The sequence below is a fragment of the Lampetra planeri genome, chromosome 13 (genome assembly GCF_965212315.1).
Source record: "Lampetra planeri chromosome 13, kcLamPlan1.2.h2, whole genome shotgun sequence".
NCBI lineage: Eukaryota > Metazoa > Chordata > Hyperoartia > Petromyzontiformes > Petromyzontidae > Lampetra > Lampetra planeri.
Window position 1 is genome coordinate 14,159,841 of NC_136119.1, and position 72,089 is coordinate 14,231,929.

The following is a 72,089-nucleotide window of genomic DNA, read 5'->3' on the forward strand; positions in this document are numbered from 1 at the left end:
GCACGGCCTGCACCCGGGCCACTGCGCGGCCATGGCCGCGTGGGCGCTCGGCGTGGAGGCCGATCGCCGCGTGAGGGCCGCGCTGGCGCCACGCTGGCGCCGCTCTCGGCCGTGCCGCGCCGCCGCGTGGCTCTGGACGCAGGCGACGTTCGCGTTCGTGCTGCTGCTCGCGGAGTTCCGGGGGCGGCGCGGGGGCCTCGTGCTCGTCACGCGCTGCACGAGCGGCCTCTTCCCGCTGCTGCTCTGCCTCCTCGCGGTGCTGCTCGTCCCCAGGCAAACGGCGCCGTCGACGCTCCCGGAGGAAGCGGCAGCAGCGGCCACGGCAGAAGCCGGAGCCCATGCGCTCCCTTCCACGATTGCAGCCGTGTAATAATAACTCATCACGGCTGGATTTCACCAGAAATAAAAAAAGATGTTTGGCGTTACTCACTAGTCTACTGCTTTGATCCTCATCTTCTTCTTTCGTACGATGGGATAAACTTACGATGGGAAGTCGAGTTTGGCGATCCACTCTGTGGCTTTGCGATGCACTTGCTGTGACCTCAGCACAGACGCTGGCGGTGTATGGCCGGTCCCTGCTGGTGGTGAACGTGAATAAAGGCGCAGGCCACGAGCTATCGGCGTGTTCCGTCTGTCGCTTTCGCGCTTCCCGTGTTCGCGACGAGACTTGGTGCCCGTGGCACGCCTTGCACGGGCGCACGTTCGACACAAACGAACGAGCGATTTAAAGCGGAAGGGACTCGGACGGCGTGGAGGGGATGGGGCTGCACCGAGCGCCTCTCGCCCGCTCCGATTCCTCTCCTCCGTCGCCAATGCTGCCGGCTCCTGCTTGGCAGTTGGCCCATTTTCTACAATTACCTGGCGCCCGAGTCCCCCAGGCCATTAACGCCGTGCCGATAAATCCCGGCCGCTCGTGTGAGCTCACTCGCACACCTCTCCAGACACGTGCGTCATCATCGCCACTTAGTGGCGGGTGACAGCTGTTACTGTTCACATCTTATTGCGACTACAAATAGACATTTGTAGTCGCAAGTGTAGTTGTGCAGAGTACTTGTATGAGTAACAACATAAATAACCAGCCAAGATTCATCTTTCCAATACCGCTTCCTTTAAGTAAAATAAAGTAAGAATCGCTTTAGACATCCCATCGGACACACAGCCTTCTGGGAGTGACACTTTCTCAGCAGTACTGGTTCAAACAAGAAAACGAACCCTCCAATGGTTTTAACATTCAGTCAGGGTTGCTTAAACCAATGCTGGTGTACTTCTGGATGCTTAGACAAGGACCCTCTCTATTATTATTATTATTATGACTCCCTCTCAGATGTGCACATCCACATCATCATCATGACTACGACAGCAACTGGGCTCAATTGTGATCACCAGGTACAGCGAGACGACCGAGCCATCGGCTACCATCGCCTCTCATCCACGAACTTCACTCAGTCGTGCTCCAGTGGTCGCATCATCGGTCACGTCAAGATTATCGTTACCACCGCACAAGTACAACTACGCTCGTTGATTCAGCAGAGCCTCACCGAGTCTCGTCCCTCTCTCACGAGGATGCTGCAGTTGGGGGCGACGACTGCCGTGTGGGAACCCCAGTCGGGTCACTGTGCGGTCTCATCTTCAAATTGGACAAATTTGCACCGCGACGCCGGCACCGAATGGCTGGCTCTTGCGAATGACGTCACGGGATCTTGAACGTCCCTTGTGACGCGGACGCCACAGCGCTGACCAGGGGCAGCCGCTGGATTTGAACTGTGAACCTCTGCCACGAGTAGCGAGGCCGCGACGCGCGTCGGAGTCAAAGGGGAAGTCGGCACGCGAGCAGAACGGAAAACAAGAGACGCCGGGCATGCGAGTGATACACGCCGCACTTTACTCTGGGAAAATCGAAGCAAACGTTACAGGGTCGCGAGACACGTCGCACGAGCGGACACGGCGCCGCTGGAGCCAGGGACACGGCGCCGCTGGAGCCAGGGACAGCGCCGTGGGGCTGCACTTTCCCTGCCACGCCACGGGACAGTAGATGCGATGCGTTTTATCAGTGGCAAGACCCCAATGGCAAATCAATGCCTAGAAAATAAAGATTATTATTTAAATAACATTTACAAAATCTCAAATATTGTACAAAATAGTGCAAAGTATTCGTCAAGTTTTTTTTGACAAGACAGAAGCTGTCGATTGATCAATAGCCGGCCAACAGCCAGCCTCTACCCTCACGGTTACGATGAGGCTCAAGGAACACGACTCGGGCGGAGGAGCAGGAGGAAACGAGCGCGCTCCCAGTGAGAGAACCGCTCTCAACGGGAGCCAGCCGTGTCCATAAATAACAGACAACAATTACGCGGCAATTTGATGTAAATTAACTGACCGAATGTGAAGCCACGATCTCCCACGACGATTACTGCGACGGAGCCGACGGCGAGTGCCGGAAAGGCGTTCCGCCGAGACGATCGCGGCACCACAACACGACGGTTGACCTCCGCCCTCCGACGTGACGAGTTTCGCGGTTCGCGTCATCGGGACGTCACCGAGTTTGTAACGCCAGTGACGGTTGATGAGGATTAAATGTTCATCGATAAAAAGAGTACTTTATTACAATCATATCTTCGAAGTTCAAATGTAAAACAATTCGATTTTTCCACCGCATTTACTAAGCACGGCAGCTTCATACAAAATAGAAATGAATTTCACCCCGCACCCACACCCTCAAAAAATAACCGCTTCTTTACCGAAAGCGAACCTAGCAAAGCCGCAGCAGCTCCACCGCGCGGGCCATGCAATCGACCGTCGTGAAGGCGAAAAACTGGCAGCGGAGCCAGTCCTCCAGATTGACGCCGCCACCCTCCGGCCCGTCCTGCGCCAGCGCCTTCTCCGCGAATACCACCATGAGGAGGGCGCGCCTTACGTCCAGCCAGTTCCGCAGCACCTCCCGCAGCCGGCGGCCGTCGGGCCGGGGGCCGCCCAGCTCCCGTGTCAGGTGCTCGGCCTGGGGCCCCCACGCCAGCAGCTGCAGCGCAACGCGGGCCTCCGCGATGGGCAGGCGCGACGCGGGGTCCGGCTGCAGCAGCTGGAAGGCGAGGCGCTGCAGCCCGGACGAGTAGCAGGACAGGCGCAGGAAGGGCGGCAGGTCGTCGGTGGAGTAGCCGGACGCGCGCAGGCCGGGGTCGTCCTCGAACGGGTTGGGCAGGTGCAGCATCTCGTAGATGAGGATGCCGGTCTGGAACTCGTCCAGCTTGCGGTACTGTGCCGCCGACAGCAGCTCCGGAGCCAGGCGCAGCTGCTCCGGCGGCGCCGGCCCGCCGGGCGGGCCGGCGCCGGTCTCGCCCCGATCGTGGCGAGCCCGGTTCTTGGGCTGCTGCTGCTGCTGCTTGGCCTGCAGGAAGTTGCTGAGGACGAGGCGAGGCGTGGGGTCGCCGGGCCGGCCGCTGCGCGCCAGCAGCAGGTTCTCGAGGCGCAGGCCGCAATGCGTGACGCCGTGCACCTTGAGGTGCTCGAGCGCCGCGCACAGCTGCAGCAGCAGCAGGCTCGCGAGGCGCTCATAGCGCTCCGGCTCGGCGCGGTGCTCCTCCGCCGAGGTCCTCACCAGGTCGGCCAGCGTCCGGTGCGGCGCCTCGCGCGCGATCACCACCAGGCGGCCGGGGTCGGCGCCGTCGGCGTCTTCGCCGTGCGGCAGCAGCGAGGGCGGCACCTCGGCGACGAAGTGGCCGCACTCCTGCTGGATGTTGTAGTGCACCGGCACGCCGCGCGTCACCGTCGCGCTCTGCTGCTGCCGCCGCCGCTGCGAGGCGTCGGCGCGGCCCTTGCACACCTGGGAGAGAGCACGACGATGGCGCGGTTAGCGCAGGAGACGCGGCCGCGCCGACGACAAACACAGCGAGCGCCGGGGTACGAGCGGCCGTACGCGCGGGGAAAGTGTCTCCAGTGGCCAAGCGACGGACACGCGTGGCCACGGAGCTACGTGGCCGAGTCCGATGAGGGACTCACAACGCCCCCCCCTCTGCCACCCCCCCCACCCCCTAAGTGCCTTTGGTCGCAAAAATGCAACGCAGTGGCGCCCGTCCCATGCAGTTTCCAGGCAATTTCGACAATAACAACCCAGTGGCTGTGGTGATGGTGGCGACGGTAATGGAGGCGTTGGTGGCGGTGATGGCAGTGGTGGTGACGGTGGCGATGGCGGCGAGTCACCTTGATGGCGTAGGCGTGGTCGGGGTCCTTGGCGTACGTGGCGGCGTAGTAGGTGCCGTCGCCGGCCTCGCAGCACGGCTTGTTGCTGCGCAGCTTGAAGTCGGGCCAGCTCTCCTCGCGCAGCCCCACGCGTGCCGCGCACCCGCGCATGAACACCTGCTCGCACTTCGCGGCGAGGCGGCGCGTGGCCTCGGCCTGCAGGCTCAGGATGCGCGCCGACACCGCCTCCGCGCTCTCGATGTTGCGGTAGACGCTGCCGGCCGGTGCGACCGCCTCGCCCCCCCCGTCGGCCGAGCCGGGCTTCGAGCCGGGCCGCTGCCGCGGCCCGCGACCGGCGTGGGCCGCGTCGAGAGCCGGCGCGGGGAACGGGGAGCCGTCGCCGTCCGCGAGCGAGTCGTCGCTCTCGGGAATCGAGTCCTGCGACGTCGACTCGAGGGAGCGCGGCGGCCGCTGCCCGCGCGACGCCGGCGACGCGCGGCGCTCGGGAGTCGCGTCGCCGGAGAAGGCCGCATGCACCGGGGAGCACTCCACGCTGTGCGACTTGAACAGCTGCTGCTGCCGCGGGCCCCGCTGCGCGCCCCCGCCCCTGTCCTTCCTGGGCACGCGGCGGCCCAGCGGGTCCGTGTGGCTCAAGCCCTGCTGCTGCTGCTGCTGCTGCACCCTCCCCGCCGCCTCGTGCCCCCCTTCCTCGCCCTTCGTCTCGCGCCGGTCGCGGGGGGGCGGATGCGTCGGGCCCGGCGTCGAACCCGCTCGGCGACGCCGACGCGGAGGAGCCGGCGCGACTGCCGCTCCTCTTGGCGGGGAGGGGGGGCGGGGGGGCCAACTCCGGGGTGGCGGCCCCGCCGTCCGCGTCGGCCGGGCCCTCGAACGCGATGGCGTCCTCGGAGGCCTCCCTCAGGGGACGCGGGTGTTTCTCCGGGGCCATTCCGGCCCGGAGCCGACCTGCGAAGACACCGGCGAGGTCACGCGGGCGCCACGTTACGGCCCCGACGCCGGCTGATGAAGCTGCGACTGAACCGAGAGGGGAGAATAACAAATAAGGAAGCGTGGACACACGGCCGGGCGCGCGACGCACTCCCCGCGTTCCAGCAGGCGGCCGTGCGGTGTCCGTCTCGAACTCACCAAGCGCACCGACGGAAGAGCGAGCGAACTATTCTCGCTCTCCCATGCGGAGAGACGGGGCGGCGTCACACGCACCCCTCCCCCCGCGAGTCGCGGCGCCCGCACGCCGCGGCCGACGCCTCTCGGCGCTCAGCCCAGACGCACGGCTCCACACGTCCCTACTCTGGACGCTCGACTTGGCCGGAGAGACGAGCGCGGTGCGCTACGCCTCGTACGGGGGGGGGGGGGGGGGGGGTGACGAGGTCGAGGTCTAACGCGGAGGGCGGTTCGCGGCGCCCTGAGAGGTGGGCTGCTCTCCCTGTCGTGCGTCTCCTCCGATTGCGCCGAGGTCTCCGTGGCCACACCTTTCGCAGCGCATATTTCCAAACGTCCCAACTTTGCCCGAGGCTACGTCACTTCCCAAGCGGCGAAGCCACTGGCTGTCGGCTACGCGGAGAAATGCTGAAAATGTGGCTCAGTTAGTCAAGGCAGCGGTGAGGCATGACTCGATCCAGCGAAACCCGCGTCGCGCAGAGATGAGTCTGATAGGACGCTACTGTACCCGCCAACCACTATAGGCTGTAGCGCCACAGCTCACGGACAACCCCTGACGAGACAACCCCGAAAGAGACAACCTGAAGCTTTTACTTGGCGGATTTCATAAGCACTGCCAAAGTCTCTACGGCTTAGCGGTAGGGCGAGCGGTTCAGAGTCGTCGAGAGTTTACAACCTCTTTGCCAGTTAACTCGGCCAATCATCCCTCCCCTCAGGGGGCGCTAAAGTGAATACCACTTTGTGGGAGAGTCAAGAGTGGTTTGTCGTATGGATAGATTCGCCCCCGCCAATGCAGAGTTCCCACTCCTGGCTCGGGGCTGCGAAGGGGACGTGAGCCACCGGCGTCTCGATGCTCATTTGAGCAGCGCGGGAGCTCCGCTCCTTGCCGTGCCCCTCGCGCGGGTCACGGGAAACTCCACTCCAGAGGAGCGTTGCGGGAGTTCAGCAATGGGGAGGGGGGGGGGGTGAATTTGAGGCGTCGCTGCGCGTGGGTTCAGGCCGCCACGGCCTCACGCACGAGGGTCCCACAATCGGGCATCGAGGCAGCTTCAAGCTCCTCGCCCCAACTCACACTCACTCCTCCAATACACACTCACACTCACTACTCACACTCACTACTCCAATACACACACACTCACATTCACCTACTATGATACACATACTAACTACTCTAATACACAACACACAACTGATACAAAGACAAAGATCCCCCATACAGTCTTAAAAGACTGTGAGGCAAGTGGTGCTTGTGAGTCCCATGAAGGCCGGCACGGCACACGAGGGGGTGGGTGGCCAACACCACGCCCTGCCACCTTTGTCTTCCCAGTGCTTTTTATTTACACATCATACCAAGTACTCATATGAGGCCGAGTCGACCTAGTGGAGGCCCAAGACCGGTTCCGATTTTCTCCACTACTATTGGTCTCGAGTGGGAATCCAACTTGGGTGGCTGGGTTCTAAGAGCAGCGCGCTAACCGTTGCACCACCGCTCTAATGCGCAACGCGCACGATAGCGTGGATAATGTCCCTCCTGTCGTAGCCGACACGCAGCCCGGCGGCTCGTGAGTCACGCCGCTCTCGCCGCCGCGCGAGACTCACGCCGCCGCCCGGGCTGGGTAAAGGCGCAGCCCTGCAGCAGGGGCTCAAGTGGCCCCGGGGCAAATTAAATGGACGCCCCTGCTGTGGGTCCACGCGCGTCGAGCGAACAGTGCCGACGATGCGACTTGACGCTCGCTGGGTGGATACGCGACGGGACCGACTGATGCTCAAGAGCAGATAACCCCGGGGGGTGGGGGGGGGGCTGGGCAGCGGCTCCACGTCGCCCGGGTCACGGCGTCTCTCGACGTGGACAGCGATGATCACTCCTCAGGAGGCGTCTTCCACTCGCCCTCCTCCCGGCTCACCGCCCCCGTCCGGCTATTTACACAACGCCGCTCGACACTCGAGGCCGCAACCTCCGTCTCGCAGAGCCTCCACGGACTCGCTCGTCCCTGCCTGCCTCCTCCCTCTTCCCCTCTCGCTCCGCTACCCTCCCCGTGCCCCTGCACTCTCGTAATCTCGCCCTCCGCTCGAGCGGGAGGTCGCTCCCTATTCGCCGTTCTCTCCTCCTCCTCCTCCTCCTGTCTCTCCATTATCTTGTCGAGGAATCGCTCGGTCCCCCTGGGGCCCTCGCGGCCCCTCGCGGCTTCCCTCCGCGGGCCCCGGGCCCGGCCCATCAGCCGCACGGCCTACTGGGAAACCTACGGTGTGTTACTTACATTCTCTACGACAATGCTACTGTTATTTGTTGCTGCGTATTAGTGCAGAGCAATCCCACGAAGTAACCCACAGAGCGATATCTCGCCTATAATCATCTAGAATCACGTGACCTCCCTTGCAGGTATCAAAATATAAGAACAGGGTTTACCCTTTCTGGCAATAAAACAGTTGTGTTCAGATGTAAATCACCAAACAGAAACCTTTGCAAAGATTCATGTCTGCATTAACCACAATACTTGTGGTGAACGTGAAATAAAAAAGCATGCTCCGGCAGGAAGTATATGCATCGTCCTTGCATGTTTTTTGTTTGCATGTTCACCACCAGTATATGTGGTCAATGCAGACACGATTCCTTGCAAAGGTTTCTGTTTGTCGTTTTAACATCTGAACACAACTGTTTTATTTTGCCAGAAAGGGTAAACCCGATTCGTATTGACATCTCGAAGTTCAGCAGCACTGATTCAAGCAAACCGAGCTCTGCTGATGAGACGCTGAATGACGAAACCGATACTGCTGAAATGATGCACGGCCGCATGGCTGATGGGATGTGTGACAAAGAACTTTCCATCTCACGTAGAGGGTCACTTTGGGGAAGGAGGCGAATCGTCTGATCGGTTACTTGGGTCAAAGAGTTCGGGGGGAGGGGGGGGGTAATGGGTACAGTGCATTCACACTGTCACCATCCACCTGTCCCAGGTAGATGCTGACGCAGTCGGGAGTCACCAGGGGGAGGGGGGCGGGAGGAGGGGGGCGGGGGGCGGTGACACCACCACCAGCAGCACCCTGCGGGGCGGGGGGCGGGGGGCGGGGGGAGGGGGCGGTGACTCACCACCAGCACCCTGCTGCGCCTCGTTTGGCTCCCCAGAGAGGGGGGAGGGGTTGGAGGTGGTTGGGGGAGGTGATTGCGTCACCTGCTGCGTGTTTACTTGACGAGTCTGGGGAAGGGCCGGCTAGGACATTCCTGCTGCACGTGACTCCTGCTGCTGCACGTGACTCCTGCTGCTGCACGTGACTACTCCTGCTGCACCTGACTACTCCTGCTGCACGTGACTCCTCCTGCTGCTGCACGTGACTCCTGCTGCTGCACGTGACTACTCCTGCTGCACGTGACTACTCCTGCTGCACGTGACTCCTGCTGCTGCACGTGACTACTCCTGCTGCACGTGACTCCTCCTGTTGCACCTGACTCCTCCTGCTGCTGCACGTGACTCCTGCTGCTGCACGTGACTACTCCTGCTGCACGTGACTACTCCTGCTGCACGTGACTCCTGCTGCTGCACGTGACTACTCCTGCTGCACGTGACTACTCCTGCTGCACGTGACTACTCCTGCTGCACGTGACTCCTGCTGCTGCACGTGACTCCTGCTGCTGCACGTGACTCCTGCTGCTGCACGTGACTCCTGCTGCTGCACGTGACTACTCCTGCTGCACGTGACTACTCCTGCTGCACCTGACTCCTCCTGCTGCCTGCCGTCTCTCAGCCTGGTGGGGATTCACAGGATGGAACTCCCACGACGGCGGGCAATGTCGTCAGATCTCGAAAGCTAAGCAGGTTGGAAGCCTGTCCGGTTCAAGAAATTAGTCAAAAAGCCCAATGCAGGAGGAGCCTCGTGAAAAAAGTCTGGAGACTCAACGAGGCTTTCCCAGGTAGTTAAACGTCATCATTATTAACTTCCCTTGCTAATCCCTTCGGATGTTCCTGTGGAGACCCCAACGCTTGGACCACACTTTTGGGAGAGCAGAGAGAGAGTTCAGGCAGGATCGGGGTCTGCGTTGCCGCACAGCTCACAGAGCCGAATGCAGCGAGGACGGCCGTGAGAGGAGGGGGGCTGTGATGGGGAACCGAGACGTGGAGCCGCGGGGTCAGCGACCACGGCGATGACCGAGATCCAGCGCATCACCCCGTGTTGGAGAACGGTCCGCAGGATGGGATCTCACGGAACTGCGTCTGAGATTCAAGTCCCTGGGGGCTCTGCCCTTACCCACCGGCGCTGCCGGGGGGACATCTGTCGAGGCGGTCGAAGCAACATTGTCCAATCTCAGAACTGGATGTTTTGATGAAGTAAGTGAAGAACCAAACACGTTACTTGCGGCGCAGTCAGCTCGCGACACCGCTGACCCCGGCCACTCACGGGCGGCCCCCCACATTCAAAGCCAGGAGGATCTCAGCGGCGCCGTTTCAGCGCTCTGACCCGCGGAGCCTCTTTCTCCCGTACAACGTTTGAATACAACATCAATAGCGATGTCACCAGAGGGTGATATGCCCCACGGCCACTTAAAACACATTTTCACGTGAAAAGAAGCTTCAAACGCAAGTCAGGCTGGGAGCCCGGCTCGGTGCGACTACAAGGCGGTGTTTTTTTAAAGTAGCGATGAGGAAGTAGATTCCTCGACTCGATGCTTTCTCACAGGAAGTGAAAATGCGGCCACCAGAGCGCTGGAGGCGCCGAGATGACAAATCGGCAACACCGCAGCCTTTGAAGTGACGTTGGCGCGTTTCCCCGCACGGCAAGACCCCCAACCACGGTTCCGGTGTCATGAACGATTGATATTTCATCTCGCTCGCTTGGATACCACCCTTGACCGTGCGTGTGCGCACCATGTAAACACGCACACACGCACCACAAGCCCACGTACCACACCGCACACACCACAAGCCCACGCACACACCACAATCCCACGCACACACCACAAGCGCACGCACGCACTACGCCGCACACACCACAAGACCACATGCGCGTATACGCACGCGTCGGCATGGGACGAGGTGGATTGGCTGTAACAATTCCTGGCCGCCTTGGTCTCCCCACTGCTGATGTTTACCCACTAGGTACTCCTTTGAGGCTGAGTCGACCTGGGGGGAGGCCCAACACTGGTTCAGATGTTCAGCACCGATACTGGTCGCGAGCAGAAATTGGCCACGGGCGGACGGCTGTGTTCGCAGCACAGCGTGCCGATCACCGCAGCACGATGGCTCTCCGTGCGCGGCGTGCGGCGGTGCGGCGTGCTCACCGACGTTGCCGTAGACGGCCGCGAGGGGGCCGCCGGGAGGCCACAGCGCAGGCGAGCGCGGCGACGCTTCGCGCGACGGGGGCGGCGGCGCGCCCCGCGTGTCCGGCGCCGTCTCGGTCTCCGTCGGCGGCGTCTCCCTCCTCGCCGGGCGATCCCCGCGGGCGTGGTTTCCCATCGTCGGCTGGCTCGGCGCGATCGCGACGGAATTCTCGTCCATGCGGACGTCTTCCGGGTTGACGCTTCGGAAGAGAAACGAGTTTGCGTAATTTAAGAACGTGGCCGCGGCGACTCCGTAGACGCGGCGCGCAGCCCGGGCAGGTCGCCGTCCCGGCAAGTCGCAGCGACGCGCGGCGGGGCCGTCCGTCCGTCGCCCGCGAGCGCGAGCGCCCGCCTACGCCTCGCGCGCGCGGCCCCGGCAAGAGCCCCTCTCGTCTCTCCCCGCCGCACGACTGCGACCTGTCACAACAACTCCCGGCAGCCCGCGCCCGCCTCCACAAACCACACGGACGCGGCGCCACCGCCGCCGCCGCAGCGCGAGACCACAGGGCGCAAGCACAGGAAGAATGCGTTCGCTCACGCAGACGGTCACTCGGTGGAATTCCTCCACTGTACGGCTCGGCGGGGCCACGATGCAGGAAGAGGTGAGGTTACCTGCAGTGCGGTGGTGAGTAGGTGGGTGGGTGGGTGAGTGAGTGCGTAAGTGGGTGAGTGTGTTTTGTGACCTGCTTTGTGGTGGATGAGATGAAACAGTCTCGTAGACCGAGTCCTCAATAAGTGAAGTTCCCAGAAATCGTCACTCATGGTAGTAGCGGTCAAAGAGTGACAAGGAGGCGTGTGAGTGGAGTGGATCCGTGACTGTTGGATCATCAATCACCCTGACTGCTGCCTCACGATGACGTCTATCCGGTGCAGCCAGGTATGAAACGAGTGCTTGCAACCCAGATGTGACGGCAGTCGAATTCCAGCGAGGCAGAATTTGTGTTCTGTGCAGTCGTGATAATGATCTGCACGGCTCCTTGTCACGCCCGATGAAAAGCACCAGTGTGATTGGGAGCTCATGTTTGGGTAACTTCACGTTGGGGCCTAAAATAAACAAAGCCCTCTGCCCCGAGGCAGAAAACGGCTTTGCACATGCATGCTCTGCGCCTTCATCTCTCCTCTAGCCCGTGAAGCTGCTTGAGCATGCAGTGGTTGACATGCAGGCTGCACAACCCAGCCCACGCAGCCTTGTCTGCCGGAGGAGCTCACTGATGGGATTGTGTCCGGAGAACGCACAAACTCCACACACTCACTGTAGAACAGAGGAAGAACACACGAACTCCACACACTCTCTGTGTAGAACAGGAGGAGAACACACAAACTCCACACACTCTCTCTCACTCTTTGTAGAACAGAGGAAGAACACACAAACTCCACACACACTCTGTATAGAACAGGCGAACACACAAACTCCACACACTCAGTCTCTGTAGAACAGGAGAACACACAAACTCCACACACTCTGTGTGTAGAACAGGCGAACACACAAACTCCACACACACTCTGTATAGAACAGGCGAACACACAAACTCCACACACTCAGTCTCTGTAGAACAGGAGAACACACAAACTCCACACACACTCTGTGTAGAACAGGGGAACACACAAACTCCACACACACTCTGTATAGAACAGGCGAACACACAAACTCCACACACACTCTGTATAGAACAGGGGAACACACAAACTCCACACACACTCTGTGTAGAACAGGGGAACACACAAACTCCACACACACTCTGTATAGAACAGGAGAACACACAAACTCCACACACACTCTGTGTAGAACAGGGGAACACACAAACTCCACACACACTCTGTATAGAACAGGCGAACACACAAACTCCACACACACTCTGTGTAGAACAGGGGAACACACAAACTCCACACACACTCTGTGTAGAACAGGCGAACACACAAACTCCACACACACTCTGTATAGAACAGGCGAACACACAAACTCCACACACTCAGTCTCTGTAGAACAGGAGAACACACAAACTCCACACACACTCTGTGTAGAACAGGCGAACACACAAACTCCACACACACTCTCTGTAGAACAGGAGAACACACAAACTCCACACACACTCTCTGTAGAACAGGAGAACACACAAACTCCACACACTCTGTCTCTGTAGAACAGGAGAACACACAAACTCCACACACTCTGTGTGTAGAACAGGAGAACACACAAACTCCACACACTCTCTGTGTGTAGAACAGGGGAACACACAAACTCCACACACTCTGTGTAGTACAGGAGAACACACAAACTCCACACACTCTGTCTCTGTAGAACAGAACACACAAACTCCACACACTCTGTGTGTAGAACAGGAGAACACACAAACTCCACACACTCTGTGTGTAGAACAGGAGAACACACAAACTCCACACACTCTCTCTGTAGAACAGGAGAACACACAAACTCCACACACTCTCTGTGTGTAGAACAGGGGAACACACAAACTCCACACACTCAGTCTCTGTAGAACAGGAGAACACACAAACTCCACACACACTCTGTGTGTAGAACAGGGGAACACACAAACTCCACACACTCTGTGTAGTACAGGAGAACACACAAACTCCACACACTCTCTGTGTGTAGAACAGGGGAACACACAAACTCCACACACTCTGTCTCTGTAGAACAGGAGAACACACAAACTCCACACAAACTCCACACACACTCTGTGTAGAACAGGAGAACACACAAACTCCACACACACTCTGTGTAGAACAGGAGAACACACAAACTCCACACAAACTCCACACACACTCTGTGTAGAACAGGAGAACACACAAACTCCACACAAACTCCACACACACTCTGTGTAGAACAGGAGAACACACAAACTCCACACACACTCTGTGTAGAACAGGAGAACACACAAACTCCACACAAACTCCACACACACTCTGTGTAGAACAGGAGAACACACAAACTCCACACACACTCTGTCTCTGTAGAACAGGAGAACACACAAACTCCACACAAACTCCACACACACTCTGTGTAGAACAGGAGAACACACAAACTCCACACACACTCTGTCTCTGTAGAACAGGAGAACACACAAACTCCACACAAACTCCACACACACTCTGTGTAGAACAGGAGAACACACAAACTCCACACAAACTCCACACACACTCTGTCTCTGTAGAACAGGAGAACACACAAACTCCACACACACTCTGTCTCTGTAGAACAGGAGAACACACAAACTCCACACACACTCTGTCTCTGTAGAACAGGAGAACACACAAACTCCACACACACTCTGTCTCTGTAGAACAGGAGAACACACAAACTCCACACACACTCTGTCTCTGTAGAACAGGAGAACACACAAACTCCACACACACTCTGTCTCTGTAGAACAGGAGAACACACAAACTCCACACACACTCTGTCTCTGTAGAACAGGAGAACACACAAACTCCACACACACTCTGTCTCTGTAGAACAGGAGAACACACAAACTCCACACACACTCTGTCTCTGTAGAACAGGGGAACACACAAACTCCACACAGCGGTGCCCTCACGCCCCCCAGCGGCAGCAGCGCGAACGCCTCGCTCCTCCTGCCGGGGAAGTCGCGTCTCACAAGTCACCCCAACCCTCCTCCACCTCCTCCTCCACCTCATGAATCACTCGAACCTTACTCTCCTCCTCCTCCACCTCATGAATCACTCGAACCTTACCCTCCTCCTCCTCCTGTCTGTCGTTATTCCAGCACCAGACCGTCTCAGACACGGCCTGTACGTGGAGTTTCGCCAATTCCATTCGTGGGCGAGGCTCCGGTGTTTGGCACGTGGGAGGCAAGTGGAGAAACTGGAGGCAATCCGCGCGGAGCGGATGACACTCACATTGATTATGAAAAACAACGTTCGAAATGGGGAAGACTTTGTTCATAGGTAACGAGAAAGAGAAATGTTTACAAATGAGACAATTCTTGTCAAGTGTCAAGTTTAAGATAAAAAGAACCAATGTAACTGTAATTGGCCAAACATCTAAATCGGTGAATAATCATCTTTAAACTACTCAAGCTGGGTTACACATTGTGACACTCATGCACTAACCCACAGCTCACACCACTTCATCTTCTGCTTCTTCCCTCGCACCGCTCCACTTGGGGATTCCCTCCTCTCATCGTCGTCTCCCCAAGCTCTCTTACAATCCTCGTCAATTCAATGAACGTATCACTCTCGTCTGTCACAACTGTGACAGCGCTGTTTGTTGCTGGCCCCTTGGCTGTTCGTGCCATTGGCCACGTGCTCAGCAACCCGTGTCACTTGAGGAGTTATGTGACTTGGTACGACAAGTAAAATCTGAAGACTTTATCCATAACGCATATTAACTGCCACATCAGATTACATCATCTCAAAATAAAATAAAAACTTTTCTTCATTCACTTAAACTTTCGTTATTTTAAATTGCGCTCAGAGACCTAAAAATTGGAGGCATCACGCATGAACTATTCCACGGAAATGTAGTAAAACAAACTGTTAATTATAAACGAGCAATAGGAATGGTAGAGAGAGCACCACAGCGAGCAGATTCAAGTGACGGCTCGGTGAAAAATGCGTTGAATCGGCTGCGGCGACACCGACAAGGCGGCTTGCCACGGTCGCTCGTGGCAAGCCGCCGTGGGCGAGCGGAAGGCTGCCGGCCTGTTAGACGCGCAACTGGCTACCCAGGGCCCGAGTAGCCCAAGTAGCGGGTTAGTGTGGCGTGCTCGCGACGCCAGGGTGCGGGTGCAGATAGACGGCGTTGTGTCGGTCACGAGGGGATCTGCATCATTATAACTCACCTCCCAAATGTATTCGACCGTGCAATTGTTGTCAAGTGACGAGATGAAGACATTTCCGTTTGAAATTCTTGGCGGTCGATACACCGCACCATGTTAGAGAACGACCCATGGGAAGAAGACGTTAGAACGTCGCCGCAAAAGGCTTTTAAATCTAAGCTACGCGGGGCGCTTTTCTGTCACGTCTTCCCTAGCAGGATTACCGCTTGTCGACGAAGCCTGAGTGTTTACCGTCAGAGTGCGAGCGAGCAGCATTCGGCGACAAGGCAAGCGGTGAGCGGGCCGAGGCCCACGGCTCGGCGGGCGCCAGCGAGGGGGCCGTGCGCGCGAACGCTCGCGAAGGGAAGCGCCGCCCGCGAAGGCTCCGAGCCTCACCTGCTCTCGCTCGTCGGGATCGGCGCCCCGACCTGCGCGGGAGGCCGCTTGGCCGCCGTCTGCCGCGCGACTCCGAGGGCCGGGCTCTTCTTCTCGCCGCGCTCCGCGCCCGCCGACCGCTTCCTCGGTCGCGGCTCCGGTTCTTCGCCGACCGAGCCGGAAGACTTTTTGGATTTTGGAGACCTGCTCGAGTTCTGGGCTGCTGCCCCGGAGCCATTTCCGAGGGCGGGGTTGATGAACCGCGGGTAGTCCTGCTTGTAGAGCAGGGCGGCCGCCGGCCTCTCGCCGGCGTCGAGTTCGACGACGACGCCGCCGCCGCCGCCGCCGCCGCTCGGCTGCTCCGGGTCGGGTCGTTCGTCCACACGCGGGGGGGCGGCGCCGTCCCGGCGATCGCCGCTCTTCTCCGGCCGCCCGTCCTGCTGCTTTTTCCACGGAAATAAATTCCGCACAACTTCCCAGTGGCTGGACTTGCGCCGCACGCTCTGCCGTTGCCGCGGCGACGGCGCGGGGGAGCCGGGAACGTCGCCGGTCTCCGTCGCGCGGCCGGGCGAAGGGGTCCGGCTCGTGCTCGACTCGGGGAGGAGAGGCGACGGCTCGGGGCGAGGCCCCGAGGACGAACTCGTACGGGGGGGCGGCCGGGGCGGCGCGTCGGCCCCGCCGTCTGTCTCGCTCCGGGACTTCGGCGACGTCCGCGGGGGGGTGGCTGGTGGCCGGCCGGCAGAGAGCCCCGGTACCACGACGCCCCCTTGTCTTAAGAGGGGCGGCCGCAGCTTTTCGTCCGCGGCGTCGGGGTCCACGAAGCCACCGGGAGACGCCCCGTGGCGTCCGTCGCTCCCTGCGGCCCGGCCGTCCGAGGAGACGTCCCTCTTCAGGTCGCGATACTGCGGGGGCGGCAACACCTCCAGTTTGGCCTCGTCGCCCGCGGTCCGGCCTTTGAACCGTTTCTTCGGCAATTCGGGAGGGAGGTTGGGAGGTTTGATAGAAGCGACGAGCTGAGACAGCGCGGCGCTGGCGTCTCCCCTGTCCTCCGCGTGATGCGGGGCGGCGTTTGCGTTGAGCAGTCCCTCCTCCGACCTCTCGATCCTTTCACTAGCGGTCACCGAGCCGCGGCATGCGTTCCGCGGGTCTCCTCCCGCTCCCTCGACGTACAAGAACGTTTTGTGCTTCGGCGGGGAGCCCCGGCAGAGCCCCGATGGCATCGCGGCCGTCGTGGTTTTCACGGCAGGGCCGCCGATCCGTGGCGAGGCGGCGTTCGGAGCGAAGATCGCGGGGGAGGCATTCCCGCCGCCTCCAAGCCTCCCGTGCGGCTGCGCGTGCTCGCGACCCGGGCGCTCTCCGGGGGAGTCCTTGCGCTGGGGGCGCGACGCCTGAGACTCCGACGTTGGCGGCGCGGGAGTCACGTAGTAGTTGTTGTTGTTGTTTTCCTCGTGAGCGGCCGAGGGCGGGATGAATGTTTTACTCCTCGTGCTCTGGGCGTACACGGGGGTGTGGGGCACGGCGCTCAGCGTGAACAGGAGGTTGGCGGCGTGATTGAGCCGCTTCTCCCCCGTGGATAACGGTTCCTGCGCCGCCGCGGACCTCGTGGCAGCGACGTCGAGCTGAGCACCACACCGGAGCTCCATGTGCTGCTGCTGCAATCGATGCGGCTGCTGCTGCTGCTGCGGTCGATGCGGCTGCTCGCGCCCCTCCATCGGCTCGGCCTGTCGCGGCTTCGCGGAAACCTCGTCCGGCCCTGGACCCGAGTCGCACGCGACGGGCGCCGGGTCCAGGTTCACCACCCGACACGGTTTCGCGTTCCTCTCGACGGCCCCGAGCGACACGGATACGCGAGTCCGAAACGTCCTCTTGTCGCCCGCCGGCCCGGCGCCCCCCGGCTCCGCCGCCGCGCTCTCCGAGTCGGTCTCGGACGGCGTCGATTTCCGCGGCACTTGGCGGCGCCGGCTCTCGGCGGCGTCCTCGGCGTCGGAGCGCTCGCTCGCGTCGCGCAACTCGGCCTCGGCGTCGGCGACGTTGCCGTCGTCGCTGCTCACGCTCGTGTTGCCCTGCGAGTCCAGGCCCTGCGAGGTCGACTCCTGGCGAGGGCAGAGCGCCCCCGCGCTCACGGGCGACGGCGTCTCCAGGTCTTCGGAGCTGCTCACGTAGGAGGCCTTGCCCTCCGAGGGGTCGGGATTCGCGTCGGCGCCGCCAGCCGCGTCGCGCTCGGCCTCCGGGCGGTCGTCGCGCCCGTGCGGGCGGTCGCGCCGGAGGACCGGGTTCCGGGGCCGCGCGGCGCGGCCGCCGTGTCTCCCGAAGTGGACGGGCGAGAGGCTGTTGGGCCTGAGCTCGGCGAAGCGCGAGCGGTCCCGCATCCTCATCTCGATGGCCAGGAGCTCCTCGTCGCTCTCGTCCCAGCTCTCCCGGCCTTCCTCTCGCGCCGCCGCGACGCCTCCCGTTCCGGCGGCCTCCTCGGGCGACCCGGACGAGGCCTCCGAGTCGGCGTAGCAGAAGACGCCTCCCTCGTGGCTGATCACCTCGGGGCCCCCTTCGCCCAGGCGGACGCGCTTTCTCGGCCGCCAGACCTTCCGATCGCTCGCCAGGCAGCCGTGCGCGGCCGCCGCGCCGCGCTCCGCCGATCGGTGGTAGCGGCTCCTGATGCGGTTGAGGAACAGCGCCAACGAGCTGTTGTCGCAGCCCCCCGCGGCGTCTCCCGCAGCCAGCTGCTGGTTTGCAAGCACCGCCGCGTCGGCGAACACGTCGTTGTCGTTGTTGTTGCCGTTCTCCAGTTTATCGCACGCAGAGCCGAAGTCCGCCGCCGCCTCCTTGCATTCGAACCTCGCGTGCCTGACGCCAAAATGATGATTGTTGTTGTTGCTTCTCTTCCGGTCAAGCGCACCGTCGTCGGCACCCTTCCTCCACCCCGTCACGGCGTGCGCGCCGCGTCCCCCCTCAGCCTGCCGGGCATCTCTCCCGACCTCTCCGTCGCCGTTCCCCACCTGAGCCGGCGCCGCCGGGGCTCTGAAGGACGCCGGCTTTTTGGCCACGGGAGGTCTCGTCTTCTCCGCGTTCGCCGGAGCCGCGTGGCCGCCGCCGGCCGCCTGGTTCGCGGGCCCTCCTCTGTGCTGGTCCCGAGGCCTGAAGCAGTCCTGGCACTTCCCTTTGATCCAGGCATGCTCCGTGAAGGAGTCGCAGACGGACATCGTCCCCGGCAGCGTCGTCGGCTGAAGCGGCTTCCGCTTGACCCCTCACATCGATGCCGGCTCATGAAACTTGGCCGCGGCTCGGACAACGCGAGGGCCTGAGCAAACACAGAATGTCAGAAAGACGTCGTTAGCAGACGTTCATCCACGGTGCAACACATTCATTCAGGATGGAAATCTACGCGGGGTTTACGGTGTGCCGTCATGTCATCGCGTCGGAGTTAAACGCGGGAAGAGAAAGGCAAGGGTCTGTGTTGCACGTGGGACTTGCATCACAGTGTTTATTTCAGTAACATAGACGCAGTTATTGTGTTAATCGTACGGATGATTTCACGTCCTCGAAAAGCAATCGCTTACACCACTCCGCTCGTCACTCCACTCGGCTGAAGCGAGAACAACATTGCTCGGCTGACAACGCCTCGGTCGGCGTGAGCCGGCGTCCCGGGCCACGCAGGCCCCAGCTGCAGGTTTCCGCTCCACGTGGGCGCCGCTCCCCGCGCGGCCGCGACCCTCGAGGCCGACGGGAACGGTGGCGTCTCCCGCAAGCACCGCTACATTATCATCACGGTGGTTACCCCAACAGAGTCTCGCCGAGTCTCAAGACTAATTTTCAGGAGGGTCTTGCCAAGCTTTTTCAGGAGGGGGTGATCGTTGCTGTCTGTAATCCCAATTGAGTAATTTTGCAGCATTGGGATATTTGTGTTTTATTTATGTTTTAGCTATGGCAGGAAACCATAAAACCCAGAGGAAACCCACGCAGCACAGAGGGCCGAGTTGGAAATCGAGCTTAGGCCCTCGTTGCTGCGAGGCGCGGTGTTACCAACGCGCCACCGCCCTGCCGCCGGATAAGAGCGAGTGTGGCGGTGAGCGGAGCGCTGTGCGGCGTGGGGAGCCAGCATCATCACCCTCCGCTTCCCCGCTCTCGTAACCCGCATGGAGACACTGCCCCTTTTAATCAGGAGGCCCAAACGCTGACTGCTCATCTCATTATCGTGATTATACCGTGGCGCTGAAAGGTCCCAAGCCCATTAAACCGTCTTCCATATCATGGATACGGCACAGGAAATATTTTGAATGCGCGCGGGAAAGATGAGCATCACGTGGAAGTAACAAAACACACCGATACATAACGTGCAACGCGTGCCTTACTGGCCGGTGCGGTCACATGATCTCTCCGTGCATTGTGAGTAACGGCGCCTGTGGGGGGTGCAGGGATGAGTGGCGAGCACTGGGGGGCTGGAGATGCTGCGGTGTAAATGACGAACAGAAACAAGAAGTGGAACGTGTTTGATGGAGGGTGAATAATAACACACCGCGCGGGTGTCCCAGTCAATACCCCACGACGCGTGCAGATTATCCAGGTTGCTGGTTAGCTGGCGGCGCTCATGCACAAATATACAACGACACCTTTACATAATAATGCTGCTGCACTGGTTTACCTATTAGCTGCTGCTCCTTTCCGACGCAACCAGCAAACACTTCCGAGCGGAAGTCGATGACTTTAAAGAGCAATAAACATGGGGCAGCATCTCCCTTCGTCGTCTTCTCGGCATCGTTCTGCACAGGGAAGCAGCAACTCGGAGTATTGGGGTCGAACTTGCGCAGCAGCCTCTGCATCGTCCGTGTCTCTTGCTTTAGTATCTGGGCCGTCTCTCAAATGCCGGCTCAGTCGCATCACGTGGGCAAGTAGAGCCAAATTGGCTACGCTCCTCCCCTGAACCCCCCCCCCCCCAATTGAATGTTTTTTTTATTCACCCCCCCCCCAAGAACACGCTGCATGTCCACTGCACATCCGCTGCACCGTTGATTTAAACAAAGATGTCAAAATATGAAAAAGCAGCCATATACTTGACGTGGTAGAATGTTATTTGACCGCCCTGCCTCTGGCTGGCCTCACTGCCGCGTGCGAGGTTACCGCGATCCCCGCCACAGGAGCAGGAGACAGCCCCGCTAGAGCGCTTGGCTCAAGCAAAGCTGCCCTCCCCCCCCACCACCATTAACGACTCAAAACGATCACGAGCGTCGTGGACGTGGAGAAGTAACGAAATTAGTCAGCAGACAAGTCGCCGGCCCTCCCACACCCCTCCCTCCCCGTGGTGGTGTCTCCCCACCCGTGGCCTCGTGCCCGTCCGTGCGCTCAAGCGCAACGCGGCGACGTTCATTGCATCCTGAAGCGTCCGCGTGCGACCGCGTCACAGGTCAGGGCTTGCTCCACGTGTGCCCTTGAAAATAAAGAGAGATGATCATTCGTAAACTCGGACCCATATCTAACAGAGAGAGCCCTCCTTGCTTACGGACATCTGGCAGTTCGCCCAGCATGAGTTAAAGCAACCCTGACAATGCAGATGAGACACTCAATGCCAAAACCGGCCCAGAGTTTGTATGGTGTTGAACCAATGCTACTGAAATGATGCACTCCCGGCAGGCCGTATGGCTGATGGCATGCACATAAAGACACGTCTCGTCTATGCGAAGGGGGGCATATGGGAAGGAGGCTGCTCAGTCACCATATTCCTTCGCAATGAACGTCCGTCTCTCTCTCGCGTGGCGGCCGCAGGTTGGCCAACTCGATTGCGCCGCCACAGGCGGTCGGCGCACGTGGCCATGGCGGCGGTCGGTGGGATAGCGAGGCTGGCTGGAGCCCGTTTGCACGCGTTCCTAAACTAAACCATTTTTATTTTTACCAGGTAAGGCACAGTGAGCTGGACAGCTCTTTTTCAGAAGCGACTGGCCACAAATGATGGATCAACAAAGCGGCTTGTGGTCGCGTGGAAATTCATAGCAGCCAAATACTCTGAACGCGTCGCGATGTCGATTCTAAATGTGGAGGGAAAAACCGGAGGACCCGGAGAAAAATCCACGCGACCACGGGGAGAACGTGCAGAGGACGTCCGTGCGTGTCGCCATGCTTGAAGGCGTCTCTCGTTTGTCACCAAAACGAATTGGCGGCTCGAAGGGGCGTTTAGCTGCCGGAATGTTTCAACGCGATTCAAAACTCATGGCGGGGGGGGGGGGAACATACAGCACGTGCCTGTGCGGTCGAGGCAGCAGACAACGGCGCGTGGCAACACGTCGCACGAAACCTGCTGGGGACTCTGCCGTGTGCGTTGTGTCTGATGTGTGCCACGTGCGTGTGCGTGCCACGCGTGTCTGCGTGTGTGCGTGCCACGCGTGTCTACGTGTGAGCCCGTGCACTAACGATCCCATGGACACAAGCGTGGTGGACCCAGAAGGGTGCGTGAGAATGTCACGGCGCAAAGACATCCATCGCCAACCTCGCCGCTCGTGCCAGGAATACTAATGCGTGAGAGTCAGAGTCGAGTGATATGCGGCTCAAGCGAGCACTGAGTGGTGGAAAATCCATATTTCCAGGGCCAGGGTCATGGAAATACATAGTCTCCCAACAGCGTTAACAGTGTTGAAATGCCACGAAATTGTATACATTTTATATACCCCAGAGAGGATGATGAGACCACGGCCAGGATGTAGACTTGCATCGTTCTGACTGTGCAGTAACTCATCACGTTTGAAAAGGCACCCCCCAGTGGCAGCTGTGCGGCACAAGTATGACCCAGCACCCTTGCCTGCCAACGAGCATTAGTCTGACAGGAGGGGGCGATGGTTGCGGTGTGCAATCCATTTTAAGTCATTTGCGGGAATTTTTTTGTAATTTAGCAAGTTTTCCGGCACACGATAATTTCGAATGACATCGCGAGATCTTGTATCATCGGCACTGCCACAGCGGCGAGACACGGCGACAATCTGGGCACCCTGGGGGTGAGCGCGCCAAACCAGAACAGGAGCGCATGAGTTGCGTCAGCTGGGGGTGAGCGCAAAACGACGGCACGAGGTCGCGACCACCGTGGGGACCGCTCCCGTGAAGCTCGCTCGATGATTCCTCCACCCTTGTTGAGGACTCTGTCTAGCAGACACCGGCTGTGTCGTCTCACTCGCCACGCCGTGTTCCTCCACCACCACCACACTGCAGGTCACCACAACAACAACCACCGGTCACCACTAAGTGGCGGTGACATGCGCCGTTTGTGCCATGCTAGGTGTACTCTGAGGCCACGTGAAGTGTCAAAGGCCCGCTGGGCAGAAGGTCACAGAACAAACCCAGGTGCCATGGGTTGACTGATTGAGATGACTGGCAAATGCACCAACTGTGTTTCCCAATGTGCCAGGTCACCGCACACCAACTCACTGCACACCCGCTCACCGCACACCCGCTCACCGCACACCCGCTCAGCGCACATCCGCTCACCGCACACCCGCTCACCGCACACCCGCTCACCGCACACCCACGACAATTCTCTTTGTGATTCTTCCGTCGCACGAATCCACACTGGAATTCCTTCCCATCGTCTTTTCCCCAAAAGCTAACTCATCATAACCTTGCTCATTTTCAATAAACGTTTGACTCTTGTCTGTTACAACTATGACGGTTCTGGTTGTCACTGGCCGTATGACGTTTTGGCCCTTTGGGCCTGTACTCAACGGCCGAGTTAACAAAATAACACGCATGCAATAACACACATGCAATAACATGCACGCAATAACACACACGCAATAACACGCATGCAATAACACGCATGCATGTCATTCACTCTCACGTGCGAGGACGAATGCACACACGGACGAACCCACACGTCCCCTCGATCCGGTCAATTGGCATGCGCTCTTTAACTCTACAGCAATGCCCAACAACAGAACATCTCACACCACTCCCTGCCACTCAGCGGTTAAGCATCCTGCAAGTTTTAAAACGAATCGAGTCGATGCTGCTAATGAAACAACAACTCAGTGGAGCCTGGGGAGACCTCACGAGACGAACGACCTCACGGGATGGACAAATTAACATTCCGCAAGCAGTCCCACGCGCCGCTCTCTCTGCTGCTTCCCGTTCCACGTTAATTCCCAGACATTCCACGTGAAATGAGAAGAACGATACAAGACGTCGTAATCACATTCGTACCCCCGTGCTTCATGATGCACCATCTACGGGCGGCTCGCGCCGGACCGTGGCAAAGCTTTCTGCTCTCGCCAACGACGGCGATTCGTTCAGCAGCTCGACGCCAATTGTCGAGCGGCCGTGACGGGAGGGCTTCGGCGGGGAGAGGTCGCCTCGTTTTGCCGTGCCTCCCCCGCTGAAGGAGCGCCGGCCACAGCGGCGTGGAAGTGGCACTGCTCCCCTCGAGGGCGGATCGCGCCCAACGGAACGCGGGCGCGATCCCCGCAGCGAGTGCGCCACTCCGCTCCCAACGCCGGGTGGAACTCTCTCCCCTGGTGCGAGTCGGTGAGCGGGGAGGCCCCGGGGAGCGAGCGAGCGAGCGAGCAGGGCTGAGCGAGTCCGGAGGCTCGGTGGCTGGGCTCACTGAGCTCACTGGGCTCACTGAGCTCAGTGAGCTCACTGGGCTCACTGAGCTCACTGAGCCTAGTGAGCTCACTGAGCTCACTGGGCTCACTGGGCTCACTGAGCTCAGTGAGCTCACTGGGCTCACTGAGCTCACTGGGCTCACTGAGCTCACGGAGCCCTGTTGCCAGGGCCCGGTGGCTCTGGCGCGCAGCTCCTGTGATTGAGCAGAGCCCAAACCTCCGGATGCCACGCATAGGTCTCACTTGAATAATCCCACTGCCCAAACCCCTCCTTGTGCAAACACACACAGGGGGGAGGGAGGGTTGGGCATACTCACAGCAGCATACTACAGCATACTACAGTGTACTATAACATACTCACAGCATACTGCAGCATACTACAGTGTACTATAACATACTCACAGCATACTGCAGCATACTCACTCACAGCATACTATAGAATACTACAGCACTCACTCACAGCAAACTCACAGCATACTATAGAATACTACAGCACTCACTCACAGCAAACTCACAGCATACTGCAGTGTACTATAATATACTCACAGCATACTGCAGCATACTCACAGCATACTACAGAATACTACAGCACTCACTCACAGCAAACTCACAGCATACTATAGAATACTACAGCACTCACTCGCAGCATACTCACATACGCACATGGAGGAAGAGGCACGCACACCAAGACCCCCCAAAACAAAGATCCCCACTACAGCCTCAACAGACTGTCAGGGGCAAGTATTGTTAGCGAGCACCTACGAAGGCCGGCACCACGCCCGGCCGCCTTTGTCTCCCTAATCGCGATGTTTACGCATCACACCGGGAACCTGGCACTGGTTCAGGTCATCGTCATCGAATAACGGCCGGAATCGAACTCCGGTAGGCCACGAACCTCTGCGCCACCGCTCCCCACACACGAGCGTGCACGCCGGACAGCGCACGAGACAGCGCACGAGGCAGCGCACGAGGCAGCGCACGAGGCAGCGCACGCCGGACAGCGCACGCCGGACAGCGCACGAGACAGCGCACGAGGCAGCGCACGAGGCAGCGCACGCCGGACAGCGCACGAGGCAGCAGCTCGCGCTCCACTCCGCACGGCACACGGACAGCCGCTCTCGTCACTTCTCTCCTCCACAGGGCCAATGATCATTGTGGTGTGTGCACTGTGGTTCTGCGCTGAACTCGGACAAATATCTCACGGGGAGGTAGTTGACCATTGATTGGTTCAAGGCTAGCACAGAGTCCACTCTGGAAGATACCGGTTCTGTGTTGAGCCAGGTGTCTCGCCACGTCTCCACACTCGCAATGTTTTTATGTTGTCTGGCAGAGATCCGTGAGGCCCAAGAGAAGCCCTACATCGGAGTGGAAACCATTAAAAACTCGTACACCACAGCACCCATTCCTATCACAACAACCATTACCAAGTGTACAACAGACACACTTTATTAACGGTGCTATTGCAGTGGCAGTCACATATCAATAAAGAAGCAGAAATGCGAGTGGGTGGGGGCGAGTGGATGGGTGAGGGGAAGGTGGACGGGTGAGTTAGTGGGTGAGAGGGTGGGTGAGGGGAAGGTGGAAGGGTAGGTTAGTGGGTGAGCGGGTGAACGCGTCCCAGAGTGGGTAAACAGCAAAGCAGAAGAGAACTGAGACGATGGCGTGGAGCGGAGACACGGGGGACGCTGAGAACGGACGGAGCGAGAAGGTTCGAAGCGCCTGAGGTGTGGATACGGAGAGGGATGCGGAGTCTGAGCGGAGCAGAGAGAATAAGGCCGGTGAAGACATCTCGAATGGCACCGATAGACGAAGAATGACAATGGAGGTCATGAGAAGGAGAGAGCAGAACTGGATTGGAGGGCATTCTCGGAGGGAACGAGTTAATGATGAAAGATGTCGTAGAAGGAAGAACGGAGGGAATGAGAATGAGAGGAAGCCGGAGGAACTGACGAAGGGTGCGTTTGTGGAAATGAAGAGAACAGAGAGGGATGGAAGAAATGGCAGCCGAGGCCCTGCCGCTCAAGGCAGAGATCCAGAGAAGAATAAGCGGTGGTGGTGGAGGGCATGGTCTGGCGAGTGTGTGGGTGAGAGTGGCGGGTTGGTGGGGGAGGGCGGTGGTGGGTCTGTGAGTGGGTCAGTGGGAAGCAGTGTGGGGGAGTGAGCCAGACAGGCAGGGCTGCCGGATTGGCCCATTCTGTGCACAATTGGGCCTTTTTCGAAGCTGTTGTGAAATGTGATCCAGGAAGAAAAAAACCTTTTAAAAATCTGTGCCCATTCCTGGGCTCCACTGGCAAACGGGGCTCTTTGGGGCTCTCCTGTCTCACAGAGTGGGCCCTGTTTACCCCAAACACACAGCGTGGTAGCCCTACAGGAAGGTGAGGCTGTGACCTCGATGGGTAATTGGGAGCATGAGAGGGTAGGTGGAGAGTATGCGAGTGGGTGAAAAAGCGTACGTGAGTGATTGTGTGGTGTCAGTGGTGGATGAGTGAGAGGGTGAGGGAGAGGGTGGGTGAGTGAGTAAGCGATTGGATGAATGGATGAGTGACTGGATGAGTGAGTGGATGAGTGGGTGAGCGAGTGGGTGGGGACTGGATGAGCTGTTGATTAGGAAGTTGGATGAGCAGTTGATTGGGAAGTTGGGTGAATGGTTATTTGGGCAGTTGAGCGAGAGGGTTGGTACCTTATTGGGTGGGTGAGTGTGTAGGCGAGTGAGTGTGTGTGTGTGGAAAAGAGGATGAATGAGTGGGTGATTAAATCAGTGAGTAAGTAGATGAGTGGGTGGGTGGATGGATGGATGAGTGTATTTGTGGGTGTACGTTTGGGAGGATAGGTGGTCAGGTGAGTGGCTGGGTGAGTGTTGTTGAGGCTCAGAGTGCGGTGGTCAGCTCTGATTTAGCAGTGAGGAGACGCCCTCACTGGTCAGAAGTCGGTCATGAGAACCGGATCCCGTTCCCATCGCCTACTCCTAAATCTCACACCGGGACATTCACCAGCCGGGAACCTCGGAACCCAGAGGCTAACCGCTGGTAAAACAAGCGAACATCCTCCCCCAGGGCATTGCGAACTCACATCCAACTGGCAAAACTGTGCATTTCTGCTGCCAAAAAATCGAGTACTTTAACACACGTCCATATATAAAACACTGTTTGTGGGTCAAATGCGCTCATGGGAAAGCACAGACCATATAAGCCCAGAGGAGCACGAGTTAAACAAGAACTTGGCCAATGTCTCCAGCCCTTGAGAGGCCTGCAACTTGCGGAGAGTCGAGTAGCGGCGCTCGAGCGTGCCGATGCCTCCTCGCCGAAGTGAAGCGAGCACGGCAGCTGGCAAGCTGCTTTTGGGAAAAAGTCATCGCCGTGCCGGAAACGCGGCGGCCGTGAGACAACCCCTCCCAACCAGCCCGAACACTCGAGCTCATTTTATCCACCCTGAAGGAATGATGGGCTGAGTTGACCCTCACCACAACATCCTGTTGAGGCGAGGGACCGGGTGACGCGAGTAGGGCGAAGATGACGCTGAGAAAGAGTCCGCGGACTCCGTGTGGCTTCCTCGGGAAAATCCATCATCGTCGTCATCATCGTCCTTGTTGTTACTCATTGTGGAGCCATCTGTGTGGAGTTTGAATGTAATCCGCTTGTAGGCGCCTGCTTGTCCTGGGCACCCTGGTTGCCTCTGACATGCAGCAATACTTAACAAGGATTAGACCACCATCATCATTATTACTACTATGACTGTGCTTGTTTACCCAGGAGAGCCTCATGGAGTTTCATGACTCTTTTGCACACGTGTCCTGCAAGGTTTTGGCAGCAGGGGGGGGAAGGGTGACGAATCCAACGGAGTAGATGGACACAAGGGATTGGGCCTCCATTCACAAGAAGCAGCAGCCACCCTTCCCGAGTGAGGGGGCATTGTGCCGATTGTTATTGGCGTGCATCCTCAAACCGGATCCGCTGGCGTTCCTTCAGGAAACCCGGTGATTCTCGTAACCTGCTCCACGTGCTGCCCCACTCAGCGCCCACTGCGAGGGGGGGGGGGCTACTATGCAATACCCCGCTGCTTGGGGGCACGGTCAGCACTGTGCCCCGTATTCACAAACTCATAGCGACGGTAGCGGCAGCAGCAGCAGCAGTGGCGGCTGGTAAAAGGCAACACCTTTAAACGAGGCAGGGTCTCCCAAATCGCTCAAACAGCCCCCCATGAGTCGCCAATTATGAGCGTAGCGCCTGGACGCCACACCTGGGAGCTCCGCTCACTTCCTCTGGAAACCTTTGCGTGCTGCACCAGAGCAAAGACTGCTACTGCTGCAGCAGCAGCAGAAGCGTGGTAAGCGTTCTAAATCTGAAACTTGGCATAAGAGACAATAAAACCTGTAAATCTAAAGAGCAGGTTCGGCAATAAACATTACTTTGCAACAAACGCGAGCAATGAACGTTACTTCCGCTATTCATTCAGCGTTGGGCGTCCATTCTTAACCTCCAAGTTATCTTTGGGCAGCAGAGCGCAGCGAGCCGAGCGCACTTATCAAGCCGAGCGGCCGCCCTCCCACGGCCACGTCGCTCCGTGAGCGGCGACTCACCCAGCCCCGTCCTCCGGGTGACCCTGCACTGAATCGAGGGCCCCACCCGTGTCGATCCACGACCTCGTGTCCAAGCGACGCCTCTTCAGGACCCCGCAGCTGTAAGCGCGTCCGCCTCTCTATAACGGAGGTTCACGCTTCGAATGCGGCAGGCAGGCGTGAGAGACCCCGGGACATCGGTCAAACCGTGCGGTCGGCCATCGTGCTCCCGCGCCGAGCTTGCGTCGGCGTCCAACGCAGGCACCGATCGTCCTGCCCCCTCTCCTCACAACCTCCCGGCCGTTCGGCGTCACCTCCGTGTGATTTCAGCCACAGTTATTTTGGTCAAATTAATTTTCTCCACAAAACCGCACAAAGAAGAGTGCAAAAGGACTCAACTTTTGCAGCATTCACGTTTCAAGTGAGGGTTCATCGTCAAGGCGGGGAGCCGTTTCATGAACCGCGGTTCATGAAACGGTTCGTCCCGGTCGCCGTCTCCCCGAAGAATCGACGACGCGGTGGCGAAAGGCGAGGCACGTGCTCCAGCGCAGCCCCCCCTAGGATCCTCACGAGTCGCCATGTCGGCGAACGCCACCTCCTGCGCTGTAATTTGCGTCAAATGTCCCCGAGGTAATGGCACAATAAACATACGCTGGCGCTTTCACATCAACCTCTCCTATTATAGTGTCAGCCGTGAAACTACATTCTCTGGCCTGTAACAACGGGGCTGTCGACGGCGCACGTCACCCCGATGCCACCCACCGTAGAAGGCCCGGCACCCAGGCCTCGCGTGTGAATCGTCGCCCGTGCCGTCACACATTCCCATTGCTGCTGGGTTGCCACCAATCTCACATCAGCTGCATTCACACAGCGGCAATCGGTAAAGCGTGGACGCTAAACCGAACGAACGGATCTGACGAACGGAAAAGAAAACCCCTGGAGTCCTGCATCTTTGACTTCACCTCTCATCTCACCCCCAGGGAAACCTCTCCCTGTCGTTCATTTCCCATTGGTCCCAGCCATGCTCATGGGCTGAGCCGGGCCACGGCTGGGCCGCTCACTCGCGCGTCTTTGAAAGCCAACGGAGCATTCCAAGCCTCGGCGTGAAGAGGCTCAGCCAGAGCCGAGCCACGGCTGAGACTACGGCTGAGACTACGGCTGAGACTACGGCTGAGACTACGGCTGAGGCTACGGCTGAGACTACGGCTGAGACTAACTACGGCGCTGGGACTACGGCTGAGGCTACGGCTGAGGCTACGGCGCAGGGACTCGGAGCCGAAATCAACGCGGGAAGCCTTGCCCTCATCACCAGCATCGCCTTCTCGCGTTACTCTCCACATCCCCTGCCTTTCTTTTTGAATTGTTTCTCAAAAGCACATTTTCTGGGAGATCCGAGTAAGGAACCAAATTTACTCTCGCCCAAGAACATTTATTGAGCTCAAAGTGCACGCAGTTACAGAGCGGAGATGTCAGCACCGCACACAACCCCAAAAGCCTCCTCCTCCTCCTGCTGCTGCAAGATGAGTCAAAGCAAGCAGAAGCAGCGAGGTCAGCCAAGCCACAAAGACAGCCCTCGGCCTCCCCTCCCTCTGCCCCGCCGCCGCCGTGAGTCCACAGACTCTGCCTCTCCCGTCACGAGCAAGGGGAATGAAAGATGTACAACGCACGGTGTGGCCACGCTCAGCCTGTACGATGTGCCGGGTGATCGCTCTTCACCGTCGCTGCTCCCACGGCACGGAGCCGACACCGCGGCAGAGGTCCGGCCACGCCTCGAGGCACCCCCCCCCCCTCTTGCTCCCCCCTCACCCCCCCCCTCGCTCCCCCCTCCCTCACCCCCCCTCTCGCTCCCCCCTCACCCCTCCCTCGCTCCCCCCTCTCGCTCCCCCCTCACCCCTCCCTCGCTACCCCCCTTCTCGCTCTCCTCTCAGTCCCCCCTTGCCTCCCCCTCTCGCTCCCCTCTCACTCGCACTATTATAGTGTCACCCTCAATTAGCATGGTTGGCCACGTACGGTGCAAAAGAAGTTTAACATACATACCTCTCACAGAAAGACAAAGTTCCCTTGTATAGCCTTGACCAGGCTGTTGGGGCAAGTGCTATAATCGGGCACCTGTGAAGGGTGGAATGGCGCATGAGGGGGTGGGTGTTCATAATCAACGATTTTTGGGTTTAGATCGCATTATTTATAAATGTGTCGTAACCCTCCACCACCCGACACGGCCAATCAGTAAAAAAAGTTTCACGTTGACAAAAGACAAATAGTTCACTGCTTTAGCCCACCGGTGTGTTGAAGCGTGAAACCACAACATTTACAATTTGAGTACGACACCATTCTGGCGAATTGCCCGATGATGCTGGATGCAATTACCAGCGGAACGTCGTACTCAAATTGTAAATGTTGTGGTTTCACGCTTCAACACACCGGTGGGCTAAAGCAGTGAACTATTTGTCTTTTGTCAACGTGACACTTTTTTTACTGATTGGCCGTGTCGGGTGGTGGAGGGTTACGACACATTTATAAATAACGCGATCTAAACCCAAAAATCGTTGATTATGAACAATATTGGTCGCGAAAGCCTACGTGTTAAACTGAGGGGGTGGGTGGCTGGCACCACGCCCGGCCACCTTTGTTTCCTCAGCGCTGACGTTCACACACTGCACCAGGTACTCAGGTGAAGCCGAGCCGACCTATGGGAGGCCCAGGAGCGATTCAGATATTCGTCACTGGCTGTAAGCGGGAATCGATCTCGGGTTGCCGGGTTCATAGCGTGGTGTCCTAACCACCGCGCTACTGTTTGCACACAAACGGAGACACAGACACACGGAGACACACGGACACACACGAAGACACTCCTCCACCAACATCAGGTGCCCGTGGGCATCCCGGCAGAGCTCCTGGGAGCGACCCCGCTGGGTCAGGCTCTGGCTGTTTCTGCTCCGAGCGTCACTCCGACAGCGGTCTACAACCTTCGCGTGATATTCCACATTCCTACGACGGCGATACTCTTGTTTATCGACCCACGAGGAACGATGGGCTGTGTCGATCAACAATTCACTCGGCTGGCTCACTACATTAGCGTATAACCTTTAAAATATACTGCTCTCCGTCACAACCCATTACACACGAATAATAATAATCATTGTGGTTCGCGACCACTGCTCACCAACGCGTTCGTTCAGGAGAGGGCGCTGGGTTTTGTCTCGGAGTGTGTGCGTCATCGAGCGCTGCTCTCACATTCACTAGGACCATCTCCAGGCGCAAACAAAGACAAAGATCCCCCATATAGCCTATAGAGGCTGTTAGGGCAAGAGCACTTACCGAGCACCTATGAAAGTCGGCACGGCACAGGAGGGGGTGGGTGGCCAGAACCAAGCCCCAGTTACAATATTTACACGCCACACCAGGTACAGTACTCGTTTGAGGCCGAGTTGACCTAGGGGAGGCCCACAACCGGCTCATATGATTGTCACTGGTATTGGTCGTGAGCGGGAATCGAACTCGGGTCACCCGGGTTTGTCGTGCAGCACGGCTCCCCGGATGTACAAATGAACAGGCAAGCGCACTCACGCCCACGGACGGTGAATCTTTGCTGCGTGCAGCACTCGCGCGAGAGCCGCCAGGAGGGGCCGGGGCGGCCCTCGAGCCGAGCTCTTCATTTGTGTGACGAGGGCCGTGGCCGGGACACACAAAGCGCCCGCCCCGCACGCGCCAACAGAGAGCGGGCCCGCAGCCCAGCGCCACGGCTGCTGCCGCTGACGCCATCAGCTTCGCGCTCGCTTCACCAAATGCACACATGCACACATGCACACATGCACACATGCACACATGCACACATGCACACATGCACACATGCACACATGCGCACAAGCACGAAAATATGATTACTCACGTGCCCGCTCATTTTCCTCTTTGCCACGAAAGCAATTTTTAGCTCCGGAAAGCCAATTTACTGCAAAGCTTCAGAACACATCCCCTGATGAGCGCGAGTGCGTGATGCGTGCACGGTGGTGAGCGCCCTTTCCGAGCCGTGTGAAACGGTGGCGCTGAGAGGCAAACACGCCGGATAAACATTCTCTACGCTCATAAAGTGTGCAGAATGTTCAACTGACATGCGGCTACACAAACGCGGCACAGTACAAGGCTCTGCAAAACAGAGACTGGCATGTGAATTGTGATGACTTGGTATTGGTATCGGGACAGTCCTTTGTTCAGCCGAAGGTTCCTGGGAGATTCATTCATTCCCTTGCAAGTGAGATACGGGCTCCGTTATCTCACACGGACGGTTAATAACTTGGCAAATGATTTAAGTACGAGGCAATTCGGCTCCGGCGCCCACATTCACACACTGGACGTCGCGGAGTCTGGCGGCAGGGCGCTCCATCGCGCTGGCCGTGTGGGTTGAGGATGACGGGGAGCGTACAAGTACAGTACAACAATGGATTTTACTGCACTGCCCTCTGCTGTCCACCATAGTCAAGCAGCCCTATGGAAGCCTGTTTGTGGATGGTAGTCATCTATCCAAGCCTTTCCACAACCTCAGCCATGCTTAGCTGATTGAATGCATTTCAAGTGATACAAAAACAACTGATATCGACCAAACATCCAAACGCTGAAGAACTACCAGCAAAATCACTCCAGTGGCATTACACATAGCAGCAGCAACATTGCTCCCGACAGCAAAGACTTGGCAGAACCCTCCTGAAAAGTCTTGAGATGAGCGGTTTTTATTATCGCTGCATAGCGCAGGAATAATAATAAAAAATAATTGCGGTTTGGCCAAAGGTGCTGATTCTACATGCACATCAACACGACTTCCCCCAGGAGCAGCACAACTCCTGCGGGCAGCGGAGCAAAGCGAAATCTCGAGACGAGCCAAACAGAACGCGTTCACCTCGCACCGCGCACCATTCCACTCAGCGGAGGGGGAACGGCAGCGGCAGAGGGCTGCACGGCGGCGCCACTACGCTCACCCGCGGTCGCCGGCCTCAACGGAACGTCGCGGCGACGGCAAGGCCACCCTCGCCGGCGGGGCCACCCTCGCCGGCAGGGCCAGCCTCGCCGGCGGGGCCAGCCTCGCCGGCGGCTCCGAGCGAGCGTCACGCTGCAGGGAGGCCCGTCTCCACCACTCTCCCTCCCTTACTGCGAGCGAGCCGTGTGGAAGAAACTGGGAAAATATGCGAGTGCACGGTAGATAAGAAGTTTTGAGATATCAAAACAACGAATGTGGAAACCAACATATGCAGATTACAATACTGGAACGTTGCTTAACATTGGGTGCCGAGAATCGGATGCGATTAGTTTGTCGGTTGTAGATCCCAGCTCGGCGACTTACCCCGGTGTGGGGCTGGTTTAGGAGAAGCTCCACGGAGCGGGGATTTGAAATTCGTTGAAGCACTTCCCTGGCAGGGGGTGGTGGGAGGAGGGTGGGGGGTGTGAAGGAGGCTGTGGGAGGAGGGGGCAGGAGGAAGCCACCGCCGTTGCCGCGTGGACCACGGGCTCAGGGCCTCCCTGCTGCGTCTCCACAGCGACGAGCAGGAATGAGACCAGAGCCGTGCTCGGGACACGTCCCTGCAACGGCTCCGCACGGCTCAGCTCCCAGTGGACTTCTTGGCCTCGGCCCTCCCCTCAACCTCCCCCGCCCCCACTACATTGCCCAGAGCAAATTACTGTGTTTGCTTTATATATTTCACCTACGGTTAATACACTTGGTGTTTAAGTTTACGCTATCCCGAGCTGAAATCGTATTTTCTCGCGCGGCTTTCTGTTCAACCGAATATATTGTTGTAACCACTAAAGGCTCGGGCCGTCAATAAGGGCGCCGACGTCCCTTGTGCCTCTCCAGCGGCGTGGCGACTGCAGAGGAAGTGGAGGCCGGTGAGGCTCGGCGTGGGTGGGTGGCACCTCACCAGCGGTGCCACTCAAGAGAGCCTCACCGAGTCTCAACTCTTCTCCAGGAGGATCAAGCTAAGTGTTCACAGTAGGGGGCGATGTTGCTGCTGTGTGTGATCCCTATTGAGTAATTTGTGGTTATTTGTTCAGCGATTGGATGTTTTGACCAATACCGATTTTTTTCTTAGCTCTGGGAGGAAAATAGAAAATCTAGAGAGAACCCTTGCAGAGCGGTGGGAGAACGCACAAACTCCACGCGGAAAGGCGCCCGAGTCAGAAATGGAACGCAAGCCCTTGCCGCGTGGCGGGAGCGTTGACGACGGCGCTGCCACCTCTTCTCGCCCAGAGGCGAAGACTGTGTACGATGAGAAACATCGCGGTTTCATTTCAGGAATGTTACAGTCAGCAGACGTGTCTACATTTTTAAATAGATTCTGACCCAGACTTGGTCACTGCATTCTAACTCCACCGCTTCACAAAGAGAGAGACGCAGGGTGTCTGGTGAACAGGGAAACGCAGGGTCTCTGGTGAACAGGGAGACGCAGGGTGTCTGGTGAACAGGGAGACGCAGGGTGTCTGGTGAACAGAGAGACGCAGGGTGTCTGGTGAACAGAGAGACACAGGGTGTCTGGTGAACAGAGAGACACAGGGTGTCTGGTGAACAGGGAGACGCAGGGTGTCTGGTGAACAGGGAGACGCAGGGTGTCTGGTGAACAGAGAGACGCAGGGTGTCTGGTGAACAGAGAGACGCAGGGTGTCTGGTGAACAGGGAGACGCAGGGTGTCTGGTGAACAGAGAGACACAGGGTGTCTGGTGAACAGAGAGACACAGGGTGTCTGGTGAACAGAGAGACGCAGGGTGTCTGGTGAACAGAGAGACGCAGGGTGTCTGGTGAAGAGAGACACAGGGTGTCTGGTGAACAGAGAGACACAGGGTGTCTGGTGAACAGGGAGACGCAGGGTGTCTGGTGAACAGAGAGACGCAGGGTGTCTGGTGAACAGGGAGACGCAGGGTGTCTGGTGAACAGAGAGACACAGGGTGTCTGGTGAACAGAAAGACACAGGGTGTCTGGTGAACAGGGAGACACAGGGTGTCTGGTGAACAGGGAGATGCAGGGTGTCTGGTGAACAGAGAGACACAGGGTGTCTGGTGAACAGAGAGACGCAGGGTGTCTGGTGAACAGAGAGACGCAGGGTGTCTGGTGAACAGGGAGACACAGGGTGTCTGGTGAACAGGGAGACACAGGGTGTCTGGTGAACAGAGAGACGCAGGGTGTCTGGTGAACAGGGAGACGCAGGGTGTCTGGTGAACAGAGAGACGCAGGGTGTCTGGTGAACAGAGAGACACAGGGTGTCTGGTGAACAGGGAGACGCAGGGTGTCTGGTGAACAGAGAGACACAGGGTGTCTGGTGAACAGAGAGACGCAGGGTGTCTGGTGAACAGGGAGACGCAGGGTGTCTGGTGAACAGGGAGACGCAGGGTGTCTGGTGAACAGGGAGACGCAGGGTTTCTGGTGAACAGAGAGACACAGGGTGTCTGGTGAACAGAGAGACGCAGGGTGTCTGGTGAACAGGGAGACGCAGGGTGTCTGGTGAACAGGGAGACGCAGGGTGTCTGGTGAACAGGGAGACGCAGGGTGTCTGGTGAACAGGGAGACGCAGGGTGCCTGGTGAACAGAGAGACGCAGGGTGTCTGGTGAACAGAGAGACACAGGGTGTCTGGTGAACAGGGAGACGCAGGGTGTCTGGTGAACAGAGAGACACAGGGTGTCTGGTGAACAGAGAGACACAGGGTGTCTGGTGAACAGAGAGACGCAGGGTGTCTGGTGAACAGAGAGACGCAGGGTGTCTGGTGAAGAGAGACACAGGGTGTCTGGTGAACAGAGAGACACAGGGTGTCTGGTGAACAGGGAGACGCAGGGTGTCTGGTGAACAGAGAGACGCAGGGTGTCTGGTGAACAGGGAGACGCAGGGTGTCTGGTGAACAGAGAGACACAGGGTGTCTGGTGAACAGAAAGACACAGGGTGTCTGGTGAACAGGGAGACACAGGGTGTCTGGTGAACAGGGAGATGCAGGGTGTCTGGTGAACAGAGAGACACAGGGTGTCTGGTGAACAGAGAGACGCAGGGTGTCTGGTGAACAGAGAGACGCAGGGTGTCTGGTGAACAGGGAGACACAGGGTGTCTGGTGAACAGGGAGACACAGGGTGTCTGGTGAACAGAGAGACGCAGGGTGTCTGGTGAACAGGGAGACGCAGGGTGTCTGGTGAACAGAGAGACGCAGGGTGTCTGGTGAACAGAGAGACACAGGGTGTCTGGTGAACAGGGAGACGCAGGGTGTCTGGTGAACAGAGAGACACAGGGTGTCTGGTGAACAGAGAGACGCAGGGTGTCTGGTGAACAGGGAGACGCAGGGTGTCTGGTGAACAGGGAGACGCAGGGTGTCTGGTGAACAGGGAGACGCAGGGTTTCTGGTGAACAGAGAGACACAGGGTGTCTGGTGAACAGAGAGACGCAGGGTGTCTGGTGAACAGGGAGACGCAGGGTGTCTGGTGAACAGGGAGACGCAGGGTGTCTGGTGAACAGGGAGACGCAGGGTGTCTGGTGAACAGGGAGACGCAGGGTGCCTGGTGAACAGAGAGACGCAGGGTGTCTGGTGAACAGAGAGACACAGGGTGTCTGGTGAACAGGAAGACGCAGGGGGTCTGGTGAACAGGGAGACGCAGGGTGTCTGGTGAACAGAGAGACACAGGGTGTCTGGTGAACAGGGAGACGCAGGGTGTCTGGTGAACAGGGAGACGCAGGGTGTCTGGTGAACAGAGAGACGCAGGGTGTCTGGTGAACAGAGAGACAGAGGGTGTCTGGTGAACAGGGAGACGCAGGGTGTCTGGTGAACAGGGAGACGCAGGGTGTCTGGTGAACAGGGAGACGCAGGGTGTCTGGTGAACAGAGAGACGCAGGGTGTCTGGTGAACAGAGAGACGCAGGGTGTCTGGTGAACAGAGAGACGCAGGGTCTCTAGTGAACAGAGAGACACAGGGTGTCTGGTGAACAGAGAGACACAGGGTGTCTGGTGAACAGAGAGACACAGGGTGTCTGGTGAACAGGGAGACGCAGGGTGTCTGGTGAACAGAGAGACGCAGGGTGTCTGGTGAACAGGGAGACGCAGGGTGTCTGGTGAACAGAGAGACACAGGGTGTCTGGTGAACAGAGAGACACAGGGTGTCTGGTGAACAGGGAGACGCAGGGTGTCTGGTGAACAGAGAGACACAGGGTGTCTGGTGAACAGGGAGATGCAGGGTGTCTGGTGAACAGAGAGACACAGGGTGTCTGGTGAACAGGGAGACGCAGGGTGTCTGGTGAACAGGGAGACACAGGGTCTCTGGTGAACAGGGAGAGAGACACAGGGTGTCTGGTGAACAGGGAGACACAGGGTGTCTGGTGAACAGGGAGACGCAGGGTCTCTGGTGAACAGGGAGACGCAGGGTGTCTGGTGAACAGGGAGACGCAGGGTGTCTGGTGAACAGGGAGACGCAGGGTGTCTGGTGAACAGGGAGACGCAGGGTCTCTGGTGAACAGGGAGACGCAGGGTGTCTGGTGAACAGGGAGACGCAGGGTCTCTGGTGAACAGGGAGACGCAGGGTGTCTGGTGAACAGGGAGACGCAGGGTGTCTGGTGTGCGTGGGGAGCGGTGGTGCAGCCGCTAGCGCTCCGCTCTCCGAACCCGGCAGCCAAAGTTTGAGTCCCGCTCAAAACCAACACAGGTGCTGATTATCTGAATAGATCCTGGGCCTGCCCTAGGTCGACTCAGCCTCACATGACTACCTGGTGCGGTGTGTAAACATCGCCTCCGGGGAGGCGTGCGTGGTGTTGGCCACCCACTGCCTCGTGTTGTGCCGTAGCGGCCTTCACGGGTGCTCGCTCACAGCACTTGCCCCAAACAGTCTGTTACGGTTGTGTAGGGGGGATCTTTGTCTTTGTGTTCCGCAAGGCCACTGACACCGCAGTCACCACACACTCCACTTGGCTGCCACTGCCGTGAGCGGCACGGTGGGGCGGTGAGCGACACGGTGGGGCGCGGAGAGGCACTCGGAGCGTGCACACAGCTCATCACCACCGCCCCTTAGCTCCAAACTCACCACCATCGCCCCTTAGCTCCAAACTCACCACCACCACCCCTTATCTACAAACTCACCACCTCCCCTTATCTACAAACTCACCACCACCACCGTACCTTAGCTCCAAACTCACCACCACCACCACCCCTTATCTACAAACTCACCACCACCACCGCCCCTTAGCTCCAAACTCACCACCACCACCACCCCTTAGCTAAAAACTCACCACCACCACCACCCCTTATCTACAAACTCACCACCACCACCACCACCCCTTAGCTACAAACTCACCACCACCACCCCTTAGCTACAAACTCACCACCACCACCTCCCCTTAGCTACAAACTCACCACCACCACCACCACTCCTTATCTACAAACTCACCACCACCACCTCCCCTTATCTACAAACTCACCACCACAGCCCCTTATCTACAGTCTCTTCATTGGCGCAACAAAATAAATACGGAGACAATAGAGGCCTCCTTCACATGCCCATCCCACCACGTGAAAAACTATTTGATAATTATTTTACACACATCCCTCATCAGTAGTGGTTCAGTACAAAACCATTCTGGGTGAGTTTCGACATTCAGAGTCTCATCTCGCAAGCTCAGGTGTTCTTGACCCAATGCCGACTAACTGCCAAATGTGTATAGTCAAGGGCCCCGCTCTGTTACATATGGGTCTTGTTTGATAAAAAAAAACGCACCACAGAATAATCATCCACATCGCCGTGGAGAATACAATAATAAACAATACAATAATAAACAATACAATAAGCAGAATAAATATGCTTCGTTCACACATCTGTCCCTCTAGAAAATAATAAAAGTACTCCGCGGCTGATAGGATGTGTCTAAAATACACGTCTTTTTACGAACTCCGATCACAACAATGCCAAGCACGCGGGTAAGTGGAGAGCGGGTGGCTGCCGTGGCACCTCACAGGGTGAATGATTAACGATAAGCTGCGTGCCCTTTGATCATCAACAATCCGGCTTTACACCTCAGTGGCTCCTTCCTGTAGGCACGCTGACCGGACACGATGGGACCTCGACAGCCAGCCAAACACATCTTGGGATAGACCTTGCCTTCGTCTGGTCATCTTGAGCCAATTGTGGAAATTCCATATTCCCATGGCAGGGGCCGGCCATCTGCATAGGTGACCTCGGAGGGATGATGGGCCGAGCCAATGCAGAGAAGGGTTTGAATTCGCAAGACGACGTGGGTAATGGATAAAGAGGAGTCCTGTAGGCAGACTCGCCCCCGTCATGGGCATGTGGAATTTCCACCACTGGCTTAGAGCTATAAACGGATAAGTACCACCTCAACACTCATTGAGCAGGAAATCACTTTAACTTGACTATAGACACGTGATTAAAATGCACTAATATAGAAATATGGGCAATAGATTAACTCATGAGGAATATTGCATTTTCAGGACAGAACAAGGCAAGTGGAATGCGGGCAAGGCATCCGCACTGGGCCGCTGCTGCTTATTTCATGAAAATGTTCACGATATTCGCGGCTGCTGAGCGCTGATCCACGAAGTCTATACAGTGAATGAAGAGATAGTCTGTGAATTTCACGGAGAGCCAAGATAAGACGCGTGGGTAATATGCCAGCTCCAGTGAGCGGGCTCGGCACGAGCTGACGTGCGTCGCTCACCCGTGCCACTTGTAACAACACACTTGTTCCGCTTGCTTAAAGGGCATCTGTGGGTAACGCCGCTGGATTTGCGTTGGCTCTTGCCACAACGCGCGGTGCAAGGGGGGAGCGCGCTGATAAACCCACCCACGCACGCCGCTGCTGCCGCTACCGCATGGCGTGGGAACACCACCACAGCACCGGCTCCGGAGAACCGAGTACAAAATAAGTGTCAGCCTTTTTATCGTCAGCTCATTAGCAGCCAGGGTGACTGGGCTCCACCACTGGGTAATAATCATTACTCAACCTTCAGGCTCTCACTCGAGGCTTCTCAAGGCCGGTCCCACGCAAGAGCTGCACGCGCCGTCTCCGCCGTGCCGCCACGAACACACAGGGCGAGTGCGTTCATCGCGACGACGACGACGACCAACACACTGCCAAGACTGTCAAACACCCCCCCCCACATCTCACGAAAATTAACACTTTTATTTAATGGTGCGTGTACTAAAAGGAAAATATGAAACTGAACATTATGGTTCAAAATGTATTGAACTAGGTAAGAGAGCCCTTCTGTCATCTCAATGGAAAAGGGAAATATTCTGGAATTGCTAAATGTTGAGAATAATGAAATCGACTGAACGGTATCACCGATGGTAAAAAATATACTTTTACACCAGAACTGGAATAAATTTTGTTAAACTCTTTGTCAGCTATAAATAATGTGCGGTTGACGCAATAGGACAAGCTCACGATGGCCCACGCTGGCCAGCACCTCCACATGGTCGGTGACGGCCGCCCTTCAGGGAAGTCGGCACGGGCGGTTCCGTAGCGGCGGCCCGCGGGTTGCCGCCCGTCCATGAGCGCACCGGCAACTCGCATCACTCACGGAGCTTGAGAGCGTGCGCCCGTGGTCTTGCAAACACGAGCAGATGGTAAATTCTCACACTTCACGGCAGGGACTCCACAGTCCACCAATCGTGCGCTCTCTCGGTTTGCATGCAGACGACACAGCAGTGTGACTTAACAAGCTGGAATGAATCATCCTACATTCAATTACAGCTCAACCAACATTGATTTCATTAAAATTCACTAATTTACACGAAAATTTAATTACAGAGCTCTTTGAATTACATTTAAAAAACCGTTCAAGTGAAAAGCGTTTTCACTTCATGGGACCAGTACCAAAATATGAGAATAGATTTTCCCCTTTTTTCTAGCAACAAAAACAGTCACACGGAGACTCAAGACTCTTTTTCAGGAGGGTCCTGCGTTGCAGTGTTTGGACGACGCAAGTCGTATTGAACGTGTTTAGCTATGGGAGGTAACCCATCGACGCAGGACAGAGGGGCAGGGCCGAATGCAAACTCTGCACGGAGGCACCCGAGTCGAGGACCGACCCTCGGCGCTCTTGCGCGAGCGAGCAGCTCCCACCGCCACGGCGCCGGTGTGGGCCATGCGGCGGCTGGGTGCCTCCCGGGCACCCGTCCGAGCCGCGTCGATAGAAACCCACGCGCCACGAGACACGGCGCCACCGCATCGGGTTGGGGATCGGCACGAGCGGCCGGAGGCTGCCGAAGGCCCCGGACTCGGCATGAACGCGACAGCCTCGACGTCCACGCCGACCGTGCGCTCGTCGGCATAGAGTAGCGGAGAAGGATTATGCACGAAAGCCTGGCCCAGGTGCCACCGCTGTACGACTGTTCATTGTGAACACCGGGGCGTGTGGACCAACACCGCCTCGCTCACACCTTCTAGTAGAGGGCTTTGTGGTCGCATTTTCTCCCTACTGCAGAACATTGTCACGATAAAGCCGCCAGAGGCGACGGTGCTGGCTTCCTGCAGCTACGGCTGCGGGCTACGGCTGCGGGCTACGGCTGCGAGCCTCGGCACGTCCACACCGCCGTCCTCTGCCCACGCAAGGCCGCGAGAGCTGCTTGGTAAAACCTCGCACAATCCCCCGCTCGCACGGCACAAATCCCCACGAGTGATATTACCGGCGACTTTCTAAATCCCGGAGGCACTGCACAGCACAGGGAAATCCAAGGCACGCGATGGCAGCGGGATTCTGCAATTACTCGTGATGCATAGCGGCGGCGGCAGCAGCAGCAGACGCCGGGTTTCATTAGCGTAACGGCACGGCCGGGCTCAACGGCTCATAACGTCAGCGACAAGAGAGCCGAGTGGGAAAACTATTGTGGGTATTTGTTTTAAATGATAAGTTTGAAAATGGTTATAACATGTACAAGTACACAGGATGGCGAGTCTTCACTGGTGGTCCCCGAGCCAGTTTGTAATTCCAAATTCTCATGCTGGGGACCAGTCCAGACATAATGTAATCGACGCTGGTCGGCCTCCCACAAATGTAAGAAATCGTCACTGGTATTGGCCGTGAGCGGGAATCGAACTCAGGTCGCCAGGTTCATAGCGCAGCTCGCTAACCACTGCACCACCGCTCAGGGGGAGAGGACACACGCAAGCCTGGGTTCCGATGTGGGGTTTCGGCCATCTGCGATTAAACCAGCTTCCAAAATGTGCTCGAAGTTACATTTGGTTGGTCACATTCAGCTTATTCTGGCTCCTTGCACCGCTGGACACGTCTAGCGACGCAGGCGAGAAGCAGCACTGCCTGCTGTGGGTGAGAGGCGTGAAGGGTGTTCAGAAGGATTTCTGCAACATCGTTTTCTGGATCCGTTCTTCAAAACTTCCCGTCTGTTCGTCGAGCGCCCGGACCACTGCGACACTTCTTCTCTCGCGTGGAAATGGAACATTTCACAAGGGTGGATCGGGTTTAGATATCCAATCAAGAACAGCGTGGGAATGCTAAATGAACGTTTGCCATCCCACCGGACAGAGAAGTGAACATAGCAAGGGGCGACCGTTCACCATGCGCTTGCACAATTGCAGCGCGGATTGTCTGTTCATCGTCCTGAGCGCCGCTCGTGCATCAGACGCGATACCGCATCGGCTACGGGAGGTCCTGACGCCCTTCACGATGACCGTCGCCGCCACCGCCGGAGCAGCACGAGGTCTGGTGGTTCGAAGCGACTCGTCACGCCGACTGCGACCCGGCCCAGAGTCTCCCAAGCGGGAGAGAAGACACTGACTGGGCTACCGCCGGTGACACGCGGCCTCTTGTGTCATCCGCGCCGGCCCCCCGACTCTGGCCGCTGTAGTCGCCGCACCCGCCCGGCGTAATCCGTGAATCGCCGCTCAACGCCAATGCGGAGTTAAATAAATAATGATCTGCGAGCCGTAATAAATGGTGCTTGCGCACGTACATAATGAAGGCTTCCTGTATTTTTCTCCGCCACCCACACATTCCACAAACACAAAAGTGCACAATGCAGAACACCGCCCCCCTCATTTCCGTTACCCAACTCCGCTCCTTTTCATGACCACCTTGCCCAGCCTTGGTTTTGAATTCGCCGTTCGCCACCGCAGCACGACCAATAGTGGGGGGGGGGGGGGGGGGAACAAGAGACGCGTCCAGCGGCGCCAGTGCCCCCCGCGCGCCAACCCCGAGGCTCGCCGTGAGTGGCGAAGGAAGGAAAGGGCAGAGAGCGATCGCCGTGCTCGGCACGTTCGGAGTGCTCAGTGGGTTCGGGGTGACGAGGGTGACCGGCATGCCCGGTGCGTTTGGCGTGCTCGGCACGTTCAGGATGTTCGCCGGAGACCAGGAAAAGCTCGTTGAGGTGGAGGAGCCGCGTGTGCCAAGAGCGCGGCTTTCATTGCAGGCCCTCCCTAAACATTCCTCGGACCACGTGGTGCTGCTACCTTACGGGCCGACGCTATTCAGGATCGCTGCCATGGTAATGAAGCAGCGCAAGGGTCGGTCATTGTCTGGCCGTGCACACGGCGGTGTGGTAGAACCCAATTGGCGTGCGACGGCACCGCACGCCCCTGAGCGTGAACTTTGCGGTGAAGTCACGGTGAAGTGGCAGTTTGCTTCCACGCCTGAGACCGGACGGCGTTTGCGAGGGTTCACGTTGTCGCGCTGGAGGTTGGTCTGTGCCGCCACGGCACAAGCGTGCTGTCTTTAGGGAGCGCTCGCAACGCATGGACGACCGGAAAATGGAATGAAAGATTTCTGCACGATTCTTGTGTTTGCAGCGTGTGCGTATCGCTTCGGCAGCAGCAGCAGGATCGCAGCTAGCAAAGGACATATTTGGATGAATATTTATGAGCGGCCTTAATTTCAACATCTTTCATGAAGAATAACACAATTGCATGCAGATTTATGCAAATGGTATGCAAATGTGATTCTTGCCTAAAAAAAATTTCTGACGATCATTAAATAAAAATGGGTAAATATAATCAGTGCTATGAGTGCAACAAATAACCGATGCCACTGTCAGTGGTAGTCACAAAACAATACATATTCAACTGAATTTTCAAGTGGCTTTAACATTCTATGAACAAGACCCTCGAACGTGCAGTTCCTGTTCACCTCCTGCCAATTGTCACAACCCTCTGGCCCCTTTTAGGGCACGGCCCAACGGATTACCGCCTGCAAAATGTTCTGCCATCTTTTTTTCTTTTATACAAAGACATTCGTTGCGTGCTTTGTGTCCACATTCCAATTTGAAATCCCACCTCGTCTATCGCTGGGCTGTCACCTGGCCTGGAGGAGGTGCGGGTTCAACAACACGGGGGGGGGGGGGGGGGGGGGGAGACGTGCGGGGGAGAGCGGCGCCGTGGCTCTGTTCCTCGCCGGGCCTCGCCATTCCTGGCCAGGGGAATGACCGCATCGGCCGCCCTCTCCTCAAGGCGCGGCTAAAAAAAACACCGGCACTGCAAGAGAGCCCAGCCCGACAAATATTTGTTTAAGCAATCTCCACAATTGGCCACGAGCAAATACATCCAATGGCACCCGCCACGCGGTTCAGACTCAGGCCCCTGCCGACAGCCGGCGGCAGAGGCCGTGAAGGCCGCGCGCGACGGTGGGCGAGCGGCTGGGGCCCTCACTGCGGCAGACGCCGCGGAGCCTGCGGTCGGCTCACATTCATCAATAGCGAAGCATTCCTCACATTTCCCAGTGCGCCTTGAGATAAGTAACTTGTGTTTGCTCTGCACTCTCACAGCAGAGGCTGCCTCAAGCGGTGTTTTTGTGCACAATGATGTGTTTGATAACCGTGAGAAAGTAAACAGCTTCCTCTCTCTGGAATTCAAAACACTCAGTTATGCAGATTGGTGCAGCAAAGTCCTCCCCTCGTGGATTCTCCGAAGCTTCAAGTTGAATCAAATCAACGTAACAAATGCACGCGACAATAAACGTTGCCACCTCAACTTCGTGCGAAACAACGGGGTGTGTCGCAGCGGCGGCACGGCCGCTGCTGTGACGTACCGAGCCCCTTCTCCTCCTCCTCCTCAACCTTCGCCTCCTAGAGCACGTGAGCACTTATGAGCGGGGCCCTGCGCTCATCCCACAGCTGATCTTTAGACCGCGTCCGCTCGCTGGGCCGGGTTCTCTGCGTGTCCCTGCGATGGCTCTCACGCGACCCCCGCATGGAAGGGAAGCCCCGAACAGCGCTTCCGTTCCGCCCGCGAGGAGTCCGCCGCTTGGCTCGTGACACCAACCACGAACGAGTCGGCATGCAAAACATCTCACGTGCTGTGGTGCGACCGATCACAGGCGCACCGCGGAGAAGCAACGCTTTGCACACATTTCTAATCGGGTAAACATATATCACGCAAGACAGGGGAAAAAAAGTGTAAAAGGAAAAAACCACAGGGCTTTGTGTTTAAATAGAAATTAAGACCGAGTCACAGGGCACTGTGACTGCTTGCAGTCACGAAAGCTTCAAATCAAGATTGAACCGCCTCTACGGGGAGGATTTCCACACAACTCAGACATAACTTCAACCGAGAAGATGGATGCAAAATTTAGCAATCTTTGGAATAAATAATAGATCACGTCGTGATCTATTATTTATTTTTCTATCTTCGTGACTTTACCGAAAGAACCAAATAGCATGAATTCCTGCAGTCACGAAAGCTGCAAATCAAGATTGCTTGTTTTAGTTTCCGCGAAGGAACAGGAATGATGGCCAATAAGCAAACCAAACAAGGCAATGGCATTGTGGGATGTACTGTGAAAAATCTCAAATAAATCCACACACTACTATAGCCGTATGCAACAATTAAAAAGTGTTAAATATTTGTACTACCCAGGCGTTCAGGACAGACGAGGCTTGATCATCGCACACCTCGCAGCCAGGCCACAGAGAGTCGCCTGGGGGTGGTGGTGGAGCGTGCGATGGTGGAGCGTGCGATCTACCACCACCACGACCACCACCATCCGCAGAGTCCCGTAGGGTGGGGATCCACGCGGCGTGGATTGGGCCGAGGGTCGCCGAGGTGCGACGCGTGGGCCCCCGGTGTCCTCGTATCGATCACTGTACCTGGGTCACTGTGCTGCCTGGCAACGGATGTTTATCATCAACCGCGACAACAAATATGCCGCCACCGCACGCCGGGCAAAATCACCCCGTAGGTTCAGTTTAAATGACCCAGACGACACCACGCGTCGCATTCTTTAAAGGGAAGTCACAACCGCAATTCAACTCAGAACTGTTCCAATTGCTCCGTGACCTTCGGCAATTGCGCCGTGGCTGGGCTACGTCACTCTGCCAGTCTGGCTTCGCATCGTAACACGGTAGGACTGAGTCAACAGTCGAACAGGTGAACCAAGCGAGCAGAGACATCGCCTGCAGCGTCAAGAGATGGCCGTTTGTGCCATGAGTGATGTCTGCCACTGCTCGGGTTAGAAATAAGCTTCTGGCCTGGGTGATCAACGTTTGGGCAGTGACCAGACCAGAAGATTACCTAAAGCTGGGTGGTAGAAGACTGCCAGAGTGAACCTTGAAGGACGAGTCAAGCCTGCGACACACGTCAGCGTACACGAGGCGTGATCCGTCTTGATCACGAGACACTGAATAACCGTCTGGGTGGCGGACGGTAGCAAAGTGCGAGAGTCGTGATGAAAGAGAGTGTGTTAATATCACACCAGAATGCGTCACTCAGCCCATCATCAACATCCCTCCTGGGTCAATAAAATAAGTACCACTCTTTTCGATTTAAAGCTTTCGTGACTGCAGGGATTCATCTTCTTGGTTCTTTCGGTAAAGTCACGTAGAAGGGAAGTAATAAAATAATACAAAAAATAAAACATAATAAAATGAAATAATTCTCACGACGTTTCGGCTACAACGCAAGCAGCCGTTGTAGCCGAAACGTCGTGAGAATTATTTCATTTTATTATGTTTTATTTTTATTATTTTATTACTTCCCTTCTACGTGACTTTACCGAAAGAACCAAGAAGAAGTACCACTCTATAGTTAGTCAGAAGTGGGTGTGTGCTATAGTAGGAATGGCCCTCTCCATAGCGATGTGGAATTTTGATTCACTGGGGCCCAGGGCCAACAAGAGAGGTGAGCTCTGCCGAACATCCCGGCTGGAACAGTGGGACACGTAGTGACGCAAAGAATGCCAAGACTCCTGCTCATCAACATATGCATTATCTATAATTTAATAACAATGCACATGATTGCTCCGAACCAATAAACTACATTTCTCTTGCAATCATTTTTTTTTGAAAAATGCAAAACTCTCAGAATCCCTCCAAACAGTGCGGTTGCCTACGTACGGTGTGAAAGAAGTTCAACATACATTCACAGACTCTGCAGCATCATCCACAGGTTCATCATCCACATCGCGGCCACCAAACAGGCAGTGGTGGAAGCAGCGGTGGTGGCAATGGCGCTCGGTCACTCAGGGTCGGGGTAAGCTGCAGTTTACGTCGTCCCCAGCGTGGATGCTGGGGACGCGGGGAAGTGAGGGCGTGGGGATCGCGTCTCTCGGCGTGTGCCGCTACCGTCACACGTTGCATTTGCCTCCCTCAACGAGGGCATCGCCAACAGCGTGGAGCCGACGGCCATCACCAGGAGCTCTGGCGCTCTGCTTCAAGGTGAGCGCTCACCGCAGTTATAATAACCGTGGGTCTTAGGGCTACGGTTGGATTACGCTACGAGCTAAGGACAGGGTCCGAGTACCACTTTGTGGGGTAGTTGACAGTGGTTACCCTATCGATAGACTTCCCCATGCCACAGGAATGTGGAATTTCCACTGCTGGGTCAGGGCTGGAAAACGGAGATGAGCACAACTTCAATGTTTATTTGACCAGAAAATCTCGCTTATTTTTTTAAAGGTTATGGTTAGTAATTGGTTAAGGTAAAAATTAGGTTGGTGTTAGGTTTAGGGCCAGGGGTTAGGTTAAGGTCAAGTTATAGCATAAGTAAAGGTTATATTAGTTTTCCATTAGGTTCAGGTAAGAGTTAAAGTTCGAGTTCAGGTTCGAGTTAGATTGGTGCCATTGATCGTGTCAGGGTCAGGGGGGTTATGGATTGTTTTGTCCTAATTCACCATCGCCGCCGTCGACTGCTGGATGAAGGCCTCCCTACACTGTTGCCATCTCTCATGGTACATTAAAGATATTCTGATGGCTCGCGTTGAAAAGAGACTTGACATCAAGCGATAACAAGTGACTTGATTTTAAGTCAATGATATTACATTACAAGCGACTTGAAATCCAGCGATAACAAGTGACTTGTGTAGTGTAATAGTGCCGGCTGGTGCCCAGCAGCGGCAACTGCGGTGGACAAGTAGTACACACGCCGGTGAGCATATACACGGCTGTGTGTGTCGGCAGGGCAGAGGAACTGGGGCAATGGTCATGGAAGACCCCATCTGGTAGCCCCTGGAACCTGCTAGTGGGTTCGAGAAGAGAGGCGTGGCCAGAGCGGAGCCAGGCCGCGCTGGGTAGCATAAACGGAGCTGAGAGCGGGAGCTCAGGGCTGCCGGTTCTGGGAGTGGACTCGTCTCGTCCTCGCTGTCGTCTTCGCTAGATATTGCGCGGCCGGAGAGTTGTTGGCTGTCTCGGTCAGCACCATCGGTGTTACACGGTCAGGGTTGTGTTTAGGCTAGGCTAGACGACCAAGGAGAGTGTATGGGCGAACCTGTGAAGTGTGAAGGTGTTGAATAAAGAAGTTGCCTCATGGAAAACCTTGTCTCCGAATCGCTGACACGGCACATGTGTAGTGAGTTCAACTGAGTCGCAGACGTACTCTTTGGAGGCAACACATTTATCAATACCAACACACGGGGTCACTGCCCCTTCACCAGATAACAAACTGTGGTGGTGGCCACCAGGCTAACTACACTAATTACACCATGACTAGCTACAACTACCGGACCACAGCATGGGTCCAGGTCCACGTGTTGGTGACTCAGAGAACATAGAACTTAGATTCTTCAGGATGAACAACAGCAGCCGGTCCCTCTGGGGGACCCGGCTTATATCCTCCGTGGCGGGGCTGGCCCCGCCCTTAGCCACGCCCACCTTCTCGAATCCTCGAGCAGGATCTCGGACCTGACACGTGACCACCCCTAGCCCCCACTTGGGGGCCCTGTGTAGACTCAACTGGTCATGTGTCCACTGGGGTCAACCAAAGTGCCACAGCCTATAGTAACCCCATTCCCGTAGCCGGCACTCTCACACCCTATCCTGTAGGTGTCGGCACTGCACGCAGAGCGTGGTGCCACTCAGCACTGCCAGCCAGCGCTCACCGAGCCCCTCTAGGGCCGGTACTGCACCCACATCCACGTGGTGCCCGCGATGTCAATACATCGCACGCCGTGCCTCTCTGGGGCCGGCATTACACAGTGACACCCGCAACGTCACTACACATGTATAAAAATGATAAACATTTGCAGCCAAATGACAATTAAAGTTAATAAACAATGATCAGCATTAAGACAAATGCAAATCTAAAGTAATATTGCTTTGCATGACACCAATCTCTCTTGACATACGCTGGAATGGCGATTGCAGAGAGGGCATCTGACAGTGCAGGCATATCGCTTGTAAAGGTCCAAGAGCACACTGGCCTATACTAAACGAGGAAGCCAAACTATGATTTTCATTCAAATGCACGTGCACTTGTTAAGCTTTGCGAAAGCAAGAGCAACTGAGCAGCCTGCAGCATCTCTCCAGTGGTGCGCTGTCGGTGCTCATCATAGCACAGCGACGCGAGCCACGTGCCAGTGTCCCTGGCACACCGGTGATGCAACGCAACGCCATCAGCAGCAGCAGCAGCAGCCGGGATGCAGTGGCCCTATGAGCAGAGACAACCGTGGCCTTCGGGCCCGGGCGACGCCTCTCCTTGCTCAAACGAGCAGTCGAGCGGCCCGTCCTCGGCTTCCTCATGTGGCTGATGTTGATGTCGAGCAGCAGCTGTAATCTTACATCAAGGCCGTCGAACCAAATGATTGCTCGAGGAGTAGCGGAGTGGTGCATTGCCGCTGTGATGGTGGTGACGATGCCACCTCCCCTGTGTTTACGAATTGTTACACGTCCCGTGGTTCTGCTCTGGGTGGCGACCAGAGTCTCCGCACACTGCCCGGGAGTTCTTAACGCTCCATTTGCGCACCATCATCAAGTATCCACATTCCTATGGTAGGGCCCAGTCTTCCTCGAGGACAAACACTGTTGGCTTCTGACAGAGTGCACTCGTTTTATGAAATGGGAGGGCTGATGGGATGCCTTGACGCCATGTCACAGCGGGGGGCTGTGAAACGGCGACTCTACACTCAAACTAAATCGCCCCACGGTCGACGCTCCTCAAAGCTGCCGTGGTCATAGTAAACAGAGCAGCCAGAATAGCACCGCCACAGAAAATAAACACGCACTGACAAAAGGAGATTCATAGAATTTCGACAAGATGCTTCAATTTAGCGTGCACGCTGCATCATCATCATCAACACGCTCACTCAAAATGCACGTGACAATGCACAAAACAATAGGGCTATCCACACGGGAAAACTTATAACGCATGACATCTGCCGATTTTGTTAGATTATCCACCGTATAGCAAAACACAACATAACTTGGATTCTAAAACATGTGGTTTAGCGTCGATCTACAACCGATAACATTCAGTGTGATGTAAATACGAATTGATCAAAACCTATATTTTATGCTCAAGATACATTGTGTAGGATTGTAGATTTAAGAACATATATTTTTGTTACAATAACAACACATGTATCGAGTAAAGAGATCATGTGTCTGTGGATCTACATGCACCCCAAGCGGAAAGATATGCCTTCATAAAGAATGTGTTTGTGACCCTCAATCACAGGAACTCTTCACACCGTGTAAGGGCTGAGTCACTGTGTGTGCCTCACTGGCACGCCGAGTCACTATCCGTCCGGCGGAGCAAAGTCTGTCGGAATCAACGGAACGCAAGGCCTGCACACCGCAACGTACACCGGCGCATTTGCCTACTGTGCCGCGCGCATTCGTGATGGGGCACAACAATCAGACAACGCTCCTTGCAGACATAACCACAACAACGGATCTCTACGCAATGAACTCTTCTCTGTGACTTTAACTGCAAGTGACCAGCAAGACCAGCCTAGCTGCAACTAATGCTCCGAGTTCTCCTTCCGAATACTAATTCTATACCCGGACCCGCTCTCCCAGATCTTAGGAGGGCCAGATAAACCTCCACTTTCTGCCCTAATGCAGTAAGCGTTCTCCACAGGAATGTGTGAGGTCAACCGCGTGACCCCTGTGTGTGTGCGTGTGTGCGTGTCGCTGCGTTAGACGCTATCGGTCCACCGAAATCAATCCTGGAGTGCCCAATAGAGCACTGACAAACGCTTCCACAAACACGGGGCAGTTACAAAGCAAACTACCACAATACGGAAAGTGATTAGATAAACATCAATAACAATATTTACACTTTTGGTGGAAGGCTGACTAATGTACTCCTCCACTAGGCAAGTGTGAAAACGGGAGAGGGATGGCAGGGCCGATGCAATTATAAATGTGGAAGAATCTCCGTGAACTCAGCAGTCGCTGGTAATTACATCAATTTCAAGCACCCACTCTGCACACGCCGCAAAGTCTGCGAAACGCGTGCACGACCTCGCATCGCCGAGCGAGCGTGGCCTCAACTTTGATGAAGCCAGAGCAGTGCTGCTGGGGAAACTCGAGAATGCAAATTGGCTCAAGTTCACTCTTCTTCTCGCTCGCAGCACAACGACGGGATCACGTTTGAGATACACAGCCTGAACACCTTACAACGCAACAACATAGGGCCATAACAGAAGCCCTCTGTGGCTCTACATTTACCACGTGTGGCAATGTGAACCACTCACGCTTTGCCCCTCAGCCACTCTCAGCCGTGAACTCCAGTCTCTTTACTGCCTGCCATGAGCAGGTCTTCCATACTGCAGTTTTCCTGCATCCTGAGCCTTCAAATTCAATCTCCCAGCTGTGATCTCAACCCAAATCCTCAGGCTCGCTGCTCTCGGCATCCGGCACTTTCTTGTTTATCTCTCAACGACTGCCGCCCTGGCAACTTGAGAGCCACCAATATTCTTACTCTTTTATTAAGAGGACACAAACAGCAAGGTTCTGTTTTGTTATCTTCAATCACAATCTTCCAACCCCCGTGTGGTCTTGCCCGCTACTAACGTCCCTGGTTTACTACAAACTCTCGCGGCCGCCACGTCCACAGCTCTCCCCACAATCTCAGCCTCCTGCCTCCATGGAAATAAAAATTTAACAAAAATCTGACAATTTGCCTCCTTCCCACATCTGTCTCTCCATATAAAAATTTAGTATTTTTTACACATCCCATCAGCAACACGACCTTCTGACAATACACAATTTCAGCAGCATTGGTTCAGTACAAGCAAACTTTGGACTGGTTTCGACATTGTGTGTCAGCAGAATTCAGGCTCACTTAGACGAATTGCTGGTAAACTGCCGAGATGTTCATGGGCAAGAGCCCCCCCCCTCTCTGTTAGATACGGGTCCTAGTTCGACGCTATCATCGTTAGTGTCGTGTTGAATGTTGCTGAGATGTCGCACTCCCAGAAAGCCGTGGGCCTACTGGGACGCGTAAATAACACCTTTATTCTTCACGTGGAGGGAAAGGAATGTGAAGGGAACATTTATTTATCTTGTTATAATCTGCGCAAGGACCCTAGCGATATTTTGTACGGAAAAACCGGACGGATGGGGCTGCATGACAGTAGGGCATTGATTCCCAGTAAGACAGCAGAATCAGCAGCAGCGTGATTTGACTATCTGCTGCTGCTGATGATTCGCCTTGGCTGGGGGAATGTGATTTTTTTTACGTGAATGACATCAACACATACATGACCATCTAGGCGAGCACCACTACATCTGTTGATGTCGGCACGAGGTGGCAACGAGCCGCTACAGATGCCTCCTGCAGCAACCCGTCCACGGGAAGTCTCCCCGCGTCAGTTGTGTCGGCCAACGGCGAGGGGTGGTGGCTCCATTGCGACAGAGGCGAGGTGAACGCCGCCGCTTCTCACACCTCGCCCTGCCACTCACACCTCGCCCTGCCACTCACACCTCGCCCTGCCACTGCGTCCATTGCCACTCCACTCCCTGTTCGGCACGATAAAATCTATTTCTGAAAATTCATTTTTTTTTACAAATAACACTGCACGCGATGTGACGGGATAAATCCAGCGATGCGCATGGCACGACTATGCCCACGATGCCTCGCAGTGCAATGACAGCCAAGATGTAATGGGGCGCTTCGTGACCAATTGTTGTAATCCGCTTAATGATCATCCGTTCATCTCGAGCGATCTGACGTCAAACCACGGGAGCATGCGGACGCCTCGCGCACTCGTGGGGAAGCCTCCTCCGTCTGCTGCTGCTGTGTGTTGTTGTTGTTGTGTGTGTTGTTGTTGTTGTGTTGTTGTGTGTGTGTTGTGTGTTGTTGTGTTGTGTGTGTGTGTTGTTGTTGTGTGTGTTGTGTATGTTGTGTGTGTTGTTGTGTGTGTTGTGTGTTGTTGTGTGTGTTGTTGTGCGTGTTGTTGCTGTGTGTGTGTTGTGTGCGTGTTGTGTGTGTGTGTTGCTGTGTGTGTGTTGTTGTGTGTTGCTGTGTATGCTGCTGTGTGTGTGCTGTGTGTGTTGTGGTGTTGCTGTGTTTGTGTTGCTGTGTGTGTGTGTTGCTGTGTGTGTTGCTGCTGTTCGACACTTCACGTGGCCTCAAGGTGCACATGGCCTGGCACAAGCGTCGTGGTGACGTCACCGCCACTTAGTGGCGAATGGCGGTTGTTGTTGCTGCTGCTGTGTGTGTTACTGTGTATGCTGCTGTGTGTGTGCTGTGTGTGTTGTGGTGTTGCTGTGTTTGTGTGGCTGTGTATGCTGCTGTGTGTTGTGTGTGTTGCTGTGTATGCTGCTGTGTGTGTGCTGTGTGTGTTGTGGTGTTGCTGTGTTTGTGTGGCTGTGTATGCTGCTGTGTGTTGTGTGTGTTGCTGTGTATGCTGCTGTGTGTGTGCTGTGTGTGTTGTGGTGTTGCTGTGTGTGTGTTGCTGTGTTTGTGTTGCTGCTGCTGTGTGTGTTGCTGTGTGTGCTGCTGTGTGTGCTGCTGTGTGTTGTGTGTGTGTGATCTGTACTGAGCCGTGTACTGTCACGCTGCGTGTGTTATGGAGTACGTGTCACGCGGCGTGTGCGGGCTGCATGTACACGCCGTGTACAGTGTGCACACTGTACACGGCGTGGTAGTGGTGGTACCCGTGTGTGTGGTAGTGGTGGTGGTACCTGTGTGTGGTAGTGGTGGTACCTGTGTGTGGTAGTAGTGGAGGTGGTACCTGTGTGTGGTGGTGGTGGTGGTGGTACCTGTGTGTGGTAGTGGTGGTACCTGTGTGTGGTGGTGGTGGTGGTGGTACCTGTGTGTGGTAGTGGTGGTACCTGTGTGTGGTAGTGGTGGTGGTGGTACCTGTGTGTGGTAGTGGTGGTACCTGTGTGTGGTAGTGGTGGTGGTCGTGGTACCTGTGTGTGGTAGTGGTGGTACCTGTGTGTGTGGTAGTGGTGGTACCTGTGTGTGTGGTAGTGGTGGTACCTGTGTGTGGTTGTGGTGGTGGTGGTACCTGTGTGTGTGGTAGTGGTGGTACCTGTGTGTGGTAGTGGTGGTGGTACCCGCGTCTGCGTTACCTGCAAGCTGGAGGTTCCTGCAGTCGAACCCGGGTCCTGGTAGCAGCACGGGGCGCCTGGTCCCCCTGGGACCGCCTTGGTCTCCCTTGGGCCCCCTGGTCCCCCTGGTCCCCCTGGTCTCCCTGGCCCCCCTGGTCTCCCCGTCTCCCACGCTGCTGCTGCTGCCGCTCTCCTCTCTCTCCGAACTCTCTGCCTCTCGCAGGGAGCGCGGGGAGGCGGCACCGCGAGCCCCTCCCCCTCTCCCCCCTCTCCCCCGACCCCTCCCCCTCCTCCTCGGCTCCTCCTCTCACTCGCCCACATTCTCCTCCTCCCCTTCCTCCTCCCGCCCCTCTGTCTCAACATCCCCCCTCCTCCCCCTCCCCCCTCGCTCCCCCCTTGCCCCCCCCCCTCGCTTCCCCCTCGCCCCCCCTCCTCCCCCCTCGCGCCCCCAGCCCCCCCCAGCCCCGCCGCTGTCGGCAGGCGACTGCCGCCCGCCGCCGCTGCGCTCCCCAAGGCGGCGGGGAGGGCGGGGGGCGATGGCTCGGAGCGTGCGGCACCGAGAAGAATGGGATCCAAGAAGGGAATTGTTTCCTTGTAGCGGCCACGAGCGGCGTCGTGCGCTGTGGCTGTGGGGTTGTTTAAAAAAAATTGTTTGCATTACCGGTAACCGCATGAAAAAAGCCCGCTTTAAAGCGGTAACCGGTTTGCCGCACATAAAGAGATGTTCGGCAAGAAACACGTTTAACCCTTTTTAACTGACAGCTAAAATATGTGGCCGTATTACTGCATCGATCGCCGACTCTATTTGGAGTTGGTGGTCTGGACAAGGCTGAGAGCATTGCCACGCTGCGCTCACGTGGCGTGCACGTCAGGAGTGGTGCGGCTGCTGCCTGCAGCCTGCTGTGTGTGAGCAGCAGCAGCAGCGTCAGCACCTTCGCGTGTTACTGTTTCTGTTTCCAGCCCGCAGCTTCCTCCCACTGTGGTGGTGGGTTCTCCCATCATACGCACAGGTTGCAATGTCCACGTTGATTTAGTGTAACAAGGCGAGAATTCGAGAAAGCCGGATAGGAGTCTGATTCGCAAGAATGACCTGGGGCACCACAATGACAAAAGCTAAACAAATAAGTACAGCAACGAGGCAAATGGCAATCAGCACAAAAGCAACCGTTGGATTTCAACGAATGAGGGTTAGTTACATTGTGGCAATCACAAAACCAGCATGAGTCCAGTACACAGCTGAACTGTTGATGATCAACAGTGAGGATGAAGCCAGTCGCGTCTAGATTTCAAATTGCCATCACGTTGTTTCTGCAGCTTTAGGCCACATGGTCGTGTTTGGTGGAGCTCACTCTGAGTAGGAAGACGTCAGGCGCTGTCATCTAACCTGCCCGCACGTGTGAGCGCTGCCACGGGTCATGTTCACACTCTCAATTTGAGGTTTCCGCGTCTTTATTCTGTGGTCAGAGACCTTCGCCCCGGGCTCCGTGATGTAATTGAAGCCACACCGGGATTTCTACGTGAGATAGGGCACAGGCGGCAAAGCATTACAACCTCGTGTTCGCCACGACTGGGTTGCTTCAACGAAAGTAACTCGTTTTTATTTGAGCAAGTAAAGGCCACTGGCCACAAATGATAGCTCAAAGAAGTGGTTTATCATGCGGAAATCAAGAGCAACCAGATATTCTAAACGCATGTTTCTAAATGTGGAGAGAAAAACCGGAGGACCCGAGACAAATCCACGCGGCCAATTGGACAGACATGCAACCTCGAGATACACCAGGATCGGGGATCGAAGCCACGACCTCCTGTATACCAGGCGATGTAGTGAGTATCTCGCCACAGGCACTGTGACACAGAGACACACAGAGAGAGACGCAACACACAGAAAGGGCACGGAGACACAGAGACCAGGAGACACAGAGACCAGGAGACACAGACACAGAGACCAGGAGACACAGATACCAGGAGACACAGAGACAGAGACCAGGAGACACGTGACGCCCTCGCCAATGTGTGTAACTTCACAATGCGGAGTGCTGCGGAGCGCTCCAGCCCCCGTAGCCCCCAACCCACTAACCCCCCCCCCCCCCCCGTGGAGGGTGTCATGGATTGCCATGGCAGGGCTGGAGAGACGGCTGGAAGTGACGTGTGCTGCGTTGGCAGTGGTGCACAAGGAGAACCAACAACAACAACGACGACGCATTCGTCAATAGCAGAACTCGACTGGCGACGTTTCGGACATTGCCCCTGCTTCACCAGCACCTAGATCTACAAACGCGTCGTTCCCTTGTAAGGCATCGCTATCCATGTGTTACAGCCCTGCTGTGCCGCTCACGCCGAAGGCGACCTGCGCCCTGGCGGGCAGCGAGCGGGGCGCGTGGCGCCGTCACGAGCAGCGACACTGCCCGGACCACAGCTCAGGGTCAGCGGCAGCGGCAGCAGCAGCAGCGGCGGCAGCAGCGGACTCGGCGGGGCCGTGGGGAATGCGGATCGTGACCCGGGGCCGGCGAGCAATGCAGACAAACCGGATCGAGTCGGCAGCGCTCAGCGGCACGACCCTCCTTGGGGCCTTAATGGATGTTGTATTGATATTTACCAGACGGAATACATGGAATGTGCTCGTTATTGATGTAGGGCGCTATTTAAGCTGTCGATTTTCCATCGTAACTTCACTTGCAATTGCATTTGGCAAATACTGTATTCTGGTTTGTTTACATATTAGTACAACAGTCATCCTATATCTGTTTGTTTCTGTGGCTTGATTTTGTGATTGTGCTATGATCAGTTTCAACATAATTTTTCACGATCCGACTCGCGCTACAGATGTTTCTGCAGTATATTCGATTTCTCACGTGACGCAGTTGTTTTTGCGCCGATTTATATTAAATTCATCATTGCTGTACTTTATTTCATTTGTTTGCTGTTGTCATTTTGGTGATCCAGGTTACCCTTGCAAACGCGACTCTATCCTGGTCAATACATCGAAAACGAACTTCTTTAGAAGTGCTTATTGTGCTTAGTTTGTTTTTCTTCCCCAACACCTCCAATTAGCACGGTTGGCTAAGTACGGTGCGAAAAAAGTTCAACATACACACACTCTCACCTGGTCTCACGAAATCAACGTCACTTGACTTTAACAACCTTGACATCTCAGAACCGCCCCCATCCCCTGGGAAGTTTCACCTCTGGCCACCGCTGGAAAGTCTCATCGGCTCAAGGAAGGACCACAGGACGCGTTCATTAAAGACAATAAGCTGATTGCACCGTAAGTTGGGCAGATTTAATGTAACACTTCCAGCTCCCTTGTGGGCGCAAATTCATAACCTCGCAGCTCCTATTTAAGGCCAACGACAAAGACATATTCACCATGTTGGCTGCTGTCTGATAATGCTGGCTGTAGTACCAGCGACACGTCCGTACGCAGTCGTTCCACGTGGTGTGTGTGGGTCGCTCTCCAACGACACAGCGGCGGCGCTGCTGACGCGCTGATAACTTGGCGCTTGTGTTCATCACGTGACGACCTTTTAAATTGCTGTGTCGGTTGGCAGGAGGGTTTACGACACACATTTAACTTTTTAGATCTGTACCAAAAATCTATTATGACTCATGTAATTTAATCACCTTCGTGGTTATTAATCTGGAAATATTTCTGCATACAATGTAATACATGTGAACAAACGTGTTCACTGCTCATGCGTCAATGGGTACGTGTGTGTGGGTCAACAGGCACAGGACTCATTGGGAGACATCACGCAGAGTACGGGCGGGTCTCGGAAGCTCCCAACGGGAGAGGAGCCTCCTGAAATGTGTAGATTTTGAAATGGGACCCTACGGTAATAAAACAATAAAACAACATTCAACGTATGTTGTCCTGTAAATATCAATAGCATACCAACCGGCAGGGTCTCAAGGGGGTGCGTTCACAGATTGTGGCCGTGCAGCCCAAACTAACAACCATGTGGTGAACCACTCAAGTGTCCGCTCCTTCAAAGGAGGAGGAGGAACAGAAAACTACACAAACTCTCTCCCGAATCCCTCTCGTCGTGGCCAATATCTATCGACATTGGCACTGCGCCTCTGCACGTATCACTGCTGCCACCACACGCAAGAACAGAGTAGAAACAGTTGCCTGGACATTTGAGAATCACGCGTGAGTCGCCTGGGTTGTTCACTGTTGGTTATTTTATTTTATTTTCATTCATTTTGATGTTTTACCTACGTGACTTTACCGAAAAAAAAACCTAAGAAGATGATTCCTTGCAGTCACGAAAGCTTCAAATCTAGAATCCCTGTTGGTTGTTGTTGTTTTTAGGAGTGAGGTTCGCGCCGTGCGCTGTCCGCTCCCTGGCCTCCTCCTCCTCCTCATCTACGCCGCCGCCGCCGCCGCTGCTGCTGCTCTCGATCGTGAATATTTAATGTCGAGGGAACGGGCCGAGTGAAGGGGAGGGAGAGCGCGGGATGAGTGCCGGAGAATCACCGGGGCCAGGGGACGGATGTGGTTTCTCGGCGGCTCCCAAGGGGCCGCGCCGCCTCGCCCCCTCGCCCCCTGCTGCCCGCAGCTCTTCCGCCCATTAGCGCGCGTGACGGCGGTAAGGCGATACGGAGTGCTGCTTCTGCTGCTCCTGCTGCTGCTGCTCCTGCTGCTGCTGCTAATGCACCGCGCTGGCGTAGGAGCAGCAGCAGCAGGAGGAGGAGGAGCACTGCTCTCACGACGGAGGCTCTCTCCGGCGCACGGGGCGAGCAGCCAGTCGTGCCGAGTGCCCAGGGAGCACACGAGAGAGGGCTCGCTGGGTTTATTGCGCTCGCTTACTCCAGGAAAGCCTCGCACAGTCTCAAGACTACTTTTAAGCAGGGACCTGCCAAATGTTGGCAGTCGTGGGCGATGTCGCTGCTGTGTTTAATCAAATTAAGTTTATAATTTGCAGGTCATTATTCCGAACTTGGGGCTTTTGGCTAATGGTAGTTACAGTGTATGTTTTTTTTTATGTCTTGATGGAAATTGAGAAAGCCCAGGCAGCACACGAGGAGAACATACAAACTCCACACAGCAGAAATGCACCCTAACTTGGGAATCAAACCCAGTTGCTGCTTGCTGTGAGGCACGATTGTTGGCACTGGCGCCGCCGCTCGGGGAAGGCGAATATGCGAGTCATCAGTCGTCACACTTTGTTATGCTCACACAATTACCCGCGCGTTTCCACTGAATGTGAATTCCGATACAGCGACCCGAGCTATGGACATTTGCATCCTGCCGGGTGACCCTGTGGCATCTCTCTCCTTCGCAGGCGTCACAGAGAAAGCTGGCGGGACATGGCAGAGAAGACGACACGGCTTCATCATTGTGCAAAGCAGTTGGACCCCATTGGCGAGTCTACTCTGTCAGCATTTGCTGGCTAAAATGACTACCAAGTCGTAGGTCAGGCGTGGGCATCCTATGGATCGGCTGAGCTAGAGATGTGTTTAATGACAGTACGGGTTTCCCTCGCTTTATGTGGGTTAGGTTTGTACGATTTCGCATACGCGCGGTTATAACCTAATTCTACCCCCAAAATGATCCACTATGCGGTTTGAATTCACTCTGCATGCGGGTGTACGGTCTGACGTGGGACAGCGTTGTGTGCGTGTGTGTGTGCACATCACTGCGCGCGCTACCCGGCAGGCAGCCGTCTCCTCGTGCGGTCTCGCTTTGTGCGCCCTATTCTTGAAACGCATCTTACTACGACTAACGCGTAACGCGAGGGAAACCTGCACATGGGATTTGTGTGCACAACTCAGTTGCTCGTGTCACATGGACGACGTGTGGAAAGGCACACACGTGTGCATGTGTCCGTGCGTGTACTGTGAGTGTACAGTCAACGTCAATTTATACAAATACCAGAGCGATGTTCCACGTTCTTGAATTATTTTCTCTCCCGCTGCTCCGTTGACACTGCCATTCGGAATCCCGGCAGTGATGAATGTTCAATTCCAACTGAATGTGGAAGAGAGGGAGAGTAATTCTCTTGCGATGACGGCACGCCCTAATGAAAATCCACTCAACCCCATTTAGTGGATTTCCGATAGTCAAGCTCGCACCGCGTGAATCTCGCTAATGCGATGCACAGGACGACGAGTCCAAGCTCAACATCTCGCGTCAGGCCCCTGCCAGCCACGAGCAAGCCCGCAGGCTCTGTGAGCACACACGAACGTCGTCCCGCACCTCCTGTTAGCACGGCTGGCGACATACGGCGCGAAATACGATCAACATGCGTCCATACGAGCGAGTGTGGCATTCCTGTTGGACCCCTCTCCCCCTATGCCACACGGGCACTGACTTATTATATAACGCGCTCGCTCGCCCGTGACCCCGTGACCCCCACATGGCACGCTCGTCTCCTGGAGGCGACCGGGAGGGCCCTACGCAGAGAGCAGCCCACGACCGAGTCAGCCCAAATGCGGCTCTCTCCTGACGGCCTAATGAAGCGGTAAGCCGAGCCAATTATCCGCCTCTCTTTGGAACCCCGTAAGTGTGCATGGGAGGATGAAATACTAATCGCTCGGTGCGTATTGATCTCCGGTACTTAAAAAGTCCTGCTGAGAGATGGCGATAATTGTCGTTGATTATTGGTGTTTTATGCTTTCAAAATACCGCACCATATGCACGCTTGGAGTCTCCACGTCAACATTTGTTGTCATCACCATCATCAGCTCGCTTGAGCAGTGACCTCTTCCAAGTAGAATCCACGGACTTGCCCGTGAGAAGTAGACAAAGGTAGTGGCAGCTAGTGACATGTACTGGCTGGTAGTGGCGATGTGAGCGGCTGCTCTGAGTGGTTGTGCCCAGAGTGGATCTCAGAGGCAGAGCGACTCGTCAAGATTCAGGCGTGCTGCGGACAGGACTGGCGCTGGGCACAGATTGTTAGTGATGGTGTTGTCATGTGTTGTCATTTGTTGTTGTTATTGTTGTATTTATTGTTGACATTGTTTTTTGATGTTATTGTTGTATTTATTGTTGGTGTTGTTATTGTATTTATTGTTGTTATTGTTGTATTTATTGTTGTTATTGTTGTATTTATTGTTGTTATTGTTATTGTATTTATTGTTATTATTGTTATTCCACGTCTTTGGCCAGGAAAGCCTCACCGACTCCTTTCCAGGAGGGTGCTGCCATCAGTACAGTGACACCTCGATATGTGGATAGTTGATATATGAAGTTTCAGTATAACGAACTTTGTATCTGTTACCATTATTTTAAGAATAAAAAGAAAGTAGAATAATAAATAAATGCCGAAAACACTAAATAAATAATACATTTAGCGATCTCGAGTATAATATAAATAAAAATAAAATTATGTTTCTTTAATATTTTCTTTGAAATCAGATTTTTTATTTTAATACTGTACAGTATAAAATATATCATGAATTGTCTTTGTTTATAATATTAATGATAAGTTATAAAGTATAACAACATAAAAATAGGGTGTACCCTTTCTGGCAATAAAACAGGTGTTAAGATGTTAAAACACCAAAAAGAAAATTTTTTTCAAGGAATGTAGCGGAAGGGTCCTCCTGCGACTCCGTGCGGCTCTGCCGGACACATAAGTAGCTGATTAATATTGTAATCATCACGTGCGCTTCAAGCCACTGCAGCTGACAAGCTGAGTGCTCATTATTACACCACTTCACAGCAGCTTCTGTCCAAGCGCGTCTGCATCAGACGAAGCTCACTGTGAACGCCGTGCCCGGCAGGAGCTGTCCCCACGCAAACACGCAGCTCATTTAAATTCCCGTCTCCAGCTGCCAGCACGTGACTGGCCGTGCCATTGTGGGACGCGGACGAGTCGGCGGCGGGGATCCGTGATGAGGGCTCGCGACTCGGGGCTGCGGCGGCTGCCGCGGCGCGTCTCGCTGCCGACGCGAACAGCTCCACGGGCGGCGATTGAAGAACGCCGCTCGCGCGAGTGGAAGATCGCTCCGAGGTGACGATGACGACGCGCATTGTTAGCGCCGCCGGCCAACAACAACAACAACCACCACAACAACAAGAGGAGGGAGTGTGCCCGTGGCCTCACGAGGAACGGGCCGCTGGCGGGGTGGTCTGCACGGGCCGCTGCTGCTGCTGCTGCTCACAAAGGCGCTGCAGGCGCTGACAGCGATTGTTGAAGCGTTAATAAAGAACTGCTGTTTTAAAGTATTGCATTGAAAGGTTCTTTGGCAGTAGTGATACCAGATGCTACGGTCATACATGTTTAATGTCGTTACTAGGTCCATTTTTATGAAAGGTATAACCTGCTCAATATTTCATGCCGTTAAAGAGTGCAGGGGATGGGGGTGGGGGGGATCCTGAAGCGGCGTTGATGCCGCTCGAGATTGCCGCGAGCACTCCCAGTTGATGGCGATGGTGGCGTCGTCGTCTTCGGAGGAGAGGATGATGAGGATGAGGAGGATGATGAAGATGATGATGATGAGGATGAGGATAATGATGATGAGGAGGATGATAAAGATGAGGAGGAGGAGGATGAGGATGATGAGGATGAGGAGGAGGAGAAAGAGGAGGATGAGGATGATGAGGATGATGAGGAGGAGGATGAGGATGAGGATGATGATGAGGATGATGAGGAGGAGGATGAGGATGATGATGAGAATGATGAGGATGATGATGAGGAGGAGGATGAGGATGATGATGAGGATGATGAGGAGGAGGATGATGATGAGAATGATGAGGATGATGATGAGGATGATGATGAGGATGATGATGAGGAGGAGGAGAAGGAGGAGGATGATGATGAGAATGATGAGGATCAGCGCCGTCACGCAGCAAGGGACGCGGCGAGCCCCAGACACCGACACCGCCACGCCTGCTGCCCATCAAATATTGAGCACCTCTGGTAAGGAGAGAAGCAGTTCAATAAACTGCAATATAATCCACTCTCCTTGACACTGGTTGCGTTAATAAAATATGATACGTAGTTTTAATAACATTAACCCGCATTAGAAACTGTATATCTCATATAAAAATAATAACAATAACTCGTTTAAAAATCACAGCATCGCACGCATCAGTTGACGCTGTCACGCTGACGAGTGGCAACGTGCAGTGTGCGAAGACGTGAAGTGAATGCTGGCTGGAGGAGCAGATGGAGGCCTGTTGTTGAGACCCTCTGAGGGAGTGGATGGAGGCCTGTTGTTGAGACCCTCTCAAGGAGTGGATGGAGGCCTGTTGTTGAGACTCACTCAAGGAGTATATGGAGGCCTGTTGTTGAGACCCTCTGAGGGAGTAGATGGAGGCCTGTTGTTGAGACTCACTCAAGGAGTATATGGAGGCCTGTTGTTGAGACCCTCTGAGGGAGTGGATGGAGGCCTGTTGTTGAGACCCTCTCAAGGAGTGGATGGAGGCCTGTTGTTGAGACTCACTCAAGGAGTGGATGGAGGCCTGTTGTTGAGACCCTCTGAGGGAGTATATGGAGGCCTGTTGTTGAGACCCTCTCAAGGAGTGGATGGAGGCCTGTTGTTGAGACCCTCTGAGGGAGTATATGGAGGCCTGTTGTTGAGACCCTCTCAAGGAGTGGATGGAGGCCTGTTGTTGAGACCCTCTGAGGGAGTATATGGAGGCCTGTTGTTGAGACCCTCTCAAGGAGTGGATGGAGGCCTGTTGTTGAGACCCTCTGAGGGAGTATATGGAGGCCTGTTGTTGAGACCCTCTCAAGGAGTGGATGGAGGCCTGTTGTTGAGACCCTCTCAAGGAGTGGATGGAGGCCTGTTGTTGAGACCCTCTCAAGGAGTATATGGAGGCCTGTTGTTGAGACCCTCTCAAGGAGTAGATGGAGGCCTGTTGTTGAGACCCTCTCAAGGAGTGGATGGAGGCCTGTTGTTGAGACCCTCTCAAGGAGTAGATGGAGGCCTGTTGTTGAGACCCTCTGAGGGAGTATATGGAGGCCTGTTGTTGAGACCCTCTCAAGGAGTGGATGGAGGCCTGTTGTTGAGACCCTCTGAGGGAGTATATGGAGGCCTGTTGTTGAGACCCTCTCAAGGAGTGGATGGAGGCCTGTTGTTGAGACCCTCTCAAGGAGTATATGGAGGCCTGTTGTTGAGACCCTCTGAGGGAGTATATGGAGGCCTGTTGTTGAGACCCTCTCAAGGAGTGGATGGAGGCCTGTTGTTGAGACCCTCTCAAGGAGTATATGGAGGCCTGTTGTTGAGACCCTCTCAAGGAGTAGATGGAGGCCTGTTGTTGAGACCCTCTCAAGGAGTATATGGAGGCCTGTTGTTGAGACCCTCTGAGGGAGTATATGGAGGCCTGTTGTTGAGACCCTCTCAAGGAGTGGATGGAGGCCTGTTGTTGAGACCCTCTCAAGGAGTAGATGGAGGCCTGTTGTTGAGACCCTCTGAGGGAGTATATGGAGGCCTGTTGTTGAGACCCTCTCAAGGAGTGGATGGAGGCCTGTTGTTGAGACCCTCTCAAGGAGTAGATGGAGGCCTGTTGTTGAGACCCTCTGAGGGAGTATATGGAGGCCTGTTGTTGAGACTCACTCAAGGAGTGGATGGAGGCCTGTTGTTGAGACCCTCTCAAGGAGTATATGGAGGCCTGTTGTTGAGACCCTCTCAAGGAGTAGATGGAGGCCTGTTGTTGAGACCCTCTCAAGGAGTAGATGGAGGCCTGTTGTTGAGACCCTCTGAGGGAGTGGTTGGAGGCCTGTTGTTGAGACTCACTCAAGGAGTGGATGGAGGCCTGCTTGTCGAAGGCCGCTTGTGGAGCCATGCGGAGTCACCATGGCGCTGCTCTCAACTCCACGCAGCAGAGCCTCGCGCCAAGCCCCGAGAATCATTTTGAGGAATGTGTCGCTAGGAATGTCTGGCCGAATTTCCGTTTTTGAACACTTCTGCGTGTGGCTAGAAATTGGAGCATCTGGAGAAACCTCATTATAATAGGAGGGGAAGACACCCTCGGCTTCACACAGAGAGAGAGAGAAGTGCTGACGCCTGCTTGCTGTACTGCCCTCTCCTAGTACCTCGCTGCCCACTGGAATTACTGGTGGGCGCCACTACGCCGAGTTCATTCCCACGCATTGCAATTCTCGGTCTTCTCAAGACGTGAGAGCTATTCGGTTTGAAGTGCTGCGAGGAATGAGCGCGGGTTGCAGATTGACCACGTGCGTGCCGAGTCCAGCCCAGTTCCTCTTCTCGTCTCAGCCACTCGGCCAGCTGACAAGGGCTGCGTCGATATTCGGAGAACTCGAACACTCGAAGCACATTGCTCGTTACACCTACACTATGTTCATTGGTACTCAATGGACGTGCAATTTGCCAGCTACTTATAGACTGCAGCAGAACATGCGATGTTCTTTCTGTAGGAGTGCAGGCAACTCCCACCACCAAATCATCTGCTTCTGCCATCTCAAATCTCCTGGCTTTGACATTCTACCTCAATGACCCTGGTGTAAACATCAGTCGCATTAGAACATCAACAGGCCGATTTGCACATCTCGTTCATGAATTCAAAATTAAAGACAGTGCAACCCGAACTATGGACAATATAATACAATTATAGAGACACATAGAGACCCATTGAGATGCATAGAGACTCATAGAGACCCACAAAGACTCACAGAGATTCCTTAGAGACAAACCACAGTCTTGTGGCCATGCAACCCAAACTATGGACCATATCGCAAACCACTGTAGCCTGTGTTTCTTCAACAGGGAAGGAATATCAAAACTACACCAACTCTCTCTCCTGAAGCCCTCTCGCCGTGGCTTACAGACCTCGACATTGGTATCGACCTGAACATTTTATTGCCAGTTGCACAGCCACTCCACCCAGCACTGTGGGTGCGTTACGCGCGACACTCACGGTGCCAGTGAACGCATCCGTGACGTCTGTGCCACTGCCCAGGGGAGGGTTTCTGCAGGGCCCGACAGGCAGTCCCCGTGTAGTGGCATAGAACAGTCGTGTGGCAGCATAGCGCTGGCTGCTGGCAGGGAAGGGGATCTGCGGCGTACGGCAGCCCTGACGTCAGCAGGCCACGTGACACACCAGAGGAGGGTCTCGGGAAAGGTCACAGAAGGAACCCGCTGGTAGGTTCTAGAAAGGGGGCGTGGCCGGGGCGGAGCGAGGCCACGCTGAGAGTGTAAGGGGGGGGGCTGTGGGGGACCTAGGGGCTGTCGTGGGAGTGAGGTCCCCGTCGTGATGCTCAAGTCCATCGTCGCCATTCTTCTCGTCGTTGTCTCCACCATCTCGGGGCCCCGCAGTCAGACAGCCTCCCAACTGTCCCGGCTGAGAAGCGTCTAAACATGACGCGTGTTGATCCCGATGGTGCTCACTAATAAAGAAGTGCCTCCAAGTCCTATCGTCTCCGAGTTAGTCACTACATCTTCTTAGGTTTTTTCGGTAAAGTCACGTAGAAAGTAAAATAAAATAAAAAACAAAAATCACGACGTTTCGGAGGCAACACAAGTCTCTACCGAAAAAACCTAAGAAGATGATTCCTTGCAGTCACGAAAGCTTCAAATCTAGAATTAGTCACTATACCTGTAACAGAGAGCACCAGACCCACACGTCGCTTTGAAAATAATTCAGTCAAAGTGGTTTCCTCACTGCTCTATTCACTGGTTAACAAAAGATGAATGATCTGTGTTTGTACGTTTCTGTCCAAACAGATAGCCCAAACAAACACCACGTGGGTCAGAGAGAAAAGCGCTCAACCAACGTCTACGGTGACATGTGATGGGCTGAGATACATCAATGAGGCAACAAAGTTTCATGTTTAAAAAGTGTCTGAGTTATCAACAATACTTTGAAGTGCCAAAACAATCTTCATTAGAACGAAAAGGCAAGGACTCAATGCATTTGAGAGTAAATTGAAAATGCCTCTAGATACACAAGACGACTAAAACATATTTTTTGTGACAGATTCATTACTTTAAAATCATGCAATACATCTCACGGACACACGAAGTCTACCAACTCAAGCCAGCTGTGTGCGACAGGTCGAGAGGGCGGCACCCGAGGTGGCCAAACATGGCATCAATTCCATGTTTGTGGCCGACAGAGGCTTTCATGTCGTCCAAATATCCCTGGCGGGAGACTAGTTCATAAACTCATCCAGTGGCGGCTCGCGACATCTCCACGAGGTGGGGCTGTTGTGAGCGACCTCTGAAAATATGGTGTTCTCATTCAGCAAAACGTCGTCATGTTATTGGGCTTCCCGTGAAAGTGATACACAACTGTCTTATCTACCAACGGTCTGGCATTTATAAACAATACGAAACAAAACAACAAAGCACTCGAATGCCGTCCCCATGACCCTCAAGTCCACACTACACAACCCCTTTGACACTGCCAAAAGCCGGGAGAGAGCGTGCGGACCGTGAGCTGCTGTATTTGCAGAGTGCCACCTGGCGTTGCGACATCGTCTCTCATCACAGCCACGGGCGCCTCCTGCACCGCCCTCAATGTGTCTCAAGCGGCGCGGCTCCACTGCTCGAAGCTGCTCGTCGCCGTGAACGAAGACGGGAAACCTCTCACTCGGAGCACGCCTTCACGGCCGCCCCGAGACCTCCCCGGGGCACATGAACAACTCAAAATGTTATTTTAATTGGGAAATTCACGTTGAAAGAATAATTATATTTTAATTTATTTAAACACAACTAAACAATTTATCTAAAAGTATTTTGATGAGAAAATCAATGTCTCACCTGCAGCTGCTTGGTGTGACGGTGTCCCAGCGGCCCCCGAGTGCCGAGCCGAGCCTGAACGCGCCTGAACGCCTCCTCCGTCACTTCGCTTGCAGCGGGAGGCGGCACAACTCAGTGGATTTGACGACGAATCTGGGAATTGTTTTATCTTAAAATAGACATGCGCTCCTGCAACAGCCCCGCCTATAGGCGACCTGCACGTTTCCATACCCTCGCTGGAGCCTCCTCATTGGAGCCGTCTAATCGTACGGGCTGTGTCATGCGTCGCTTATTGCTGCGGATTTGTCATCCACTGTGACCTCAAGGCATTGATTTTAGAAAATATATGAATGACAAATAGACACTCATCTTCATTGAGAGCACAGTGTGTGTACATCCTGTGTGTGACCCCGTGCTGAATCGGAGCCTTCTCTCATCCAGGAGCGTGCTTGGCATCCTTCACCGTGCTGGACATTGCGGGTTGGTGCACGCTGGAAGCAGAGAGACTTGTGCGAGGGGTATCAGGAGTACAACACACTTGCATCGGCCCAGCAGAGTCCAACCGCAGCGACTCTGAGTTCTGGGACGTCGTGTAAAGGACCGCACCGCGAGTGTCGCTGCCAGAGTCGGCACGGGCAACTGAGGCGGCCCTGCGGCGAGCCACACGCAGCTCCACCTCGCCGCACGTGCCACGTGCCTCTCACTCCACGTGTGACGTGTCTCTCACTCCACGTGCGACTTGCCTCTTCATTCCACGTGTGATGACGGAGTGGCTTCTGCCAGCTTCTATTCGCCGCGTTGCTTTTCTTCATTAGTTTTCCGTAAATATATAAATGTGTCATTAAACTCGCCACCACCCGACACAGCCAACTAGTAAGGGTTGTCACGTAAACAGAACGTGGCCAATTTATCACTAGTACAGCACACCGGTGTGTTGGAGAGCCAAGCCACAACATTTACAATCTGAGTACGACGTTTCGCCTGTAGTTACAATTAGCTTCATCAGGCGACAGCCAGATTTTATTTTTCGTAAATTTAGAGCCCCGGCTCACTCTCACAAATCGGACTCCAACCTGCTCTCTCGAGTCCTCCTCACCTGGTTACACAAACCAACTTGACGGGACTGCAACAAGCGGGTCCCTGTACGTGCGTCCGACTTATCTCGCACCGTACGCAGCCAACGGTGCTGATCGGAGGTGTGGAGGCACCTGGTGGCCACCTGGGCTCGTTGGGTGGCGGCGGCAGCGCGAATCTGCGGGGTCAGAGTCGCCCACGGGCGTGGCCAGGCCCACGGGCCGGGCCCACGGGCGGCGTGGCCGGGCCCACGGGCTCGCTACGCCGCTGAGGGACACGAGGACACATTTCAGATTGGGACGATGCCTTTTGCTGTCTGACCACGTCTCGTTATCAAGAAACGGCTTCATACGCACCGCGTATCGAACAAGGGCCAATTCAGGAGGCAATGCAGCCCAACGTTTGCTAGAGACGCAGCAAGCGTGTAATTGGGGTTGTCATTGCACATGGCAGATGTTAATGAAAAGGCAACTTCTATGCTCGATTCTTTTTACAATCCACTGATTAGCCAGGCTGCGAAATACGTTTTAGAACTATTGCCGACACATTCCAACTAAGAAACAACTTCGATATCTCCCCGAATGCGTCGATGCGAATGACACATGGCACTGTTACGGCTTGTACGAACATATAGAGGGAAGTCGTCACTGTTTGTCACGTCAGTAGCGACGCTCGGAGCGACCTGGACACGCAGCGAGCTGCGGACATCGCCATGCCTGACAGGGACTGCTCACCCCGGCCTCGGAGGGACACATCATCACCCCGGACACATCATCGCCCCAGCGTCCTGGAGCTCGTCGCTAATGGCTGCAGGGAGCACGATGTACAATGACGCACGACTACTGCTGCAGTTTCTTCCTGCTTAATAAAATATTGCCATCGATTGCGAGATTGAATCCTTGGTGTGAGCAAAGCTGTTTGTCTGCCCTGCCTATTGATCACTTCAAAAGAAGCACTTAATAGGCATGCGCGTGCATTCACGGTCAGAGTAGCATATTCCCAGGGACAGCATAAATAAGGCCGGGCCCCTACTTATCTCTGAGAAAATGAGCTTCATGTGACCCTGAGCTTTCTGCAGGGCGAAGGGCAAGAAGCCATCTGTTCAGCGTAAAGCTTTGAAAGAATGTGGGCGAAGCACGCGCTTTTCACTGTACGGTGTTGACATTCTCTGGCGTCTGCCTCCTGCTTTCATTGCAAAGTGAACAGCGTGTGCACGAAACGATGCACAGCAGGTATTGAGTCGAAGACAAAGTCACCTGGCACGTGCCCGATCTTGTCAGATCTGGATTGTCCTCGGACAGGCCTCCACCAGGTATAACAGGTGTTACAGACTGCGAGGCGATGTTGGCAGCAGAGCTCAGTGTAGCATAGTCCAGTGTTGCACTGCGATTCTATATTCCCCTCAAGTGGATGCTCTCCACCTTCACCACCTGTACCGAGCGGCACGGTGACAGAACCGCACGGCGCAAGGAGCTCCCTCACGAAGCAGCGGATGAGCACGAGGCATGGACATGCGTGGAGCGAGGCGACACGGTCACCAGGGATGGCGGTGCTCCGCGGGGTTCAGAGGAACGGTTCTGCTACCAAGCTGGGTTGGCACGTCCCACTCGATCCCAACCGATTAGCTAAAGAGGCTTCAGTAATGTTCCACTGCACACACTAACCCAGATACACATGTCCTGTGCTGTTGCAGTTGTGTAAAAAAATATTTTCGTGTG

At 55.6% G+C, this 72,089-nt stretch overlaps 1 protein-coding gene and 1 long non-coding RNA gene across 2 annotated transcripts; one reads left to right on the forward strand and one right to left on the reverse strand.

Annotated features, from left to right (window-relative positions):
* Window positions 1–1,865: 1,865 nt before the first annotated feature.
* LOC144722114 (uncharacterized) lies at window positions 1,866–55,848 on the reverse strand. Its single transcript, XM_078600273.1, is given in 6 exon segments — window positions 1,866–3,817; window positions 4,195–4,911; window positions 4,913–5,136; window positions 10,622–10,860; window positions 15,856–19,129; window positions 55,666–55,848. Coding segments are annotated over 5 exon segments (5,424 nt in total). The 5' UTR covers window positions 19,032–19,129; window positions 55,666–55,848; the 3' UTR covers window positions 1,866–2,749.
* Window positions 55,849–62,019: 6,171 nt separating this feature from the next.
* LOC144722168 (uncharacterized) lies at window positions 62,020–63,814 on the forward strand. The gene is made up of 2 exons (XR_013586021.1): window positions 62,020–62,108; window positions 63,421–63,814. It is a non-coding gene; the product is annotated as an uncharacterized LOC144722168 (long non-coding RNA).
* Window positions 63,815–72,089: the final 8,275 nt, after the last annotated feature.